This window comes from Rhinopithecus roxellana, unplaced genomic scaffold, assembly GCF_007565055.1.
Source record: "Rhinopithecus roxellana isolate Shanxi Qingling unplaced genomic scaffold, ASM756505v1 contig921, whole genome shotgun sequence".
NCBI classification, from domain to species: domain Eukaryota; kingdom Metazoa; phylum Chordata; class Mammalia; order Primates; family Cercopithecidae; genus Rhinopithecus; species Rhinopithecus roxellana.
This window is the reverse complement of record NW_022144672.1, coordinates 1-54,840: the sequence shown is the minus strand read 5'-3', so window position 1 is coordinate 54,840 and position 54,840 is coordinate 1. Positions and strand designations below refer to the sequence as shown.

The window sequence follows — 54,840 nt, the reverse complement described above, 5'->3', positions numbered from 1 at the left end:
TCTATATTTATACCTATATCTATTATAAATATTATGTCTATATTTTATAACTATATCTGTTATATCTATTATGTCATATTTTATACCTATATCTATTATGTCTACATATCATACCTATATCTATTATATCTATTATATCTATTATGTCTATATTTTTTACCTATATCTATTATATCCATTATGTCTACATTATATACCTATATCTATTATATCTATTATGCTTATATTTTATAATTATATCTATTATATCTATATTTTATACCTGTATCTATTTATCTATTATATTTATATTTTATATCTATATCTATTATATGTATATTTTATACGTATTTCTATATTTTTTATGTCTATATTTTATACCTATATCTATTATAAATATATTTTATACCTATATTTCTTATATCTATATTTAATACCTATATCTATTATATCTATTAGATTTATATTTCATAATTATATGTATTATATCTATATTTTATACCTCCATCTAGTATATCTATTGTATCTATATTTTATGACTATATCATTATATCTATATTTTATACGATATATATTATATCTATATATCTATAATTTATACCTATATCTATTATATGTATATTTTTTACCTTTTTCTATTATAACTATTATATCTGTCATTTGTACCTATATCTATTATATCTATTATGTCTATATTTTATGCCTATGTCTATTATATCTCTATGTCTATATTTTATACGTATATCTATTATATATTTTATGTCTACATTTTATACTTATATGTACTGTATCTATATGTCTACATTTTATACCTATATCTTTTGTGTGTATTATGTCTATATTTTTTACCGATATCTATTATATCTATTATGTCTGTACTTTATTACCTATATCTCTTATGTCTACATTTCATAGCTGTATCGACTATATGTATTATGTCTATATTTTATACCGATATCTATGATATCTCTTATGTCTATATTTTATACTTATATCTATTATATCTGTTATCTTTATATTTTATACCCATATCTATTATGTCTACATTTTATACCTATATCTATAATATCTATTATGTCTATATTTTGCACCTATATCTATTATACCTCTTATGTCTATATTTTATTACCTATATCTATTTTATCTATTGTGTCTGTACTTTATACCTATATCTATTATGTCTATATTTTATATCCTTACCTAGTATATCTATTGTCTATATTTTATACCTATATCTATTATATCTATTATGTCTATATTTCACAAATATATATTATGTCTATAATTTATATCTATATCCATTATGTATATTATGGTCTATATTATATATCTATATGAATTATGTCTATATTTTACACCTATATCTATTACATCTATTCTGTGTATATTTCATACGTATATCTAATATATCGGAGGTTATATTTTATACCTATATCGATTATGTCTACATTTTAATCTATATTTATTATATCTACTATGGCGATATTTGGATACCTAGAGATATTATATCTATTATGTCTAAATATTACTCCTATATCTATTATGTCTACATTTTATACCTTCATCTATTATGTTTATATTTTTTTCCTATCTCTTATATCTATTATGTCTATATTTTATACCTATATCTATTATGTCTATATTTTATACCTATACTATGATGTCTATATTTTATACCTATATCTATTATATCTATTATGTCTATATTTTACAATTATGTCTGTTTATCTATTATGTCTATATTTTATACCTATATCTATTATATCTATTATGTCTATATTTTATACCTATATCAGTTATATCTATTATGTCTGTACTTTATACCTAGTCTATTACGTCTATTTTGTGTATTTGTCTATATTTTATAACCATATCTATAATATATTATGTCTGATTTCAACCTATATATATTATATCTATATGTCTATGTTTTACCTATATATTAGTTTCTACCATTCTATATGTCTATAGTTTATACCTATCTATGTCTATATTTTAGACTATATATTAGATTACCTAAGATCTTATAATGGCTATTATAATATTACCTATAACTTATATCTATTATGTCCTTTATTTTTATACCTATATCTATATCTATATCTATATCTTATATTTTATACCATATATCTAATTTATATATGTTATGTCTAAATATTATATATATCTTATTATGTCTATATTTTATAACCTATATCTATTATATCTATTATGTCTATAAGTTAGACCTAATATAAATGTCAATATTTATACCTCTATATATATGTGTGAATTTTATACCTCTATTCTACTATGTCTTTATTTTATACCTATATCTATTATATCTATTATGGTATATTACTTTTATAACGGTATGTATTATATATATTATGTCTTTATCTTTATATCCCATATCTATAATGTCTATATTTTTTATACCTGTGTTTATTATACTGTATTATGTCTAGATTTTATAACCAACATCTATAATATCTATAATTTCATACCTGTATCTATTATCTCTTATGACTATATTTATACCTATATCTATTATATCTGCTATGTCTACATTTGTATACCTGTATCTATTATATGTATTAAGTCTATCTTTTATTCGTAATATATTATATCTATTAAGTCTATATTTTATACCTATATCTATTATAACTATTAAGTCTATATTTTATAACTATATCGCATATCTATGATGTATATATTTTATACCTATATCTATTATGTGTATATTTCATACCTGCATTATTCTATCTATTATGTCCATATTTTATATCTATATCTATTATGTCTATATTTTATATCTATATCTATTATATCTATTATATGTATATTTCATACGTGATCTATTATATATTTATGTCTATATTTTATACCTATATCTATTAAAACTATTATGTCTATATTTTATACTTATATCTATTATATCCATTATATCTATATTTTATACCTATATCTATTATATCTATTATGTCTCTATTGTATACCTATATCTATTATATCTATTATGTCTATATTTGATACCTATATCTATTTTATCTATTAAGTCTATATTTTATACCTATATCTATTATATTTATTATATCTATATTTTATGCCGATATCTTTTGTATCTATATTTATACGTATATCTGTTATATCTATTATTTCCATATTTTATACCTATATCTATTATATCTATATTTTATACATTTATACTATTATATCTCTCATGTCTATATTTTATACCTATATCTTTTATATCTATTATATCTATATTTTATTCCTATATCTATTACGTCTATATCTTATACCTCTATCTATTCTATTATGTCTATATATTATACCTATATCTATTATGTCTATATTTTATACCTCTGTCGATTGTATGTACTATGTCTATATTTCATACCTATATCTATTATGTCTATAATTTATACCTGTATCTATAATATCTATGATGTCTATATTTTATACCTATATGTATTATATCTTTTATATCTATATTTTATCCCTATATCTATTATATCTATTATGTCTTCATTTTATACCTATATCTATTATATCTATTACGTGTATATTTTATACCTATATCTATTATATCTATTATGTCTGTATTTCATCCCTATATCTATTATATCTATTATGTCTGTATTTATCCCTCTATTCATTATATCTATTATGTCTATATTGTGTAACTCTATCAATTATATCTATTATGTCTATATTTTATACCTCTATCTATTATATCTATTAAGTCTATATTTTATACCTATAGTTATTATGTCTATTATGTCTATATTTTATACCTATATCCATTATGTCTATATTTTATACCTATATCTTTTATGTCTATATTTTATACCTATATCTATTATGTCTATATTTAATACCTATATCTATTATATCGATTATGTCTATATTTTATACCTATATCTATTATATCTATTATGTCTATATTTTATCCCTCTATCTATTATGTGTATATTTTATAACTCTATCAATTATATCTATTATGTCTATATTTTATACCTCTATCTATTATATCTATTATGCCTATATTTTATACCTCTATCTATTATATCTATTATGTATATTTTTATACCTATATCTATTATATCGATTATGTCTATATCTCATACATATATCTATTATATCTATTATTTCTATATTTTTTGCCTATATCTATTATATCTATTATGTCTATATTTCATACCTATAACTATTATATCTAATATGTCTATATTTTACACCTTATCTACTTTATCTATTACGTCTATATTTTATACCCATCTCTATTATATCTATTATGTTTATATTTTATACCTATATCTATTATATCCATGTCTATGTTTAATACCTATATCTATTTTGTCTATATTTTATACCGATATCTATTATGTCTATATTTTATACCTATGTCTATTATATCTATTATGTCTATATTTTATACCTATAACTATTAAATCTAGTATGTCTATATTTTATTTTTATATCTATTATGTCTATATTTTATACCTATATCTATTATAACTATTACGTCTATATTTTATACCTATAATTATTATATCTAATATTTCTATATTTTATAACTATATCTATTATATCTATTATGTCTATATTTTATACCTATATCTATTATATCTATTATGTCTAAAAATTATACCTTTATCTTTTATGTCTATATTTTATAACTATATCTATTATGTCTGTATTTTATACCTATATCTATTATATCTATTATATCTATATTTTATACCTATAACTATTTTGTCTATATTTTCTACCTACATCTATCTATTATGTTTATATTTTGTACCTATATCTATTATGTCTATATTGTATACCTTATCTATTATATCAATTATGTCTATATTTTATAACTATATCTATTATATCAATTATGTCTATATTTTATACCTCTATCTATTATATCTATTATATCTATATTTTATACCTATATCTATTATATCTGTATTTTATACCTGTATCTATTATATCTATTATGTCTATATTTTATACCTATATATATTATATCTATTATGTCTATATTATATACCTATATCTATTATACCTGTTATGTCTATATTTTATACCTACAACTATTTTGTCTATATTTTATACCTATATCTATTGTATATGTTTTATTTATATTTTGTAACTATATCTATTATATCTATATTTTATACCTATATCTATTATAACGATTATATCTATATTTCATACCTGTATTTATTATATCTATATTTTATACCTATATCTATTATATCCATTATATCTATATTTTACACGTATGTCTATTTTATCTATATTTTATACCTATATCTATTATATCTACTATGTCTGTATTTAACACCTATATCTATTATATCTATTATGTCTATATTTTATACCTATATCTATTCTGTCTATATTTTGTACCTATATCTATTATATCTATTACGTCTATATTTTCTACCTATATCTATTATATCTATTATGTCTATATTTTATACCTATATCTATTATATCCATTATATCTATATTTTACACGTATGTCTATTTTATCTATATTTTATACCTATATCTATTATATCTACTATGTCTGTATTTAACACCTATATCTATTATATCTATTACGTCTATATTTTCTACCTATATCTATTATATCTATTATGTCTATATTTTATACCTATATCTATTATATCTATTATGTCTATAGTTTTCACCTATAAGTATTTTGTCTATATCTTTTACCTATATCTATTATATCTATTATGTCTATATTTTGTACCTATATCTATTATGTCTATTATGTCTATATTGTATACCTACATCTATTATATCTTATGTCTATATTTTATACCTATATCTATTATATCTCTTATGTCTATATTTTATACCTATATCTCTTATATCTGTTATTATTATATTTTATATCCATATCTATTATGTCCATATATTATACCTATAACTATTATATCTAATATGTCTATATTTTATACGTATATCTATTATAACTATATTTATACCTATATCTATTATATCTATATTTAATACCTATATCTATTATATCTATTAAATTTACATTTTGTAATTATATCTATTATATCTATATTTTATACCTATATCTATTATATCTATTATACCTATATCTATTATATCTATTATACCTATATTTGATGACGATATCAATTATATCTATATTTTTTCCTGTATCTATTATATCTATATTTTATAGCTTTATCTATTTTATCTATTATTTCTATATTTTATACCTCTATTATATCTATTATGTCTATATTTTATACCTCTATCTCTTACATTATTGTGTCGATATTTTATACCTCTATTACATCTATTATGTCTACCTATTATATCTATTATATCTATATTTAATACCTATATCTATTATATCTATTATGTCTATATTTTATACCTATGTCTATTATATCGATTATGTCTATGTCTTATACCTATATCCGTTATATCTATTATGTCTATATTTTATACCTATATCTATTATGTCTATATTTTATACCTTTATCTATTATATATATTGTGTCTATACTTTATACCTATATCTATTATATCAATTATGTCCATATTTGAAACCTACATCTATTACATCTATTATGTCAATATTGTATAACTATCTCTATTATATCTATTATTTCTATATTTTATTCCTCACTCTATTATGTCTATTATGTCTATAATTTATACCTCTATCTATTATATCTATTAGGTGTATATTTTATACCGCCAAAAATTATATGTAATATGTCTATATTTTATTCCTCTATTGTATCTATTATGTCTCTATTTTATATCTCTATGTATTATATCTATTATGTCTATATTTTATAACTCTATGTATTATATCTATTATGTCTATATTTTATAACTATATCTATTATATCTATTATGTCTATATTTTAGACCTCTATCTATTATATCTATTATGTCTATATTTTATTCTTCTATGTATTATATCTATTATGTCTATATTTTATAACTATATCTATCATGTCTATATTTTTTACCTTTATCTATTTTATCTATTATGTCTATATTTTATACCTACATGTATTATATCTATTATGTCTATATTTTATTCCTATATCTATTATATCTATTATGTCTATATTTTTTTCCTATATCTATTATATCTATTATGTCCATATTTTACACCTATATCTATTATGTCTATATTTTATACCTATATCTATTATGTCTATATTTAATTCCTATATCTATTATATCTATTATGCCTATATTTTATACCTATATCTATTAAGTCTATGTTTTATACCTATATCTATTATATCTATTATGTCTATATTTGATAACTATATCTATTATATCTATTATGTCTGTATTTTATACCTATATCTATTATATCTATTATGACTATATTTTATCCCTCTATCTATTATATCTATTATGTGTATATTTTATAACTCTATCAATTATATCTATTATGTCTATATTTTATACCTCTATTATATCTATTATGCCTATATTTCATACCTATATCTATTATATCTATTATGTCTATATTTTATATCTGTATCCATGATGTCTATTATGTCTTTATTTTAAAGCTATATATATTATATCCATTATGTCTATATGGTATAACTATATCTATTAAGTCTATATTTTATATCTATATTTATTATATCTGTTATGTCTATATTTTATGCCTATATCTATTGTGTCTATATTTTATACCTATATGTGTTATGTCTATATTTTATAACTATATCTATTATATCTATTATGTCTATATTTTATAACTATATGAATTATGTCTATTATGTGTATTATGTGTATAGCTATTATATCTATTTTGTCTATATCTATGGTACCTATTATGTCTATATTTTATAACTGTATCTATTATATCTATTGTCTATATTTTATACCTCTATCTATTATATCTTTTATGTCTATATTTTATAGCATTATCTATTGTATCGATTAGGTATATATTTTATACCTCTACCTATTACATCTATTATGTTTATATTTATACCTCTATCTACTATATCTATTATGTCTATATTTTATTCCTATATCTATTATATCTATTATATCTATTATGTGTATATTTCATACCTCTATCTCTTATATCGATTATGTCTAAATTTTATACGTCTATTATATCTATTATGTCTATATTTTATACCTATATATATTATATCTGTTATGTCTATAATTTATACCTCTATTATATCTATTATGTCTATATTTTATACCTCTAACCATTATATCTATTATATCAATGATGTCTATATTTTATACCTCTATTCATTATATCTAATTTGTCTATATTTTATAACTATATATTATTTCTATTATGTCTATATTTTAACCTATGTCTGTTATGTCTATATTTTATACCTATATACATTATATCTATTATGTCTATATTTTATACCCATATCTTTTATATCTATATTTTATACCTATATCTATTTTATCTATTATATCTCTATTTTATAACTATATCTGTTATATGTATTATGTCTATATTTTATACCTATATCTATTATGTCTGTCTATATCTATTATATCTCTTATGTCTATATTTTATACGTATATCTATATCTATTATGTCTATATTTTGTAACTCTCTTATATATGTTATGTCTATATTTTATACCTATGTCTATTATTCCTATTAGGTCTATCTTGTATACCTATATCTATTATATCTGTTATGTCTATATTTTATACCTATATCTCTTATATCTATTATGTCTATGTTTTATACCAATTTCTATTATATCTATTATGTCTATATTATATACCTATATCTATCATATCTATTATGTCTATATTTTATACCTATATATATCATATTTATTATGTCAATATTTTATACCTATATCTATTGTATCTATTATGTCTATATTTTATACCTGTATCTTTTGTATGTATTATGTCTATATTTCATTCTGATATCTATTATATCTATTACGTCTATACTTTATACATATATCTATTATGTCTATATTTTATACCTGTATCGATTATATATGTCTATATTTTATACCTATATCTTTATATCTCTTATGTGTATATTTTTTACCTATATCTATCATATCTACTATGTTTATATTTTATACCTATATCTCTTATGTGTATATTTTATAAATATATCGATTATATCTATTATGTCTATATTTTATACCTATATCTATTATACACCTTATGTCTATATTTTATACCTATATCTATTATATATAATATGTCTATATTTTATACCTATATCTATTATGTCTATATTTTATGCCAATATCTATTATATCTATTATATCTATATATTGTAAATTTATCTATTATATCTATTTTGTCTATTATTTATTCCTATATCTGTTATATCTATTAAGTCTATATTTTATACTTATATCTATTATATCCACTATTTCTAAATTTTATACCTATATCTATTTTATCTGTATTTGATACTTATATCCATGATATCTATATCTATATTTTATACCTATATCTATTATATCTATTATGTCTATATTTCATACCTATATCTATTATACCTATTATATGTATATTTTATACCTACATCTTTTAAAACTATATTTTATACCTATATCTATTATATCTATTATATCTATATTTTATACCTATATCTATTATATCTATATTTCACACCTATATCTATTATTTCTATTACGTCAATAATTTATACCTATATCTATTATGTCTATATTTTATATCTATATCTATTATATCAACTATATGTATATTTTATAGGTATATGTATTATATCTATTATGTCTATATTTTATACCTATATCTATTATAACTAGTATGTCTATATTTTATACCTATATCTATTATATTTATATTTCATACCTATATCTATTTTATCTGTTATATTTATATTTTATTACTATATCTATTATATCTATATATTATTCCTGTATCAATTATAAGTATTATATCTATATTTTATACCTATATCTATTATATGTATATTTTATACCTATATCTAATATATCTATTATATCTATATTTCGTAACTATGTCTATTATATCTCTATTTTTTACCTATATCTATTATATCCATTATGTCTATTTTTTTATACCAGTGTCTATTATATCTATTATGTTTATACTTCATACCTATATCTATTATATCGATTTTGTCTACATTTTATACCTTTATGTATTATATCTATTATGTCTATATTTTATACCTATATCAATTATATCTATTTTTTCTATATTTTATACCTATATCTAATATATCTATTATGTCTACATTTTATAGCTACATCTATTATATATATTATGTATATATTTTATACCTATATCTATTATGTCTATATTTTATACCTATATCTATTATATCTAATATGTCTTTATTTTATACCACTATTATATGTATTATATCTATATTTTATACCTATATCTATTTTGTCTATATTTTATACCTATATGTATTATATCTTTTATGTCTATATTTTGTAACTATATCTATTACATCTATTATGTCTATGTTTTATACCTATATCTATTATGTCTATATTTTATACCTGTATCTATTATATCTATTATGTCTATGTTTTATACCTATATCTATTATATCTATTATGTCTACATTTTTTAACTATATCTATTATATCTCTTATGTCTATATTTCATACCTATATCTATTACATCTATTTTGTCTATATCTATTACACCTATTATGTCTATATTTTATACCTATATCTATTATATCCATTGTCTATATATTATAACTATATCTATTTTCTACAGGTTATGCCTATTACTATTATATCTATTATGTCTAAATTTTATACCTATATCTATTGTATCTATTATGTCTATATTTTATACCTATATCTATTATGTCTATATTGTATACCTCTATTATATCTATTATATCTTTATTTTATACCTTTATCTATTATGTCTATATTTTATACCTATATGTGTTATATCTATTATGTTTATATTTTATAACTATATGTATTATATCTATTATGTCTATATTTTATATCTATATCTATTATATCTATTATGTCTATATCTATTATACCTATTATGTCTATATTTTATAACTGTATCTATTATATCTATTGTCTATATTTCATACGTCTCTCTATTATATCTTTAATGTCTATATTTTATAGCTTTATCTATTATATCTATTGGGTCTATATTTTATACCTCTATCTATTACATCTATTATGTTTATATTTTATACCTCTATCTACTATATCTATTATGTCTATATTTCATTTCCTCTATCTATTATATCTATCATATCTATTTTGTCTATATTTTATACCTCTATCTGGTATATCGATTATGTCTAAATTTTATACGTTATCTATTATATTTATTATGTGTATATTTTATACCTATATCTATTATATCTATCATGTCTATAATTTATACATCTATCTATTATGTCTATATTTTATACCTCTATCGATTATATCACTTATGTCTATATTTTATACCTCTCTTCATTATATCTATTTTGTATATATTTTATCACTATATATTATTTCTATTATGTCTATATTTTAACCTCTGTCTGTTATGTCTATATTTTATACCTATATCCATTATATCTATTATGTCTATATTTTATAACTATATGTGTTATATCTATTATGTCTATATTTTATTCCAATATCTATTATATCCACTATATCTATATTTTATACCTATATCTATTATATCTATATTTGATACCTATATCCATTATATCTATTATATCTATATTTTATACATATATCTATCATATCTATTATGTCTATATTTAATGCCCATATCTATTATGTCTATTATGTCTATATTTTATACTTATATCTATTATAACCATATTTTATACCTATATCCATTATATCTATATTTTTTCTATATATATTATATCTATTATAATTATATTTTATGATTATATCTATTATATCTATATTTTATACCTATATCTATTATATCTATTGTCTATATTTTATACATGTATCTATTATATCTATTTTTTATACATATATCTATTATATCTATTATATCTATATTTTATACCTATATATATTATATCTATATTTTGTACCTGTATCTATTATATCTATTATGTCGATATTTTATACCTATATCTATTAAGTATATTTTATACCTATATCTCTTATATCTATTATGTCTATATTTTATAGCTATATATATCATATGTATTATGTCTATATTTTATACCCATATATATCATATCTATTATGTCTATATCTTATACCTATATCTATTATATCTCTTATGTCTATATTTTATACCTATATCTATTTTATCTTTTATGTCTATATTTTATACCTATATCAATTATACCTATTATTTCTATAACTTATACCTATATCTATTATATCTATTATGTCTATATTTCATACCTACATCTATTATATCTATTATGTCTATATTTTATACCTATATCTATTACGTCTATGTTTTATACCTATATCTATTTTATCTATTATGTCTATATTTTATACCTATATCAATTATACCTATTATGTCTATAATTTATACCTATATCTATTATGTCTATATTTCATACCTACTTCTCTTATATCTATTATGTCTATACTTTATGCCTATATCTATTACGTCTATGTTTTATACCTATATCTATTATATCTATTATGTCTATATTTCATACCTATATCTATTATATCTATTATGTCTGTATTTTATACCTATAATTTTTATATCTATTATGTCTATATTTTATCCCTCTATTATATCTATTATGTCTATATTTTATAATTCTATCAATTATATCTATTATGTCTATATTTTATACCTCTATTATATCTATCAAGCCTATATTTTTTACCTATATCTATTATATCTATTATGTTTATATTTTATATCTATATCCATTATGTCTATTATGTCTATATTTTATACTTATATATATTATATCTATTATGTCTATATTGTATACCAATATGTCTTAAGTCTATATTTTATTCCTATATTTATTATATCTATTATGTCTATATTGTATACCTATATCTATTATGTCTATATTTTATACCTATATCTGTTATGTCTATATTTTATACCTATATCTATTATGTCTATATTTAATACCTATATCTATTATATATATTATGTCTATATTTTATACCTATATCAATTATGTCTATATTTTATACCTATATCTATTATATCTATTAAGTCTATATTTTATACCTATATCTATTGTATCTATTATGCCTATATTTTATACCTATATCTATTATATTTATTATATCTATATTTTATACCTATATCCATTATGTCTATATTTTTTACCTATATCTATTATATCTATTATGTCTATATTTCATACCTATATCTATTATGTCTCTATTGTATACCTATATTTATTATATCTATCAGATTTATATTTTATCATTATATCAATTATATCTCTATTTTCTGTGTATATCTATTATATCTATTATATGTGTATTTTATACCTATATCTATTATATCTATATTTTATACCTTTATGTATTATATCTATTATGTCTATATTTCATACCTTTATCTATTATTCCTCTTATGTCTATATATTATACCTGTATCTATTATATTTATTGTGTCTATACTTTATACCTATATCTATTATGTCTATATTTTATATCTTTATCTATTATATCTATTAGGTCTATATTTTATACCTATACCAATTATACCTATTATGTCTATAATTTATACCTATATCTATTATATCTATTATGTCTATATTTCATACGTACATCTATTGTAACTCTTATGTCTATATTTTATACCTATATCTATTATGTGTATATTTAATACCTATATCTATTTTATATATTATGTCTATATTTTATACCTATATCTATTATGTCTATATTTTATACCTATATCAATTATATCTCTTATGTTTATATTTTATACATATATCTATTATATCTATTATGTCTGTATTTTATGCCTATATCTATTATATCCACTATATCTATATTTTATACCTATATCTATTATATCTATAATTGATACCTTTATCCATTATATCTATTATATCTCTTTTATACATATATCTATTATATCTATTATGTCTGTATTTTATGCCTTTATCCATTATATGTATTATATCCATATTTTATACTTATATCTATTATAACCATATTTTATACCTATATCCATTATATCTATATTTTTTCCTATATCAATTATATCTATTATATTTATATTTTATAATTATATCTATTATATCTATATTTCATACCTATATCTATTATATCTATTTTCTATGTTTTATACCTCTATATGTTTTATCTTTTTTTATACATATATCTATTATAACTATTATATCTTTATTTTATACCTATATCTATAATATCTATATTTTACCTGTATCTATTATATCTATTGAGCCTATATTTTATACCTATATCTATTATATCTATTATGTCTCTATTTTATAACTATATCTATTATATCTATTATGTCTGCATATTATACCTATATCTATTATGTCTATATTTTATACCTATACCTATTATAACTATTATGTCTATATTTAATAATTCTATATTATGTCTATATTTTACACCTATATCTATTATGTCTATATTTTTAAAGTATATATTATGTCTATATTTTATATCTATATCCATTATATATATTATGTCTATATGATATATCTGTATCTCTTATATCTATATTTTTCACCTATATCATTTTATAACAATATCTATTATATCTATTATGTCTATATTTATTATCTTTATCTATTATATCTATTATGTCTATATTTTATATCTATATGTATTATAACTAATATGTCTCTATTTTATACCTATATCTATTATATCTATTATGTGTATTTTTTATACCTATATCTATTATATCTATTATGTCTGTATTTTATACGTATATCTCTTCTGTCTGTGTTTTATACCTATATTTATTATATCTATTATGTCTGCATTTTATTCCTATATCTATTATATCTATTATGTCTAAATATTATACCTATATCTATTATGTCTATATTTTATACCTATATCTATTATGTCTATATTTTATACGTATATCTATGATGTCTATATTTTATACCTATATGTACTATGTCTATATTTAATACCTCTATCTATTATATCTATTATGTCTATATATTGTACCTATGTCTATTATGTCTATATTTTTTACCTATATCTATTATATCTATTACGTCTATATTTCATACCTGCATCTATTATTTCTATTATGTCTATATTGTAAACCTATGTCTATTATATCTATTATATCTATATTGTATACCTATATCTATTATATCTATTGCCTATATTTTATACCTGTATCTATTGTATCTATTTTGTATACGAACATCTATTTAATCTATTATATCTATATTTTATACCTATTATATCTATAATGTCTATATTTTATACCTATATGTATTATGTCTATATTTTATACCTATATCTATTAAATCTATTAGGTCTATGTTTTATACGTATATCTATTATATCTATTATGTCCATATTTTATACCTACATCTGTTGTATCTATTATGTCTAAATATTGTACCTATAACTATTATTTCTATATTTTATAACTATATCTATTATATCTATTATGTCTATATATTATACCTATATCTATTATATCTATATTTTATACCACTATCTATTATATCTATTAGGTCTATATTTTATACCTATATCAATTATACCTATTATGTCTATAATTTATACCTATATCTATTATATCTTTTATGTCTATATTTCATACGTACATCTATTGTAACTCTTATGTCTATATTTTATACCTATATCTACTATGTCTATATTATATAACTATATCTATTATGTCTATATTTTATACCTATATCTATTATATGTATTATGTCTATATTTTATACCTATATCTATTATGTCTATATTTTATTTATTTTATTTTATTTTTTTTTTGAATTCTGATTTTATTTTATTTTTTTTTTCTTTTTTTTTTTATTATACTTTAAGTTCTAGTGTACATGTGCATAACGTGCAGGTTTGTTACTTATGTATACTTATGCCATGTTGGTGTGCTGCACCCATCAACTCGACAGCACCCATCAATTCATCATTTATATCATTTATAACTCCCCAATGCAATCAGTCCCTCCTCTCCCCTCCCCCCTCCCCATGATAGGCCCCAGTGAGTGATGTTCCCCTTTCCGAGTCTATGTCTATATTTTATACCTATATCTGTTATGTCTATATTTTATACCTATATCTATTATGTCTATATTTAATACCTATATCTATTATATCTTTTATGTCTATATTTTATAACTATATCTCTTATATGTATTATGTATATATTTTATACCTATATCTATTATGTCTATATTTTATACCTCTATATATTCAATTGTATCTATATTTTATATTTATATCTATTATGTCTATATTTTATAACTATATCTATTATATCGATGATGTCTATATTTTATACTTATATGTATTATATCTATTATGTCTATATTGTATACCCATATCGATTATATCTATTATGTCTGTATTTTATACCTATATCCACTATATCTATTATGTCTATACTTTATACCTATATCTATTATGTCTACTATGTCTTTATTTTATACCTATATCTATCTGTATCTATTATGTGTATATTTTATACCTATATCTATTATATCTATTATGTCTATATTTTATACCTATAATTATTATGTCTATATTTTATACCTATATCTATTATATCTACGATGACTATATTTTATGCATGTATCTATTAAATTTACTGTGTATATATTTTATACCTATATATATTATATCTATTATGTCTATAATTTATTCCTATATCTATTATATCTCTTATGTCTATATTTCATACCTATATCTATTATGTCTGTATTTTTTACCTATATCTATTATATCTATTATGTCTATATTTCATACCTATATCTATTATGTCTATATTGTATACCTATATCTATTATATCTATTAGATTTATATTTTATCATTATATCAATTATATCTATATTTTATACATATATCTATTTTATCTATTATATGTATATTGTTTACCTATATCTATTATATCTATATTTTATACCTTTATGTATTATATCTATTATGTCTATATTTTATACCTATATCTATTATACCTCTTGTGTCTATATATTATATTTATTGTGTCTATACTTTATACCTATATCTATTATGTCTATATTTTATATCTTCATCTATAATATCTATTATGTCTATATTTTATACCTATATCTCTTATATCCATTATGTCTATATTTTATACATATGTGTATTATATCTACTATGTCTATATTTTACACCGATATCTATTATATCTATTATGTCTATATTTTATACCTATATCTATTATGTCTAAATATTATACCTATATCTATTATGTCTATATTTCGTACCTATATCTATTATAACCATTATGTCTATACTTTGTACCTATATCTATTATGTCAATATTTTTTACCTATATCTATTATAATTTTTATGTCTATATTTGATAACTATATCTATTATATCTATTATGTCTATATTTTATACTTATTTCTATTATGTCTGTATTTAATACCTATATCTATTATGTCTATATTTTATACGTATATTATATCTATTATGTCTATGTTTTTTACCTATATCTATTATATCCATTATGTCTATGTTTTATGACTATATCTATTGAATCTATTATGTCTATATTTTATGCCGATATCTATTATGTCTATATTTTATACCTATATCTATTATATCTATTATGTCTATATTTTATAACTATATCTATTAAATCTATTATGTCTATATTTTATACCGATATCTATTATGTCTCTATTTTATACCAGTATCTATTATATCTATTATGTCTATATTTTATACCTATATCTACTAAATCTATTTTGTCTATATTGGATATCTATATCTATTATATCTATATTTTATACCTATATCTATTATATCTATTATGTCTATATTTTATACCTATAATTATTATATCTAATATGTCTATATTTTATATCTATATCTATTATGTCTTTATTTTATATCTATATCTGTTGTATCTGTCTATATTTTATACCTATATCTGTTGTATCTATTATGTCTATATCTTTTTTTTTTTTTAACAGGCTTAATTCACTTTATTTTTCTTGTATAATAAGCCTATGTTGTAGCCACAGCTGGAGCCTGGGTCCGCTGCACGGAGACTCTGGTGTGGGTCTTGACAAGGTGGTCAGTGAATTCCTGATAGGTAGACTTGGTAAACACAGTCTCCTTCCACAGGTCAGGGGTCAGGTAGCTGTAGGTCTTAGAGATGGCATCAAAGGTGGCCTTGGCGAAGTTGCCCAGGGTGGCAGTGCAGCCCCGGGCTGAGGTGTAGCAGTCATCAATACCAGCCATCATGAGCAGCTTCTTGGGCACAGGCGCTGAGACGATGCCAGTGCCCCTGGGTGCAGGGATGAGGCGCACCAGCACAGAGCCACAGCGGCCTGTCACCTTGCAAGGGACGGTGTGGGGCTTGCCGATCTTGTTCCCCCAGTAGCCTCTGCGCACCGGGACAATGGAGAGTTTGGCCAGGATGATGGCCCCACGGATGGCGGTGGCCACCTCCTTGGAGCACTTAACACCCAGGCCGACGTGGCCATTGTAGTCCCCGATAGCAACAAACGCCTTGAACCTGGTGCGCTGACCAGCACGGGTCTGCTTCTGCACCGGCATAATCTTCAAAACCTCATCTTTGAGAGAGGCCCCCAAGAAAAAGTCAATGATCTCAGATTCCTTAATGGGCAGAGAGAAGAGGTAGATCTCCTCCAGGGACTTGATCTTCATGTCCTTGACCAAGCGTCCCAGCTTGATGACGGGCATCCACTCCTCATCCTCGGCCTTGCCTCCGCGAGCTCTGCGGCCTCGGCCGCGACCTCGTCCACGGCCGCGACCCCGGCCCCGGATGCCAATGCCGAAACCTCCGCGGAAGACACCGCGGATCCCCATCCCAGGGCCACCAGGGCCTCCGGACCACCCCGCTGCACCGGCGTCATCCGCCTTTGGTGTTTTATCGGAGAAGAAGCTTATGTCTATATCTTATACACATATCTATTATATCTATTATGTCTATATTTCATACCTATACCTATTATATCTATTATGTCTATATTTTATATCTATATCTATTATATCTATTATGTCTATATTTTATACCTATATCTTTTATATCAATTTTGTCTATATTTTATACCTATTTCAATTATGTCTATATTTTATTCCTATAACTATTATATCTATTATGTCTATATTTTCTACCTATATCTATTATGTATATATTTATACCTATATCTAGTATAATTATTATGTCTATATTTTATACCTATACCTATTATATCTATTATGTCTATATTTTATACCTATTTCGATTATATCTATTATGTCTGTATTTTATACCTATATCTATTATGTTTATATTTTATACCTATATCTATTATGTCTATATGTTATACCTATATCTAATATGTCTATATTATATACCTATATCTATTATGTCTATTATGTCTATATTTTATACCTATATCTATTATATCTACTATGTCTATATTTTACACCTATATCTATTATATCTATTACGTCTATATTTTATACCCATCTCTATTATATCTATTATGTTTATATTTTATACCTATATCTATTATATCGATGTCTATATTTTATACCTATATCTATTTTGTCTATATTTTATACCTATATCTATTATGTCTATGTTTTATACCTATATCTATTTTATCTATTATGTCTATATTTAATACCTATATCTATTATATCTATTATGTCTCTATTGTATACCTATATCTATTAAATCTACGATGTCTACATTTCATACCTATATCTATAATATCTATTATATCTATATTTTATACCTATATCTATTATGTCCGTATTTTATACCTATAGCTATTATATCTATATTTTGTACCTTTACCTATTATATCTATTTTATCTATATTTTACACCTATATCAATTATATCTATTATGTCTATATTTGATACCTATATCTATTATATATATTATGTCTGTATTTTTTACCTATATCTATTATATATATTATGTCTATATTTTATAACTATATCTATTAAGTCTATATTTTATACCTATATTTATTATATCTATTATGTCTATATTGTATACCTATATCTATTATGTCTATATTTTATACCTATATCTATTATGACTATATTTAATACCTGTATCTATTATATCTATTATGTCGATATTTTATACCTATATCTATTATATCAATTGTATCCATATTTTATACCTATATCAATTATATCTATATTTTCTACCTATATCTATATTATCTATTACATTTATATTTTATAACTATATATATTATATCTATATTTAATACCTATCTCAATTATAACTAATATATCTATATTTTATACCTATTATATCTGTATTTTATACGTATATCCATTATATCTATTATAGCTATATCTTATACCTGTATTTATTATATCTATTATGTCTATATTTTATACCTATATCTATTATATCTATTATGTCTCTATTTTATACCCATATGTATTATATCTATTATCTATATTTTATACCTGTATCTATTATGTCTATTATGTCTATATGTTATACCTATGCCTATTATATCTATGTTTTATGCCTATATCTCTTATATCTATATTTTATACCTACACCTATTATATCTATTATGTCTATATTTTATACCTATATTTATTATATATATTATGTCTATATTTTATACCTATATCTATTATGTCTCTTATGTCAATATTTTATACCTATCTCTATTGTGTCTATTATGTCTATATTTTATACCTATATCTATTATATCTATTATGTCTCTATTTTATACCTATATGTATTATATCTATTATCTATATTTTATACCTATATCTATTATGTCTATATTGTCTATATGTTATACCTATGCCTATTATATCTACGTTTTATGCCTATATCTGTTATATCTATATTTTATACCTACATCTATTATAGCTATGATGTCTATATTTTATACCTATATTTATTATATCTATTATGTCTATATTTTATACCTATATCTATTATGTCTCTTATGTCAATATTTTATACCTATATTTATTTTATCTATTATGTCTATATTTTATACCTATATCTATTATATCTATTATGTCTATATTTTATACCTATATTTATTTTATCTATTATGTCCATATTTTATAGCTCTCTATTATATATTTTAAGTGTATATTTTATACCTCTATCTATTACAACAATTATGTCTAAGTTTTATACCTTTATCAATTATACCTATTATGTCTATAATACATTTATGGAAATATTATATCTATTTTGACTATTTTGTATACCTACATCTATTATATATATTATGTCTATATTTTATACCTATATCTATTATGTCTCTTATGTCAATATTTTATACCTATCTCTATTGTGTCTATTATGTCTATATTTTATACCTATATCTATTATATCTATTATGTCTCTATTTTATACCTATATGTATTATATCTATTATCTATATTTTATACCTATATCTATTATGTCTATATTGTCTATATGTTATACCTATGCCTATTATATCTACGTTTTATGCCTATATCTGTTATATCTATATTTTATACCTACATCTATTATAGCTATGATGTCTATATTTTATACCTATATTTATTATATCTATTATGTCTATATTTTATACCTATATCTATTATGTCTCTTATGTCAATATTTTATACCTATATTTATTTTATCTATTATGTCTATATTTTATACCTATATCTATTATATCTATTATGTCTATATTTTATACCTATATTTATTTTATCTATTATGTCCATATTTTATAGCTCTCTATTATATATTTTAAGTGTATATTTTATACCTCTATCTATTACAACAATTATGTCTAAGTTTTATACCTTTATCAATTATACCTATTATGTCTATAATACATTTATGGAAATATTATATCTATTTTGACTATTTTGTATACCTACATCTATTATATCTATTATGTCTATATTTTATACCTATATCTATTATATCTATTATGTCTATATTTTATACCTATATCTATTTTATCTATTATGACTATATTTTATACCTATATCTACTATATCTATTATGTCTATATTTTTTACCTATATGTATTATAACTGTTATGTCTATATTTTATGGGTATATCTATTATGTCTATATTTTATACCTATATTTATTATGTCTATATTTTATACCTGTATCTATAACATCTATTATGGTTATATTTTATACCTATATCTATTATATATATTATGTCTATTTTTTATACCTATATCTACTATGTCTGTATTTTATAGCTATATCTATTATGTCTTTATTTTATACCTATATCTATTATATCTGTTATGTCTATATTTTATTACTGTATCTATTATATCTATTATGTGTATATTTTATACCTATATGTATAATGTCTATATTTTATACCTATATCTATTATATCTATTATGTCTATATTTTATACCCATATCTTTTATATCTATTAAGTCTATATTTTATACATATATATATGATATCTATTATATCTATATTTTATACCTGTATCTATTATAACTATTATGTCTATATTTTATAACTATATCTCTTATATCTATTATGTATATATTTTATACCTATATCTTTTGTGTCCATATTTTATACCTCTATGTATTCTATTATATCTATATTTTATATCTATGTCTCTTATGTCTATATTTTATACCTATATCTATTATATCGATGATCTCTATATTTTATACCTATATGTATTATATCTTTTATGTCTATATTTTAACCCTATATCTATTATATCTATTATGTCTACACTTTATACCTATGTCTATTATAACACTTATGTGCATATTTTATACCTATATCTATTATATCTATTATGTTTGTATTCTTTACCTATATGTATTCTGTCCATATTTTAAACCTATATATATTATATCTATTATGTCTATATTTGATACGTATGTCTATAATATATATTATGTCTATATTTTATACCTATGTCTATTACATCTATTTTGTCTATATTTTATACCTATATCTATAATATCTATTATGTCTGTATTTCATAGCTATATCTATTATATCTATGATGTCTATATTTTATACCTATATCTATTATGTCTATATTTTATACCTTTATCGATAACATCTTTTATGGTTATATTTTATACCTATATTTATTGTATCAATTACGTATATTTTTTATACGTATATCTATAATGTCTGTATTTTATAGCTATATCTATTATGACTTTATTTTATACATATATCTATTATATTTATTTTGTCTATATTTTATAACTGTATCTATGATATCTATTATTTCTACATTTTATACCTATATCTATAATGTCTATATTTTATACCTGTATCTTTTGTATCTATTATGTCTATATTTTATAATTATATCTATTATATCTATATTTTTTACCTATATCTATTATATCTATTATTTCTAAATATTGTACCAATATCTATGATGTCTACATTTTATACCTATATCTATTATAACTGTTATGTCTGTATTTTATAACTATATCTGTTATAGCTATTATGTCTATATTTTATACCTATATCTATTATATCTATATTTTATAATTATATCCATTATAACCATATTTTATACCTACATTCATTATATCTATGTTTTTTACCTATATCAATTATATTTATTATATTTATATTTTTTTATTTATATCTATTATATATATATTTCATACCTATATCTATTGTATCTAATGTCTATATTTTATACCTGTATCTATTATATCTATTTTTTATACCTATATCTATTATGTCTTAATTTTATATCTCTATCTATTATGTCTATATCTTATACCTATATCTATTATATCTATTATGTCTATATTTTACACCTATATTTATCATATGTATTATGTCTATATTTTATACCTATATATATTATATCTATGATGTCTATGTTTTATACCTATATCTATTATATCTCTTATGTCTATATTTTATACTTATATCTATTATATCTATATTTTATACCTGTATCTATTATATCTACTATGTCTATATTTTATACCTATATCAATTATGTCTATATTTTATACCTATATCTATTATGTCTTAATTTTATATCTCTATCTATTATGTCTATATCTTATACCTATATCTATTATATCTATTATGTCTATATTTTACACCTATATTTATCATATGTATTATGTCTATATTTTATACCTATATATATTATATCTATGATGTCTATGTTTTATACCTATATCTATTATATCTCTTATGTCTATATTTTATAACTGTATCTATTATATCTTTTATGTCTATATTTTATCCCTCTATATATTATATCTATTATGTCTATATTTTATAACTCTATCTATTATATCTATTATGTCTAAATTTTATACCTCGATTATATCAATTATGCCTATATTTTATACCTATATCAATTATATCTATTATGTCTATATTTTATATCTATATCTATTATGTCTATTATGTCTATATTTTATACCTATATACATTAAATCCATTATGTCTACATTGTATACCTATATCTATTAACTCTATATTTTATACCTATATTTATTATATCTAATATGTCTATATTTTATTCCTATATCAATTATGTCTATAGTTTATACCTATATCTATTATGTCTATATTTTATACCTATATCAGTTATGTCTATATTTAATAACTATATCTATTGTATGTTTTATGTCTATATTTTATACCTCTATCTATTATATCTATATTTTACACCTGTATCTATTATATCTATTATGCCTATATTTTATGCCTGTATCAATTATGTCTATATTTTTTACCTATATCTATTATATCTATTATGTCTATATTTTATACCTATATCTATTATGTTTATTATGTCTACATTGTATACCTATATCTATTATATCTATTATGTCTATTTTTTATAACTATATCTATTATGCCTATTATGTCTGTAGTTTATACCTCTATTATATCTATTATATCAATATTTTATACTTATATCTCTTATATCTATTATGTTTATATTTTATTCCCATATCTATTATGTCTGTATTTTATACCTATATCTATTATATCTATATTTTATACCTATATCTATTATAACTGTATTTTATGCCTATATTTCTTATATCTATATTTAGTAGCTATATCGATTATATCAATGAGATATATATTGTATAATTATATCAATTATATCTATATTTTACACCAATATCCATTATATGTATTATATCTATATTTTTTGACTATGTCATTTATATGTATATTTTATACGTATATCTATTATATCTATTATATCTATATTTTATACCTATATCTATTATATCTATATTTTATACCTTTATCTGCTATATCTATTATGTCTATGTTTTGTACCTATATCAATTATATCTATTTTGTCTATATTCTATGCCTATGTCGATTGTATCCATTAAGTATATATTTTATACCTGTATCTATAAAATCTATTATGTCTCTATTTTATACCTATATTTGTTATATTTATTTTGTCTATATTTTATACCTATAACTATCATATCTATTATGTCTATATTTTATACCTATATCTATTGTATGCATTATGTCTATATTTTATACCTATATCTATTATAACTATTAGGTCTATAATTTATACCTATATCTATTATGTCTACAATTTATACCAATATCCATTATATATATAATGTCTATATTTTATATTGTTATCTATTATATCATTTATGTCTATATTTTATAACTATATCTATTATAACTATATTTTATACATAGATTTCTTATATCTATATTTAATACCTTTATCTATCATATCTATTACATTTTTATTTTATAATTATATCTATTATATCTATATTTTATACCTGTATCGATTATATCTATTATATTTATATTTTATTCCTATATTTATTGTATCTCTTATGTCGATATTTTATACTTATATCTATTATATCTATTATGTTTATATTTTATACCCATATCTATTCTGTCTATATTTTATACCTATATCTATTATATCTATTAGGTCTATATTTATACCTTTATCTACTATACCTCTTATGTCTATATTTTATACCTATATCTATTACACCTATTATATCTATACTTTATACCTATATCTATTATGTCTATATTTTATACCTTTATCCATTATATCTATTATGTCTATATTTTATACCTATGTCTATTATGTCTATTATGTCTATATTTTATACCTATGTCTATTATATCTATTATGTCTATATTTTATACCTATAACCATCAAATCTATTATGTCTCTATTTTATACCTATATTTGTTACATCTATTATGTCTATATTTTATACCTATATCTATTATATCTGTCTATATTTTATACCTATATCTATTGTATGTATTATGTCGATATTTTATACCTATATCTATTATATCTATTATGTCAATACTTTATTCCTATATCTATTATGTCTATATTTTATACCTTTATCGATTATATGTGTTATGTCTATATTTTATACCTATATTTATTGTATCTCTTATGTCGATATTTTATACCTATATCTCTTATATCTATTATTTTTATATTTTATACATACATCTATTCTGTCGATATTTTATACCCACATCTATTATATCTATTATGTTTATATTTTACACCCATATCTATTATGTCTATATTTGATACCTATATCCATTATATCTGTATCTATATTTTATACCTATATCTATTATATCTATATTTTATACCTATATATATTATATCTATTATATCTATATTTTATATCTATGTATATTAGGTCTGTATTTTATAGCTATATTTAATATATCTGTTATGTCTATATTTTACACCTATATTTATTATGTCTATATTTTATACCTATAACTATTATGTCTATATTTTATACCTATATCTATTATGTCTATCTTTAATAACTGTATCTATTATATCTATTATGTCTATATTTTTTACCTATATCTATTATGTCTGTATTTTATACCTATATCTATTATATCTATTATGTCTATATTTTATACCTATATCTTTTATATCTATTATGTCTATATTTTATACCTAGATATATTATATCTATTATATCTATATTTTATACCTATATATATTAGGTCTATATTTTATAGCTATATTTATTATATCTAATATGTCTATATTTTATACCTATATTTATTAAGTCTATATTTTATACCTATAACTATTATGTCTGTATTTTATACCGATATCTATTATGTCTATATTTTATACCTATATCGACTATATCTATTATGTCTATATTTTATATCTATATGTATTATATATTTTATGTCTATATTTTTTAATTCTATCTATTAAATCAATTATGTCTATATTATACCTATATCTATTATGTCTATATTTTATATCTATATCTATTATATCTATTATGTCTATATTTTTTACCTATATCTATTGTATCTATTATGTCTATATTTTATAACTATATCTATATCTATTATGTCTGTATTTTATACCTATATCTATAATATCTATTATGTCTGTAATTTATACCTATATCTATTATGTCTATATTTTATACCAATATGCATTGTATCTATTATGTCTAATTTTTATATCGTTATCTATTATATCTATTATGTCTATATTTTATACCCATATCTATTATATCTGTTATGTCTATATTTCATAGCTATATTTATTATATCCACTATATCTATAATTTATACCTATATGTATTACATCTATATTTGATACCTATATCCATTATATCCATTATATCTATAGTTTATACCTATATCTATTATGTCTATATTTTATACCGATATCTATTTTATCCATTATATCTAAAATTTATGCCTATATCTATTATAACTACATTTTATACCTATATCTATTATATCTATATTTTGTACCTATATCTATTATATCTACTGTCTATATTTTATACCTGTATCTATTATATCTATTTTTTATACATATATCTATTACATCTATTATATCTATATTTTATACCTGTATATGTAATATCTATTAGGTCTATATTTTATACCTATATCTATTATATCTATTAAGTCTATATTTTATACCTATATCTATTATATCTTTTATGTCTATATTTTGTACCTATATATATTATATCTATGATTTCTATATTTTATACCTATATATATTACGTCTATATTTTATTCCCTTAGTTATTATATCCATTATGTCTATATTGTATACCTATACATATTATGTCTATATTTTCTTCCTATATCTATTATGTCTATATTTTATACCTATATCTTTTATATCTATTATGGCTATATATTATACCTATATCTATTATGTCTATATTTTATACCTATATCTGTTATATCTATTATGTCTATATTTTAAACCAATATCTATTATATCTATTATGTCTATATTATACACCTGCATCTATTGTATCTATTATGTCAATATCCTACACCTATATCTATTATATCTATTATGTCTATATTTTATACGTATATCTACTATATCTATTATGTCTATATTTTATACCTGTATCTATTATATCTATTATATCTCTTTTTTATACCTATATCTATTATAACTATATTTCATAGCTATATTTATTATATCTATATTTCACGCCTATATCCATTATATCTATTATGTTTATATTTTATAATTATGTCTATTATATCCATATATTATACTTATATCTATTATATCTAAATTTTATGCCTATATCACTTATATCTATATTTTATACGTATACCTATTATATCTATTTTATCTCTATTTTATACCTATATATATTATTTCTATATTTAATACCTTTATCTATTATATCTATTATGTCTATATTTTATATCGTTATCTATTATATCTATTATGTCTATATTTTATACCTATATCTATTATAATTGTTATGTCTATATTTTACATGTTTATCTATTTTGTCTATATATTACACCTATATGTATAACGTCTGAATTTTATACCTATATCTACTATGTGTTTATTTTATACCTATATCTATTATATATATTATATCTATATTTTATACCTATAACTATTATTTCTATATTTTATACCTATATCTATTATGTCTATATTTTATACCTATATCGATTATATCGATTATGCCTATATTTTATACCTATATCTATTATGTCTATATTTTATACCAACATCTATTATATCTATTATGTCTATATTTTATACCTATATTTATCATATGTATTATGATTATATTTTATACCCATATATATTATATCTATTATGTCTATATTTTATACCTCTATTATATCTATTATATCTATATTTTACATCTATATCTATTATAACTATATTTTTTACCTATGTTTCTTATATCTATATTTAATACCTATATCTATTATATCAATTAGATTTATATTTTATAATTATGTCTATTACATCTATATTTTACATCTATATCTATTATTTCTATTATATCTATATTTTATTAGTATATCAATTATATGTATATTTTATACGTATATCTATTATATCTATTATATCTATATTTTATACCTATATCTATTATATCTATATTTTATACCTTTATCTTTTATATCTATTATGTTTATATTTTGTACCTATATCTATTATATCTATTATGTCTATAATCTATACCTGTGTCTATTATATCTATTATGTCTATATTTTATACCTATATCTATTGTATCTATTATGTCTATATTTTATACCTATATCTATTTTATCTATTATGTCTATATTTGATACCTATATCTATTATATCTATCACGTCTATAATTTATACCTATACCTATTATGTCTGCATTATATACCAATATCCATTATATCTATTATGTCTATATTTTATATGGTTATCTATTATTTCTATTATGTCTATATTTTATACCTATATCTATTATATCTGTTATGTCTATATTTCATTCCTATATTTATTATATCCACTATATCTATATTTTATACCTATATCTATTATGTCTATTATGTCTACATTGTATACCTATATCTATTACATCTATTATGTCTATATTTTATACCTATATCTATTATATCTATTATATCTATTTTTTATACCTATATCTATTATATCTTTATTTTATACCTATATGTATAACTATTGTGTCTATATTTCATACCTATACCTATTGTATCTATATTTTATACCTATATCTATTATATCCATTATATCTATATTTTATACCTACCTCTATATGTATTATATCTATATTTTATATCTATATCTATTATATATATTATATCTATATTTTATAACTATATCTATTATATCTATTATATCTATATTTTATACCTATATCTATTATATCTATATTTTATATCTATATCTTTTATATCTATTATGTGTATATTTTATAACTCTATCAATTATGTCAATTATGTCTATATTTTATACCTCTATTATATCTTTTATGTCTATATTTTATACCTATAACTATTATATCCAATATGTCTATATTTTATGCCACTATCTATTATATCTATTATGTGTTTACTTCATACCTATATCTATTATATCTCTTCTGTCTACATTTTATACCTATATGTACTATATCTATTATGTCTATATTTTACACTTATATCTATTGTATCTATTATGACTGTATTTTATATCTATTCCTAATATGTCTATATTTTATACCTATATCTATTATAACTATTTTCTCTATATTGGATAACTATATCCGTTATATCAATTCTGTCTATATTTTATACCTATATCTATTATGTATATATTTTACACCTATATCTATTATATCTATTAGGTCTATATTTTATACCTATATCTATTATATCTATTATGTTTATATTTTATACCTATATCTGTTATATGTATTATGTCTATATTTTATACCTATATCTATTATATCTATTATGTCTAAATATTGTACCTATATCTATTATGTCTATATTTTATACCTTTATCTATTATAACTCTTATATCTATATTTTATATCTGTATCTGTTATAGCTATTATATCTATATTTTATACCTATATCTATTATATCTATATTTTATACCTATATCTATTATAACCATATTTTATACCTATATGCATTATATCTATGTTTTTTGTCTATATCAATTATGTTATATTTATATTTTTTATAATTATATCTTCTATATCTATATTTTATACCTATATCTATTATATCTATTGTCAATATTTTATACCTGTATCTATTATATCAATTTTTATACGTATATCTATTATATCATTATATCTGTATTTTATAGTTATATCTATTATATCTATATTTTATACCTGTATCTATTAAATCTATTATATGTATATTTTATACCTATATCAATTATATCTATTATGTCTGTATTTTATACCTATATCTATTATATCTATTATGTCTATATTTTTTACCGATATCTATCATATATATTTTGTCTATACTTCATACCTATATATATCATATCTATTATGCCTCTATTTTTTACCTATATCTATTATATCTATTAGGTCTATATTTTATAGCCATATATATTATATCTATTATGTTTATATTTTATACCTATATCTATAATATCTATTACGTCTATATTTTATAACTATATCTGTTATACCTATTATGTATATATTTTATACCTAAATCTATGATGTCTATATTTCATACCTATATCTATTATATCTATTATGTCTATGTTTTATACCTATATCTATTATATCTATTATGTCTATATTTTATACCTATATCTATTATATCTATTATGTCTCAATATTGTACCTATATCTATTATGTCTATATTTTATACCTATATCTATTATAACTATTATGTCTGTATTTTATACCTATATCTATTATAACTATATTTTATAACTATATCTATTATATGCTTTATTTCCATATTTTATTCCTATATCTATTATATCTGTCTATATCTATTATATCTATTCTGTCTATATTTTATACGTATATCTATAACCATTATGTCTATATTTTATACCTCTCTTACATCTATTATGTCTATATTTTATACCTGTATCTATTATATCTATTTTTTATACCTATATCTATTATATCTATTATGTCTATATTTTATACCTATATCTATTATATCTATTACGTCTATATTTTATACCTATATCTACTATATCTATTATGTCTATATTTTATACCTATATGTATTATATCGATTATGTCTATATTTTATTCTTTTAACTATTATATCTATTATGTCTATAATTTCTACCTATATCTATTATATATATATTTTATACCTATATCTATTTTATCTTTTATATCTATATTTTATACCTATATCTATTATAACCATATTTTATACCTATGTACATAATATCTATGTTTTTTACCTATATCAATTATATCTATTATATTTATATTTTTTATAATTTTATCTATTATATCAATATTTTTTACCTGTGTCTATTACATCTGTTGTCTATATTTTCTACCTGTAATTATTTTATCTATTTTTAATACGTATATCTATTAAATCTCTATTTTATACTTATATCTATTATATCTATATTTTATACCTGTATCTATTTTATCTATTATGTCTCTATTTTATGCCTATATCTATTTTATCTATCATGTCTATATTTTGTACCTATATCTAATATAACTATTATGTTTATATTTTATACCTATATCTACTATGTCTATATTTTATATCTATTATATCTATTATGTCTATATTTCATAACTTTAACTATTATATCTATTATGTCTATTTTTTATACCCATATCTATTATATTTATTATGTTTACATTTTATTCCTATATCTATAATATGTATTACGTCTATATTTTATAACTATATCTATTATATCTATAATGTCTCTATTTTATACCAATATCTATTATGTCTATATTTTATACCCATATCTATTATATCTATTATGTGTATAATTTATACCTATATCTATTATATCTATTATGTCTATATTTTATACCTATATCTATTATGTCTATATTTTATACCTATATCTATTATATCTGTTATGTCTATATTTTATACCTATATCTATTATATCTATTATGTCTGTATTGTTTGCCTATATTTATTATATCTATTATGTCTATATTTGATACCTATATCTATTATATCTCTTATGTCTTTATTTTATACCTATGTCTATTATATCTAGTATATCTATATTTTATACCTATATCTATTATAACTATATTTTATTCCGATATATATTATATCTGTATTTTATAACTTTATCTATTATATCTATTATATTTATATTTTACAATTATATCTTTTATATCTATATTTTATACCTAAAACTATTATATCTATTATATCTATATTTTATACCTACATCTATTATATCTATCTTTTATACGTATATCTGTTATATCTATTATATCGATATTTTATATGTATATCTATTATATCTATATTTTATTCCCCATGTATTGTATCTTTTATGTCTGTATTTTATACCGATATCTATTATATGTATTATGTCTATGTTTTATACCTATGTCAATTACATCTATTTTGTCTTTATTTTATACTTATATCTATAATATCTTTTATGTCTGTATTTCATTCCTATATCTATTATATCTATTATGTCTATATTTTATACCTATATCTATTATGTCTACATTTTATACCTATATTTATTATATCTATTATGGCTATATTTTATACCTATATTTATTTTATGTATATTTTATACCTATATCTATTATATCTATTATGTCTATATTTTATACCTATATCTATTTTATCTTTTATTTCCATATTTTATACCTATATCTATTATGTCTATTATGTCTATATTTTATACCTATATCAATTATGTCTATTATGTGTATGTTTTATACCTAAATCTATTATATCTATTATGTCTATATTGTGTACCTATGTCTATTTTGTCTGTATTTTATATCTATATCTATTATATCTTTTATGTCTACATTTTATACGTATATCTATTATATCTGTTATGTCTATATTTTATATCTATATACATTATATCTATTATGTCTCTATTTTATTACCATATCTATTATTTTTATTATGTCTATATTTAATACCTATATGGATTATATCAACTATATCTATATTTTATATCTCCATCTATTATAACTATTATGTTTATATTTTATCCCTCTATCTATTATATCTATTATGTCTATATTTTATACCTCTATTATATCTATTATGTCTATAATTTTTACCTATATTATAATTATAACGTCTATACCTCATACCTCTATCTATTATATCTATGATGTCTATATTTTTTACCTCTATTATATCGATAATGCCTATATTATATTTCAAATTCTACTATATCTATTATGTCTATATTTTATACCTCTATCTATTATATCTCTTATATTTATTATGCGTATATTTTATACCTCTATCTGTTATATCTATTATATCTATTATGTCTATATTTTATACCTCTATCTATTGTGTCTATTATGTCTATATTTTTTACCTCTATTATATCTACTATGTCTGTATTTTATACCTCTATCTATTATATCTATTTTGTTTTTATTTTATACCTCTATCTATTATATCTATTATGTACATAATTTATACCTATATCTATTATATATATTCTTTCGATATTTTATACCTATGTCTGTTATATCTATTGTGTTTATTTTTTCATCCTATATCTATTATGTCTATTCTATCTATGTTTTATACCTAAATCTATTATATCTATTATGTCTATATCTTATACATATATCAATTATATCTATTATGTCTATATTTTATACCTCTATCTATTATACCTATGATGTCTATATTTTATACCTCTATCTCTTATATCTATTTTGTCTATATTTTATATCTCTATCAATTATATCTATGATGTCTGTATTTTTTACCTATATCTATTATATCTATCCTGTCTATATTATATCCATTATGTCCATATTTTGTACCTATATCTATTATATCCATTATATCTATATTTTATACCTATTTCTATTATATCTATATTTATACCTCTATCTACTTTATCTATTATATCTATATTTTATACTTATATCTATTATCACTATTATATCTATATTTGATACCTATATCGATTATGTCTATATTTTATACCTATATCTAACGTATCATGTCTTTATTTTATACCTATATCTACCATTTCTATTATGTCTATATTTTATACCTGTATCTATTATATCTATTATGTCTATATTTTACACCTATATCTATTATATCTATTATGTCTATATTTTATACCTCTATCTACTATGTGTATTATGTCTATATTTTATAACTATATTTTTTATAACTATTATGATTATATTTTATGCATATGTCTACTATGTCTATATTTTACCTATATCTATCATATATATTATGTGTATATTTTATACCTATATCTATTTTATCCATTATATCTATATTTTATACCCATGTCTATTATATCTATTATGTCTATATTTGATACCTATATCTATTATATCTATTATGTCTATGTTTTATACCTTTATCTATTATTTCTATTATGTCTATATTTTATACCTATATCTATTGTATCTATTATGTCTAAATATTGTACCTATATCTATTACATCTATATTTTATACCTATATCTATTATGTCTATTATGTCCATATTTGATACATATATCTATGATATCTATTATATCTGTATTGTATACCTCTATCTATTATATCTATTATGTCTATATTTGATACCTGTACCTATTATGTCTGTATTTTATACCTATGTGTATTATTTCTATTATATCTATATTTTATACCTATCTATTATATCTATTATGTCTATATTTTATACCTGTAACTATTATATCTATTATGCCTATATTTTATACGTATGTATATTATATCTTTTATGTCTATATTTTATACCTATATCTATTATGTGTATTATGTCTATATTTTATACCTATATCTATTATAACTATTATGGCTATATTTTATAGCTGTATCTATTATATCTATTATGTCTATATTTTATACCTCTATCTATTATATCTACTATGTCTACATTTTATAGCTCTATCTATTATATCTATTAGTTCTATATTTTATACCTATATCTGTTATGTCTATTATGCCTATATTTTATACCTATATCTATTATATCTATTTTGTGTATATTTTTTTCCTATATCTATTATATCTATTAGGTCTATATTTTATACCTATATCTATTATCTATACATTTCATACATATATCTATTATCTCTACTATGTCTATATTTTATACGTATATCTATTATAACTATTAAGTTTATATTTTATACCTATATCTATTATATCTATTATGTCTACATTTTATACGTATATCTATTATAATATAACTATTATGTCTATATTTTAGAACTATATCTGTTATATCTATTCTGACTATATTTTATACCGATATCTATTATGTCTATATTTCATACCTATATCTATTGTATCTATTATGTCTATATTTTATACCTATATCTATTATATCTATATTTTAAAACTATATCTACTATATCTATTACGTCCATATTTTATAACTTTATCTATTATATCTATTATGTGTATTTTATAACTCTATCAATTATATCTTTTATGTCTATATTTTATACTTCTATTATATCTTTGATGTCTATATTTTATACCTATATCTATTATATCTATTATGTCTATATTACATACTTGTATCTATTATATCTTTCATATCTATATTTTATACCTCTATCTAACTATATTTTATACCTATATCTATTATGTCTATATTTTATACCTATATCTATTATATCTATTACGTTTATAGTTTATAACTATATATATTATATCTACATTTTATACCTATGTTTATTATAACTAACATATCTATATTTTATACCTATTATATCTGTATTTTATACGTATATCCATTATATCTATTATATCTATATTTTATACCTGTATTTCTTATATCTATTATGGCTATATTTTATACCTATATCTATTATATCTATTATGTCTATATTTTATTCCTATGTCTATTATATCTAATATTTTTATATGTTATACCTATGCCTATTACATCTATGTTTTATGCCTATATCTATGATATCTATATTTTATTCCTACATCTATTATATCTATTATGTCTATATTTTATGCCTATATCTATTATATCTATTATGTCTATATTTTAGAACTATATCTGTTATATCTATTCTGTCTATATTTTATACCTCTATCTTTAATGTCTATATTTTATACCTTTATGTATTATATCTATTATGTCTATATTTTATACCTCAATTATATCCTTTATGTCTATATTTTATACCTATATCTATTATATCTATTATGTCCATTTTTTATAACTGTATCTATTATATCTATTTTGTCTATATTTTATATCTATATCTATTATGTCTATATGTTATACCTATATATATCATATCTATTATGTCTATGTTTTATACCTATATCTATTATATCTATTATGTCTATATTTTATACCTATATCTATTATATCTATTATGTCTATATTTTATACCTATATCTATCATATCTATTATGTCTATATTTTATACCTATATCTATCATATCTATTATGTCTATATATTATACCTATATCTATTATATCTATTATGTCTGTATTTCATACCTATATCTATTACATCTATTTTGTCTATATATATATATATATATTTTTTTTTATTATTATACTTTAAGTTCTAGGGTACATGTGCATAACGTGCAGGTTTGTTTCATATGTATACTTATGCCATTTTAGTGTGCTGCACCCATCAACTCGTTAGCACCCATCAATTCATCATTTATATCATGTATAACTCCCCAATGCAATCCCTCCCTCCTCCCCCCTCCCCCCTCACCATGATAGGCCCCAGTGCGTGATGTTCCCCTTCCCGAGTCCAAGTGATCTCATTGTTCAATTCCCACCTATGAGTGAGAACATGCGGTGTTTGGTTTTCTGTTCTTGTGATAGTTTGCTAAGAATGATGGTTTCCAGCTGCATCCATGTCCCTACAAAGGACGCAAACTCATCCTTTTTTATGGCTGCATAGTATTCCATGGTGTATATGTGCCACATTTTCTTAATCCAGTCTGTCACAGATGGACATTTGGGTTGATTCCAAGTCTTTGCTATTGTGAATAGTGCCGCAATAAACATACGTGTACATGTGTCTTTGTAGTAGAATAATTTATAATCCTTTGGGTATATACCTAGTAGTGGGATGGCTGGGTCATATGGTACATCTAGTTCTAGATCCTTGAGGAATTCTCATACTGTTTTCCATAATGGTTGAACTAGTTTACAATCCCACCAACAGTGGAAAAGTGTTCCTATTTCTCCACATCCTCTCCAACACCTGTTGTTTCCTGACTTCTTAATGATTGCCATTCTAACTGGTGTGAGATGGTATCTCATTGTGGTTTTGATTTGCATTTCTCTGATGGCGAGTGACGATGAGCATTTTTTCATGTGTCTGTTGGCTGTATGAATATCTTCTTTTGAGAAATGTCTGTTCATATCCTTTCCCCACTTTTTGATGGGGTTCTTTGTTTTATATATTGTGAATTTATATATTTATATATTGTGAATATTTATATATATTTATATATTATTTATATATTGTGAATTATATACAAAAGTCTCTTTATATAAATGTATCTATCTAGATATAGCTATTTATGTGTGTAACAACTACGTTATTATTAAGTTGTCAAATACTTTATGTTCTTACTAGTTTGTTCATATCTGTCTTAGATTGAAAGGAATGTACTAAAGTCTCAGATTGTTCAATTTTGTCTGTCTGTTTTCTCTCATCTTTTCTGTAATTTCTGCTTTATAAAATTGTTGCATGGTAACTAGGGGCCTCAATGCCAGGGCAATAATTTTTTCTTTCCTGTTTCTTTAAGCTGTATAATTTTGTCAGAATTTGTGTCTATTTTGGCCATTTGGGGTGATTTTTCCCAAATTCACAGTGTCTGTTAATAGTAGATATTAAATGATAAATTGTAGTATAAGTTTAGTAAATTCCTTTTGCTTCCGTTTTTTCCCCCTTCATGAATTATTATTAAATATTAATTGAATCTTTTTTGTTTATGTTATATAACTCACATTTATGTCTTTTATTTTAAAACATTTCATTCCTGTTGTTTACTCACTTTTGTGTTTTCTCTAATCTTCATTTCTGAAATATTTTCTTTTACTATTTAAAGATTTCTTAAATTATTTCAGTACTGTCATGTGAATTCTTTTCTGCCATTGCTTCACTATGTTGATTTAATTTGAATGTATGTTATTGCTTCAATCTTTCTGTCACTTTTTAAGCTTATTTTAAAAAATTCTATTCCAACCTTCATCTGCTTTGTTGCTATTTGACTTCACATCTATGCAGATAAAACCTCATGATAAATCATGATGTATCAGAAACCATCTCATCATTTATCCAAGAATAGCTGTTCACATTTGTACTGAGAGTGCAAAACAGTTGGGGTTGGGGGATGTTCATGCCGGCATTTCAGCAAGAATCAAGGCAATGACACACACAGAACTAGTAGCCAGTGTATTCTTCACTGTCACTGTCCATACTTTAAAATACAAAATAATCATAATAAAATTCCGTTTCTTTTCTTTTTCTTTCTTTCTTTCTCTCTCTCTTTTTTTTTTTTTTTTGTTTTGTTTTGTTTTGTTTTTGAGATGGAGTCTTGCTCTGTCGCCAGGCTGGAATGCAGTGGTGCAATCTCAGCTCATGGCAACCTCCCCCTCCCGGGATCAAGCAATTCTCCCGCCTCAGTCTCCTGAGTAGCTGGGATTACAGATGCCGGCCACTATGCCCAGATAATTTTTTGTATTTTTAGTAGAGATGGGGTTTCACTATGTTGGCCAGGCTGGCTCGAACTCCTGACCTGATTATCCACCTGCCTTGGCCTCCCAAAGTGCAGGGATTACAGGCGTGAGCCGCCGTGCCCAGCCAAAATTCCGTTTAAGTCTTTGATGAAGCAATAACAAATATGAATATTATTAAATGTCAACCAGTTAATACATACCTTTCTAATGTTCTATGTGATTCAATGAGTGATACACATGAGACACTTTTACATATCAAAGTACAATGGTGTTCTTGAGGAGAAGCACTTTTGACTTTGTGGAAGTTGCAAGTTTAACTAATTACTTTTTTAATGGATCACCATTTTCACTTGCAAAAACCATGACAGGAAATTATGGTCATCCATACTTGGGTATTTGATAGAAATATTTTTGAAAATTAAGGAAGTTAGCCTGTAATTTCAAGAAAAACAACTGATTATTTTTGCTACTCATAAAAATTTGTACTTTGAAGTGAGCATTAAAATTAGAAAAACTTGATATCTGTCACCAAAATCTTGACAGTTTCCTAACATTTAAGGATTTTAGAATGAGATTAGTGATATATATGGCAAAAGGTGTCAATATCTGGAAAATCTGCAGAACTAAGTGAGCCAATATTTTCCAAATGATCAATTTATGATGTTAGAAAATCATGCATAGGTTGATGATTCATTATGAGTGAATCCCAACAGTCTCTCCTAATTTAGGGCCTTTACTCTGAAAGAAAACGTTTGTTGTGTCATTTGGAGAGTTCAGAGATCCCTAAATACCTCAGCACAATTTCACTTTTCCTCAGAATCCTCAATTCACCCATTCATTAGAACGTGGAACCCTCGACCCATTGTCTCCATTGAGAACATTGTTCTCATATTTTTCCACTGCACACTAGAATGAGTTTCTCTTGATGATTTAGAATTTTTAGCTTTCAGTAACTTATGAATTTCCTTTATTTTCTGTATTAGTAAATTTTCTTTTTTTTTGAAGCTAATATGAATATTGTAAGTCATTTATTAAGAAAAAATGCTAAAATGAGGAATTATTCATATTTCAGCATTTGAAATACATCTGGGGTGCCTTCTCAGTTTTCAACAATTCCTCCAGTGACTAAATCTGTGTTTCCTCTCCTGTTTCTTTATATGGCTAACTAATCTAAGAATTAAAAGATCTGACCCAAGTTGGGGCAGCAATATTCCATCTCCTAGTTTGAACTACCATCCAGTGGTGGCTTCCTAAAGAGAAGGTTCATGACTTAATACGGATGATCTCTATAGAGTATCTCTAAAGAATATCTGAGAATGGGTAATTTACGAAGGAAAGAGGATTAATTGATTCACCGTTCTGCATAGCTGGGGAGGCCCCGAGAAACTTAAAATCATGGCGGAAGGCAAAGGGGAAGCATGTACCTTCTTAACAAGGTGGCAGGAGAGAGAAAAAGAGCAGGAGAAACTGCCAGGATAAACTGCCTCTTATAACATCATCAGATCTCGTGAGAACTCACTATCACCAGAACAGCATGGGGGAAACTGCCCCCATGATCCAATCACCTCCCACGAGGTCTCTCCCTTTACATGTGGGATTTACAATTCAAGATGAGACTTGAGTGGGAACACAGAGCCAAACTATATCATCTTTCTTCTGTTGTCTTTTATACCACTGCTAATACTACACAGTTAATTTAATTTGAGGTATTTATTCTACTTGTATTTTGGAGATTATGAGCATGCTTTGTCACTTAATATTTTTCTAGATGTTATCCATGTTTATTCTTTTACCTTCCTGATAGATGTTTATTTGTATACAAATGTTCAGAGACATTTTAAAATCATGCTCCTGCCACATCTTTCCAAAATTCTTCTTCCTAAAGCAGTATCTATTTGAGAAAATAGCGAATATGTCTGGCTTGCCCAATTTTCATTTACTAAAACCAGTACCAATATTCCACTGGAAATTACTGCTAGTTTTAAATTATATCTGTCCTTTTGGTCAAGAGGTTTTCTTTTTTGTTTGTTTGTTTAACTTTTATTTTATGTTCAGGGGTACATGTGGAGGTTTGTTATATCGGTAAACTTGTATCGTGGGGGTTTGTTGTACAGATTTTTTTGGTCATACCAGTAATAATCCTAGTACCCAATAGTTATTTTTCCTGATCCTCTGGGAGTAAGTTTTGAGTGGTTGGTGAACATGACTTGCCTGTTATTAAATATTTTAAATACTATTCATGGAAGCAATTGACTTTATATTATTATTATTTTTTTATTTAGATAGGTTTAGCTTCCAGAAGAATGCTTCAAAAGAAAGGATAAACAGATTAAATGTGGACTAACTTTTTGCTATCTAAAAGTGGGTATTTTCCTCCACTGTTAATGAAATTAAATTATAACAGAATTTTGCCACTTTATCAAATCTTCATATGAAAGTAGAAAACATTTCTTTGAAAAAATAGCGTTATTCAATCAGATATAATGAAAGAACGACTCAATTTGCAGCATAACTCAAGTTTTGGGAGCTGATGTTTTTACACAAGAGCTCAAAATAAAACTCAAATATGCAAATACAGTCTGTGATATCCTTGAGTAAAGATATCATCTGTATACATCTTTTTCCACCTGAGCTTTAGTGAAGATTGACATTCAGAAAGCACTCCATAAAGGTGTTTGGATTTAGTAAGAGACCTACTTGAATTAGTGAAAACTACATTGAAATGCATAGACTGCAGATATGATGTATAAATTCATGTGCAGTTGAAACACAAATCGAGTAAAAATTGTGATTTGTAACAGGAAAGTTGTATGCTGCATCTTAAAAATGTAATTGGAAATACAGTTGAGCTCATTGATTGACTTGTGTGTGAAAATGGTAGACTCCCTACTTAATCAGATTCCAGATGGAAGATTAGTCTGAAAAATACAATTTTTTAAATGTAAGCAACATTTTTTTTGAGAAATGGATTAGTAAAAGCACATAATTTACATAAACAGATAAGCTGTCAAACGCAATCCTTTAGGTCCAGTCTTTGTTTAAAATAAAAATTCATCATACTGAATCTAAAATGTCAAAGTAAAAAACATAATTATCATTGGTAACTTCAAGCTGAAGCTATATCTTATTTAATTTATGTTTTATATGTATAGCCACATATCTGAATTCTTAAGCAAGTGGAAAAATGTGGAACAAAAAATGTATAAAATGTGAAAGGACCACAAAGAAAGATAAGGAAAGAAAGAAGAGAAAAAGAGAGGCTTAAGTAAAATAGCATGCTGTGAATAAGACTTCAGCTAAATGAAGTGAAAACAAAATCAAAAAGGTTTCATATGGGAGGAAGTTCATAGGTTTATAAAAGAGGAAAGATGGAGGTTGAAGGAAATTCAGCAAAAAGAAGCCACAAGTGAGACTGCCATAATAGATGTCTCAGAGATTGTCGAAACCAACCCTGAAAACCAATAAAAGAAAAAAATGAAGGCCAAATCTATGGTTGACACTATCCCTTGATCTCCTCTTATCCTGTCTCCAAAGAGGGTTATCTGGGAACAAAAAGTTGTTTTCTTTCATTTTCACTGCTTAACACAGAAACCATTTCAACCACCTCAGATTTTTTTTTTTAACAAATTGAAATGTATCACTTTCAAACATAAATAGTGATTATATTTAACTATATTTGCAAATTATTTCAAATAGATTCTGAGGCCACCAGTTTTATTGAAGAGATTATAATTTTGGGTAAGTTTATTTTAATAAGGATAAATATTTCATTGTGACTTAAACTCTTATTTTCTTTTTCTTTTTTTTTTTTTTTGAGTGTGTGTGCCACCCTGCACCTTCTTTTTTTTTTTTTTTTTTTAATTATACTTTAAGTTCTAGGGTACATGTGCATAACGTGCAGGTTTCTTACATATGTATACCTGTGCCATGTTGGTGTGCTGCACCCATCAACTCGACAGCACACATCAAATCGTCATTTACATCAGGTATAACACCCAATGCAATCCCTCCCCCACTCCCATAATAGGCCCCGGTGTGTAATGTTCCCCTTCCCGAGTCCAAGTGATCTCATTGTTCAGTTCCCACCTATGAGTGAGAATATGCGGTGTTTGGTTTTCTGTTCTTGTGATAGTTAGCTGAGAATGATGGTTTGCAGCTGCATCCATGTCCCTACAAAGGACACAAACATCCTTTTTTATGGCTGCATAGTATTCCATGGTGTATACGTGCCACATTTTCTTAATCCAGTCTGTCACCGACGGACATTTGGGTTGATTCCAAGTCTTTGCTATTGTGAATAGTGCTGCAATGAACATACGTGTGCATGTGTCTTTATAGTAGCATGATTTATAATCCTTTGGGTATATACCCAGTAATAGGATGGCTGGGTCATGTGGTACTTCTAGTTCTAGATCCTTGAGGAATCGTCATACTGTTTTCCATAATGGTTGAACTAGTTTACAATCCCACCAACAGTGTAAAAGTGTTCCTATTTCTCCGCATCCTCTCCAGCAGCCATTATTTCCTGACTTTTTAATGATTGCCATTCTAACTGGTGTGAGATGGTATTTCATTGTGGTTTTGATTTGCATTTCTCTGATGGCCTGTGATGACGAGCATTTTTTCATGTGTCTGTTGGCCGTATGCAGGTCTTCTTTTGAGAAATGTCTGTTCATATCCTTTGCCCACTTTTTGATGGGGTTGTTTGTTTTTTTTCTTGTAAATTTGTTCGAGTTCTTTGTAGGTTCTGGATATCAGCCCTTTGTCAGATGAGTAGATTGCAAAAATGTTCTCCCATTCTGTAGGTTGCCTGTTCACTCTGATGGTAGTTTCTTTTGCTGTGCAGAAGCTCTTTAGTTTAATGAGATCCCATTTGTCAATTTTGGCTTTTGTTGCCATTGCTTTTGGTGTTTTAGACATGAAGTCCTTGCCCATGCCTATGTCCTGAATGGTAATCCCTAGGTTTTCTTCTAGGGTTTTTATGGTATTAGGTCTAACATTTAAGTCCCTAATCCACCTTGAATTAATCTTCGTATAAGGAGTAAGGAAGGGATCCAGTTTCAGCTTTCTACTTATGGCTAGCCAATTTTCCCAGCACCATTTATTAAATAGGGAATTCTTTCCCCATTTCTTGTTTCTCTCAGGTTTGTCAAAGATCAGATGGCTGTAGATGTGTGGCATTATTTCTGACGACTCTGTTCTGTTCCATTGGTCTATATCTCTGTTTTGGTACCAGTACCATGCTGTTTTGGTTACTGTAGCCTTGTAGTATAGTTTGAAGTCAGGTAGCGTGACGCCTCCAGCTTTGTCCTTTTGACTTAGGATTGTCTTGGCAATGCGGGCTCTTTTTTGGTTCCATATGAACTTTAAAGCAGTTTTTTCCAATTCTGTGAAGAAGCTCATTGGTAGCTTGATGGGGATGGCATTGAATCTATAAATAACCTTGGGCAGTGTGGCCATTTTCACAATATTGATTCTTCCTATCCATGAGCATGGTATGTTCTTCCATTTGTTTGTGTCCTCTGATTTCACTGAGCAGTGGTTTGTATTTCTCCTTGAAGAGGTCCTTGACATCCCTTGTAACTTGGATTCCTAGGTATTTTATTCTCTTTGAAGCAATTGTGAATGGAAGTTCATTCCTGATTTGGCTCTCTGCTTGTCTGTTACTGGTGTATAAGAATGCTTGTGATTTTTGCACATTAATTTTCTATCCTGAGACTTTGCTGAAGTTGCTTATGAGCTTAAGGAGATTTTGGGCTGAGACAATGGGGTTTTCTAAATATACAATCATGTCATCTGCAAACAGGGACAATTTGACTTCTTCTTTTCCTAACTGAATACCCTTGATTTCTTTCTCTTGCCTGATTGTCCTAGCCAGAACTTCCAACACTATGTTGAATAGGAGTGGTGAGAGAGGGCATCCCTGTCTTGTGCCAGTTTTCAAAGGGAATTTTTCCAGTTTTTGCCCATTCAGTATGATATTAGCTGTGGGTTTGTCATAAATAGCTCTTATTATTTTGAGGTACATTCCATCAATACCGAATTCATTGAGCGTTTTTAGCATGAAGGGCTGTTGAATTTTGTCAAAAGCCTTTTCTGCATCTATTGAGACAATCATGTGGTTCTTGTCTTTGGTTCTGTTTATATGCTGGATTACGTTTATTGATTTGCGAATGTTGAACCAGCCTTGCATCCCAGGGATGAAGCCCACTTGATCATGGTGGATAAGCTTTTTGAGGTGCTGCTGAATCCGGTTTGCCAGTATTTTATTGAGGATTTTTGCATTGATGTTCATCAGGGATATTGGTCTAAAATTTTCTTTTTTTGTTGTGTCTCTGCCAGGCTTTGGTATCAGGATGATGTTGGCCTCCTAAAATGAGTTAGGGAGAATTCCCTCTTTTTCTATTGGTTGGAATAGTTGCAGAAAGAATGGTACCAGCTCATCCTTGTACCTCTGGTAGAATTCAACTGTGAATCCATCTGGTCCTGGACTTCTTTTGGTGGGTAGGCTATTAATTATTGCCTCAATTTCAGAGCCTGCTATTGGTCTATTCAGGGATTCAACTTCTTCCTGGTTTAGTCTTGGGAGAGTGTAAGTGTCCAGGAAATTATCCATTTCTTCTAGATTTTCTAGTTGATTTGCGTAGAGGTGTTTATAGTATTCTCTGATGGTAGTTTGTATTTCTGTGGGGTCAGTGGTGATATCCCCTTTATCATTTTTTATTGCGTCTATTTGATTCCTCTATTTTCTTCTTTATTAGTCTTGCTAGCGGTCTGTCAATTTTTTTGATCTTTTCAAAAAACCAACTCCTGGATTCATTGATTTTTTTGGAGGGTTTTTTGTGTCTCTATCTCCTTCAGTTCGGCTCTGATCTTAGTTATTTCTTGTCTTCTGCTAGCTTTTGAATGTGTTTGCTCTTGCCTCTCTAGTTCTTTTCATTGTGATGTTAGAGTGTCCATTTTAGATCTTTCCTGCTTTCTCTTGTGGGCATTTAGTGCTATAAATTTCCCTCTACACACTGCTTTAAATGTGTCCCAGAGATTCTGGTATGTTGTATCTTTGTTCTCATTGGTTTCAAAGAACATCTTTATTTCTGCTTTCATTTCGTTATGTACCCAGTAGTCATTCAGGAGCAGGTTGTTCAGTTTCCATGTAGTTGAGCGGTTTTGATTGAGTTTCTTAGTCCTGAGTTCTAGTTTGATTGCACTGTGGTCTGAGAGACAGTTTGTTATAATTTCTGTTCTTTTACATTTGCTGAGGAGTGCTTTACTTCCAATTATGTGGTCAATTTTGGAATAAGTGCGATGTGGTGCTGAGAAGAATGTATATTCTGTTGACTTGGGGTGGAGAGTTCTATAGATGTCTATTAGGTCCGCTTGGTGCAGAGATGAGTTCAATTCCTGGATATCCATTGTTAACTTTCTGTCTCGTTGATCTGTCTAATGTTGACAGTGGAGTGTTGAAGTCTCCCTTTATTATTGTATGGGAGTCTAAGTCTCTTTGTAAGTCTCTAAGGACTTGCTTTATGAATCTGGGTGCTCCTGCATTGGGTGCATAGATATTTAGGAGAGTTATCTCTTCCTGTTGAACTGATCCCTTTACCATTGTGTAATGGCCTTCTTTGTCTCTTTTGACCTTTGATGGTTTAAAGTCTGTTTTAGCAGACACTAGGATTGCAACCCCTCCTTTTTTTTGTTCTGCGTTTGCTTGGTAGATCTTCCTCCATCCCTTTATTTTGAGCCTATGTATGTCTCTGCATGTGAGATGGGTCTCCTGAATACAGCAGACTGATGGGTCTTGACCCTTAATCCAGTTTGCCAGTCTGTGTCTTTTAATTGGAGCATTTAGTCCATTAACATTTAAGGTTAATATGGTTATGTGTGAACTTGATCCTGCCATTATGATATTAGCTGGTTATTTTGCTCGTTAGTTGATGCAGTTTCTTCCTAGCCTCGATGGTCTTTACATTTTGGCATGTTTTTGCAATGGCTGGTACCAGTTGTTCCTTTCCATGTTTAGGGCTCCCTTCAGGGTCTCTTGTAAGGCAGGCCTGGTGGTGACAAAATCTCTAAGCATTTGCTGATCTGTAAAGGATTTTATTTCTCCTTCACTGATGAAACTTAGTTTGGCTGGATATGAAATTCTGGGTTGAAAATTCTTTTCTTTAAGAACGTTGAACACCAAAAGCAACAGCAGCAAAGCCAAAATTGTCAAATGGGATCTAATTAAACTAAAGAGCTTTTGCACAGCAAAAGAAACTACCATCAGAGTGAACAGGCAACCTACAGAATGGGAGAACATTTTTGCAACCTACTCATCTGACAAAGGGCTAATATCCAGAATCTACAAAGAACTCAAACAAATATACAAGAAAAAAGCAAACAACCCCATCAAAAAGTGGGCAAAGGATATGAACAGACATTTCTCAAAAGAAGACATTCATACAGCCAACAGACACATGAAAAAATGCTCAGCATCACTCGCCATCAGACAAATGCAAATCAAAACCACAACGAGATACCATCTCACATCAGTTAGAATGGCAATCATTAAGAAGTCAGGAAACAACAGGTGTTGGAGAGGATGTGGAGAAATAGGAACGCTTTTACACTGTTGGTGGGATTGTAAACTAGTTCAACCATTATGGAAAACAGTATGGCAATTCCTCAAGGATCTAGAACTAGATGTACCATATGACCCAGCCATCCCACTACTGGGTATATACCCAAAGGATTAGAAATTAGTCTACTACAAAGACACATGCACACGTCTGTTTATTGCGGCACTTTTCACAATAGCAAAGACTTGGAATCAACCCAAATGTCCATCTGTGACAGACTGGATTAAGAAAATGTGGCACATATACACCATGGAATACTATGCAGCCATAAAAAAGGATGAGTTTGCGTCCTTTGTAGGGACATGGATGCAGCTGGAAACCATCATTCTTAGCAAACTATCACAAGAAGAGAAAACCAAACACCGCATGTTCTCACTCATAGGTGGGAACTGAACAATGAGATCACTTGGACTCGGGAAGGGGATCATCACACACTGGGGCCTATCATGGGGAGGGGGGAGGAGGGAGGGATTGCATTGGGGAGTTATACATGATATAAACGATGAATTGATGGGTGCTGATGAGTTGATGGGTGCAGCACCCCAACATGGCATAAGTATACATATGTAACAAGCCTGCACGTTATGCACATGTACCCTAGAACTTAAAGTATAATAAAAAAAAAAAGAAAAAGAAAAAAAAATAATCATTCATTTTGCATTCTAAGAAAGCAATACCCAAAGAGGTCTTAAACGTTTAAGTTTTCTTTGAATAAGCAAAAGCAGAATAGTGTTAACAACTCATGATTTCCAGAAATTTTGGTGGGTCTTGGAGATTTTGGGAAGAGAAACCTTAATGGTTATCTCCTTATTTCAAAAAGTGAAATTCTTAAAATAAAAAAGGGGATTTCCTTTCTTCCTGTATTGGTAGTATTGAAAAAGACAGGGGGGGCGGAGCAAGATGGCCGAATAGGAACAACTCCAGTCTCCAACTCCCAGCGCGAGCGACACAGAAGACCGGTGATTTCTGCATTTTCAACTGAGGTACTGGGGTCATCTCACTAGGGAGTGCCGGACAATCGGTGCTGGTCAGCTGCTGCAGCCTGACCAGCGAGAGCTGAAGCAGGGCGAGGCATTGCCTCACCTGGAAGCGCAAGGGGGAAGGGGATCCGTTTTCCTAGCCAGGGGAACTGAGACACACAACACCTGGAAAATCGGGTAACTCCCACCCCAATACTGCGCTGTAAGCATACAGGCATTCCAGGAGAATATATCCCACACCTGGCCGGGAGGGTCCCACGCCCACGAAGCCTCCCTCACTGCTAACACAGCAGTCTGCCGCGATCTATCGGCAAGGCAGCAGCGAGGCTGGGGGAGGGGCGCCCGCCATTGCTGAGGCTTAAGTAGGTAAACAAAGCCGCTGGGAAGCTCGAACTGGGTGGAGCTCACAGCAGCTCAAGGAAGCCTGCCTGTCTCTGTAGTCTCCACCTCTGGGGACAGCCCACAGCTGAAGACCAACAGGGGAAGTAGCGGGAGCCGGTGCAGACGCGAACGACTCTGTCTGACAGCTTTGGGAAGAGCCGCGGATCTCCCAACGCGGAGGTTGAGATCTGAGAACGGACAGACTGCCTGCTCAGGTGTGTCCCTGACCCCTGAGTAGCCTAGCTGGGAGAAATCCCCCACTAGGGGCAGTCTGACACCCCACACCTCCCAGGGTGGAGTACACCCCTGAGAGGAAACTTCCAAAGGAAGAATCAGACAGGTACACTCGCTGTTCAGCAATATTCTATCTTCGGCAACCTCTGCTGCTGATACCCAGGCAAACAGGGTCTGGAGTGGACCTCAAGCAATCTCCAACAGACCAACAGAGAGTCCTTCTGACTGTCAGAAGGAAAACTATCAAACAGGAAGGACACCTATACCAAAACCCCATCAGTTCGTCACCACCATCAAAGACCAGAGACAGATAAAACCACAAAGATGGGGAAGAAGCAGGGCAGAAAAGCTGGAAATTCAAAAAATAAGAGCGCATCTCCCCCTGCAAAGGAGCGCAGCCCATCGCCAGCAACGGATCAAAGCTGGTCAGAGAATGACTTGGACGAGAGGAGAGAAGAAGGCTTCAGTCCATCAAACTTATCAGAGCTAAAGGAGGAATTACGTACCCAGCGCAAAGAAACTAAAAATCTTGAAAAAAGAGTGGAAGAATTGACAGCTAGACTCATTAATGCAGAGAAGATCATAAACGAAATGACAGAGATGAAAACCATGACACGAGAAATACGTGACAAATGCACAAGCTTCAGTAACCGACTCGATCAACTGGAAGAAAGAGTATCAGCAATTGAAGATCAAATGAATGAAATGAAGCGAGAAGAGAAACCAAAAGAAAAAAGAAGAAAAAGAAATGAGCAAAGCCTGCAAGAAGTATGGGATTACGTAAAAAGACCAAATCTACGTCTGATTGGGGTGCCTGAAAGTGAGGGGGAAAATGGAACCAAGTTGGAAAACACTCTTCAGGATATCATCCAGGAGAACTTCCCCAACCTAGTAGGGCAGGCCAACATTCAAATTCAGGAAATACAGAGAACGCCACAAAGATACTCCTCCAGAAGAGCAACTCCAAGACACATAATTGCCAGATTCACCAAAGTTGAAATGAAGGAAAAAATCTTAAGGGCAGCCAGAGAGAAAGGTCGGGTCACCCACAAAGGGAAGCCCATCAGACTAACAGCAGATCTCTCGGCAGAAACTCTACAAGCCAGAAGAGAGTGGGGGCCAATATTCAACATTCTTCAAGAAAAGAATTTTAAACCCAGAATTTCATATCCAGCCAAACTAAGTTTCATAAGTGAAGGAGAAATAAAATCCTTTACAGATAAGCAAATGCTTAGAGATTTTGTCACCACCAGGCCTGCCTTACAAGAGACCCTGAAGGAAGCCCTAAACATGGAAAGGAACAACCGGTACCAGCCATCGCAAAAACATGCCAAAATGTAAAGACCATCGAGGCTAGGAAGAAACTGCATCAACTAACGAGCAAAATAACCAGTTAATATCATAATGGCAGGATCAAGTTCACACATAACAATATTAACCTTAAATGTTAATGGACTAAATGCTCCAATTAAAAGACACAGACTGGCAAACTGGATAAAGAGTCAAGACCCATCAGTCTGCTGTATTCAGGAGACCCATCTCACATGCAGAGACATACATAGGCTCAAAATAAAGGGATGGAGGAAGATCTACCAAGCAAATGGAGAACAAAAAAAAGCAGGGGTTGCAATCCTAGTCTCTGATAAAACAGACTTTAAACCATCAAAGATCAAAAGAGACAAAGAAGGCCATTACATAATGGTAAAGGGATCAATTCAACAGGAAGAGCTAACTCTCCTAAATATATATGCACCCAATAAAGGAGCACCCAGATTCATAAAGCAAGTCCTTAGAGACTTACAAAGAGACTTAGACTCCCATACAATAATAATGGGAGACTTCAACACTCCGCTGTCAACATTAGACAGATCAACGAGACAGAAAGTTAACAAGGATATCCAGGAATTGAACTCATCTCTGCACCAAGCGGACCTAATAGACATCTATAGAACTCTCCACCCCAAATCAACAGAATATACATTCTTCTCAGCACCACATCGCACTTATTCCAAAATTGACCACATAATTGGAAGTAAAGTACTCCTCAGCAAATGTAAAAGAACAGAAATTATAACAAACTGTCTCTCAGACCACAGTGCAATCAAACTAGAACTCAGGACTAAGAAACTCAATCAAAACCGCTCAACTACATGGAAACTGAACAACCTGCTCCTGAATGACTACTGGGTACATAACGAAATGAAAGCGGAAATAAAGATGTTCTTTGAAACCAATGAGAACAAAGATACAACATACCAGAATCTCTGGGACACATTTAAAGCAGTGTGTAGAGGGAAATTTATAGCACTAAATGCCCACAAGAGAAAACAGGAAAGATCTAAAATTGACACTCTAACATCACAATTAAAAGAACTAGAGAGGCAAGAGCAATCACATTCAAAAGCTAGCAGAAGGCAAGAAATAACTAAGATCAGAGCCGAACTGAAGGAGATAGAGACACAAAAAACCCTCCAAAAAATCAATGAATCCAGGAGTTGGTTTTTTGAAAAGATCAACAAAATTGACAGACCGCTAGCAAGGCTAATAAAGAAAAAAAGAGAGAGGAATCAAATCGATGCAATAAAAAATGATAAAGGGGATATCACCACTGACCCCACAGAAATACAAACTACCATCAGAGAATACTATAAACGCCTCTACGCAAATCAACTAGAAAATCTAGAAGAAATGGATAATTTCCTGGACACTTACACTCTCCCAAGGCTAAACCAGGAAGAAGTTGAATCCCTGAATAGACCAATAGCAGGCTCTGAAATTGAGGCAACAATTAATAGCCTACCCACCAAAAAAAGTCCAGGACCAGATGGATTCACAGCTGAATTCTACCAGAGGTACAAGGAGGAGCTGGTACCATTCCTTCTGAAACTATTCCAATCAATAGAAAAAGAGGGAATCCTCCCTAACTCATTTTATGAGACCAACATCATCCTGATACCAAAGCGTGGCAGAGACACAACAAAAAAAGAGAATTTTAGACCAATATCCCTGATGAACATTGATGCAAAAATCCTCAATAAAATACTGGCAAACCGGATTCAGCAGCACATCAAAAAGCTTATCCACCATGATCAAGTGGGCTTCATCCCTGGGATGCAAGGCTGGTTCAACATTCGCAAATCAATAAACGTAATCCAGCATATAAACAGAACCAAAGACAAGAACCACATGATCATCTCAATAGATGCAGAAAAGGCTTTTGACAAAATTCAACAGCCCTTCATGCTAAAAACGCTCAATAAATTCGGTATTGATGGAACGTACCTCAAAATAATAAGAGCTATTTATGACAAACCCACAGCTAATATCATACTGAATGGGCAAAAACTGGAAAAATTCCCTTTGAAAACTGGCACAAGACAGGGATGCCCTCTCTCACCACTCCTATTCAACATAGTGTTGGAAGTTCTGGCTAGGGCAATCAGGCAAGAGAAAGAAATCAAGGGTATCCAGTTAGGAAAAGAAGAAGTCAAATTGTCCCTGTTTGCAGATGACATGATTGTATATTTAGAAAACCCCATCGTCTCAGCCCAAAATCTCCTTAAGCTGATAAGCAACTTCAGCAAAGTCTCAGGATACAAAATTAATGTGCAAAAATCACAAGCATTCTTATACACCAGCAACAGACAAGCAGAGAGCCAAATCAGGAATGAACTTCCATTCACAATTGCTTCAAAGAGAATAAAATACCTAGGAATCCAGCTTACAAGGGATGTAAAGGACCTCTTCAAGGAGAACTACAAACCACTGCTCAGTGAAATAAAAGAGGACACAAACAAATGGAAGAACATACCATGCTCATGGATAGGAAGAATCAATATCGTGAAAATGGCTATACTCCCCAAGGTTATTTATAGATTCAATGCCATCCCCATCAAGCTACCAATGAGTTTCTTCACAGAATTGGAAAAAACTGCTTTAAAGTTCATATGGAACCAAAAAAGAGCCCGCATTGCCAAGACAATCCTAAGTCAAAAGGACAAAGCTGGAGGCGTCACGCTACCTGACTTCAAACTATACTACAAGGCTACAGTAACCAAAACAGCATGGTACTGGTACCAAAACAGAGATATAGACCAATGGAACAGAACAGAGTCCTCAGAAATAATACCGCACATCTACAGCCATCTGATCTTTGACAAACTTGAGAGAAACAAGAAATGGGGAAAGGATTCCCTATTTAATAAATGGTGCTGGGAAAATTGGCTAGCCATAAGTAGAAAGCTGAAACTGGATCCTTTCCTTACCCCTTATACGAAGATTAATTCAAGATGGATTAGAGACTTAAATGTTAGACCTAATACCATAAAAACCCTAGAAGAAAATCTAGGTAGTACCATTCAGGACATAGGCATGGGCAAGGACTTCATGTCTAAAACACCAAAAGCAACGGCAGCAAAAGCCAAAATTGACAAATGGGATCTAATTAAACTTAAGAGCTTTTGCACAGCAAAAGAAACTACCATCAGAGTGAACAGGCAACCTACAGAATGGGAGAAAATTTTTGCAACCTACTCATCTGACAAAGGGCTAATATCCAGAATCTACAAAGAACTCAAACAAATATACGAGAAAAAAACAAACAACCCCATCAAAAAGTGGGGGGAAAGGATATCTATTAATATCGAGGAGGTCAGATGGTGGACACCGAGAGCGAGTACATCGGCGCGGGGTCTGGAGGGGAGCGAGATCGAAGGGTAATCGAGAGGGGGAGACCGCCAGCGAGGCGAGCGACTAGGTCCCTAGAGGGGATACCTATAGCTACGGGGGCGAGAGGGGAGAACCGATAGCGAGTAGAGCGAGAATGGCGA

At 25.7% G+C, this 54,840-nt stretch overlaps 1 pseudogene; it reads right to left on the bottom strand.

The window, feature by feature from the left end:
- Positions 1-18,123: 18,123 nt before the first annotated feature.
- LOC115896224 lies at positions 18,124-19,004 on the bottom strand (annotated as a pseudogene).
- Positions 19,005-54,840: the final 35,836 nt, after the last annotated feature.